The sequence below is a fragment of the Engystomops pustulosus genome, chromosome 1 (genome assembly GCF_040894005.1).
Source record: "Engystomops pustulosus chromosome 1, aEngPut4.maternal, whole genome shotgun sequence".
Classification (NCBI taxonomy): Eukaryota; Metazoa; Chordata; class Amphibia; order Anura; family Leptodactylidae; genus Engystomops; species Engystomops pustulosus.
Genome location: NC_092411.1, coordinates 263,586,185 through 263,656,055, shown reverse-complemented (window position 1 = coordinate 263,656,055; position 69,871 = coordinate 263,586,185). Strand labels below are relative to the sequence as shown.

At 41.7% G+C, this 69,871-nt stretch overlaps 2 protein-coding genes across 4 annotated transcripts; one reads left to right on the top strand and one right to left on the bottom strand.

The window, feature by feature from the left end:
• The first annotated feature begins 3,174 nt into the window (after window positions 1–3,174).
• On the top strand, window positions 3,175–7,046 carry MED28 (mediator complex subunit 28). Its single transcript, XM_072126038.1, has 4 exons — window positions 3,175–3,393; window positions 4,305–4,371; window positions 5,012–5,124; window positions 6,645–7,046. The coding sequence occupies exons 1-4, from the start codon at window positions 3,241–3,243 to the stop codon at window positions 6,840–6,842; spliced, it is 531 nt and encodes a 176-aa protein (XP_071982139.1). The 5' UTR covers window positions 3,175–3,240; the 3' UTR covers window positions 6,843–7,046.
• A 3,120-nt stretch (window positions 7,047–10,166) lies between these two features.
• On the bottom strand, window positions 10,167–69,031 carry FAM184B (family with sequence similarity 184 member B). 3 transcript variants are annotated; one of them, XM_072126037.1, is made up of 14 exons: window positions 68,594–69,031; window positions 30,115–30,879; window positions 27,943–28,081; window positions 27,710–27,858; window positions 25,163–25,354; window positions 24,273–24,383; window positions 22,910–23,004; window positions 21,528–21,609; window positions 18,588–18,763; window positions 18,260–18,403; window positions 14,869–14,983; window positions 12,977–13,084; window positions 11,426–11,625; window positions 10,167–10,349 (listed from the first exon to the last, which is right to left on the bottom strand). In XM_072126037.1, the coding sequence occupies exons 1-14, from the start codon at window positions 68,714–68,716 to the stop codon at window positions 10,259–10,261; spliced, it is 2,490 nt and encodes an 829-aa protein (XP_071982138.1). In that variant the 5' UTR covers window positions 68,717–69,031; the 3' UTR covers window positions 10,167–10,258. The 3 variants fall into 3 exon arrangements, with proteins under 3 accessions (XP_071982138.1, XP_071982136.1, XP_071982137.1); XM_072126035.1 differs by having other exon boundaries at window positions 10,168–10,349; window positions 22,910–23,007; XM_072126036.1 differs by having other exon boundaries at window positions 10,168–10,349; window positions 22,910–23,007; window positions 27,946–28,081.
• Window positions 69,032–69,871: the final 840 nt, after the last annotated feature.

The following is a 69,871-nucleotide window of genomic DNA, read 5'->3' as shown; positions in this document are numbered from 1 at the left end:
AATTTTAATACTCGCCCTCCGTTGCCCGGATCCACCGGCGGCGCCTCCCAATCCCGAAGTTCAGCACATTAAATAAATAAACTTAGTTCTCACCTTCCGGCGATACTCACCCCCGATCCTCGGCAGTGGCTCTCGATCCCCCCTCACTATGGCGCTCACTATGATGCGGCGGTGTGATGTCATCAGCGGCGACACCGCACCATCATAGTAAGCGCCGCCGGGGAGATCACATGGACGCGTTTCCGCCGGCAAGAGAAGAAAGAAGACGCTGCCGGGGATAAATTATAAGGGGACAAAATAGGGCATTATAAGTTGGGGCACACTAGGGGGCGCTGTTACTTCATCTCTTTTCCTATTCTCTCCATCACAGAGCACTCGAGTATATACGGTAATTAGCATAGTTTTTCTGATGGATACAGCAAAAGAGAACTGCAAACACTTTGCAAAAGTAGTTTTTACTGATACAATCAAAGGATGGGGTTTTTATATCTACAAAATTACCGGATTAAGGCCTCTTGCCCACGAGCATTTTCCTCATGTGAGTCCGATGTGATCCGTCATCACACTGGACTCCCACTAGACACGTAGCTGTTCACACATCCAATTTTTTTTTACACTGTGCATCTCGGTTGCAGTGCGATGCTTTATAAGTAGAGTGTTCCTTTGATGTGAGATTGAGGGGGAAAAAAACTGACTGTACTGTCCTAGTAAAGTCCTGATGTGGTCAGTTTTTTTCTGCGCGAGTTTCCAGGATGTATCTGAGAGCATTTTATGCTACAAAAAATGCATCACATAAAGAACTTGGCGATTACCGATTTTCGTCATCTCCATAGAGAATGATTTAGCACAACGTTTAAGCGCAGCCGTCTGCTCCATAAGTCTGACGGAGCGACGAGGGGTCCAACGGAGGTACCTGGGACCCCATCGGACCCCTTTTTTTTGTGATCTGTGCGGGTCTCATCACTCCATGGCTAGGGCCTAACTTTTGTGGTAAAACCCCTTTAAAGGATATCTATCATCAAATTAACTGATGGTAGACGCCTATAACTCACGTGTCTGCCGTTTTACTAGGTTTCTAAAACACTTTTTATTACTGGAGCGTCCTTATCGTAGAAATATAAAGTTAGATTCTATATGCTAATGAGCCAGAGGTAGTCAGGTTTATGTCACCTGAGCGCCTCCTGGCTTTATGAACTCCTAATTTATTCAAACACCTTATCGTGCTTGTTCTCACCCCGGTATCCTTCATACTGCTGTCGATGTCACCTAGCAGTGTCTAAGTCTGGCGCGCACACGCTGAGACTTTCCTTGTGAAGCTGCACATCTATTCAAAGAAAGTCTCAGCATGTACTTTCTCGTGGCCTGTCCTCAAAAAACAGACCTTGCACTGGTTAGATTTTAGGAACTGAACTGAATGCTGGGAAAAAGATTCCTTGCATCATAGTTGTATAAAATGCAAGGAGTTCCTGCACAGTGGCAGAAGAGCAGTGCCGCACACTAAGGCCGGTTACACACATACAAGTGTAGCCTGTGTATAAGTGCCGTATGGTGGCACAATCCCACAGGTTGCACACAGCAGTGGACTAGGAGTCCCTGCACTATATAGAAATATAATGCAGGGACATTCCCTTCACCGGCCAAACAGCCACGCCAGAACTGTGATGACTAATCACAACGTCCCTGCATTATATTTCGTGCTACCACCATACAGCGCGTATACATGGGCTGCACACGTTCATGTGTAAACGGTCTTAATGTAGTTACAGTTTTGCAGGGAATCGGGGGCTCCTTGTATCATTAATGACTATGTTGCATGGGGTCCTCTCCCCAGCAATTTTCTTGATCTGTGATATCCAGCCAACTGACAATCCATGTGTGCATTAAAAGGGGCAGGCTAAGGGCTGCCTGTCGCAGATTGTGTTTTTGGGTGGTAACCATACAGACATATCAAAGGGTACAGTTTTGGATGAGAACATATAATTGAGAGGGGCTACTCCTCTCTTTGTTTTTTCTTTTTTCCTCTGCTCCTGGTTTGGACAGGAAAAACTGAACATGTGAACGCACCCACTAGATTTTGTGTATTACTGAATGCAATGGGGGGAAGCATGGAGTGGTGGGCTCCCCGCTTCAATATAGAGCCTCTGCCCCTTCTGCTATGAGAGCCGGAGACCTGTGTTATGCGAAAACTTAATAGCCGCGTACACAGCAATGGAAGAGCCGGCAGAAGACAACTGATAAGTTTACTTTTATTTACTTTTTTATTTTTTTCACAGGAAAAGGGTGGTTTCACATTGGCTTTTTTTTTACTGAACCCATTTTGCCCTGTGGAATGGGACATCAGTGAGAAATCACTGAAGCCAAGAAGAGAAAAAACCCATCTGTACGTGTCCATAAGCCAAAATAGGTTCAGTAAAAAAAAAATCGCTGAAGTGAAAAACGGCAATGTGAAACCGCCCTAAAGGAAATAACGGGTTAGACTTACATGAAGAACAGCATAGCCATAGAGCAGTGATGGCAAACCTTTTAGCGACCGAGTGCCCAAATTGCAACCCCAAACCCTCAATTATCGCGAGGTGCCAACCAAAAATTAAAGCAGTAACTTATTGCGGCATCCTGAGGACACCAACACAGTTTAGAGGAGGGAAAATTTGCATCATTGTAGCATCTTTCCAGTGTCCCTCTGTACTAAGAGAATCGTGGGGCCAGCAGGAGGTCCTCCAAAGATAATTAGGCCCTGTCTACACATTCTACCTCTTCCTACTGTCCCAAGTAGCCAAGTAAGTCAGTTTAAAATATGACTGAAAGCAGCATCTTTGCTTCCAAGTTGCTTGGCACTACAGGATGGCCGGGTGCCCACAGAAAGGGCTCTGAGTGCCGCCTCTGGCACCCGTGCCATAGGTTCGCCACCACTGCCATAGAGGCATAGATGAGGAGTATTATAAATTATAAGGAGACAAAATAGGGCATTATAAGTTGGGGCACACTAGGGGGCGCTGTTACTTCATCTCTTTTCCTATTCTCTCCATCACAGAGCAGAGTAACGGCTCCACCTAGTGGCTACAATAGCCAACACTCCTTACAGTATATTATTACACTGCTGTTTGCTGGGACTTGAAATTCACATAAAAAAAAGACTGACCACATGAAATATGGCGGCGACGAGATGTTTGCCCGTAGTTAACATGAAGGCGGCACTTCCGGCGGCCGTGTGACGTCACTAGACGTTGTTTCCCTTGTGTCATGGCGTCTTCTCTCAGCGGGATGTTCTCCAGCCAGCCGCCCGGTCCTCCGCCTCCCATGCAGCCTGGAGCTGGACCCGGCCTCATGTCTACCCCTCCCGGAGCCAAGAACCCCAACAGCACCCTGGTGGACGAGCTGGAGGCCTCCTTCGAGGTATGATATAGCTGGAAGCTTAAGCTACCATACAGACTGGGACTACAACTCCCAGCGTGCAGTGCGATCCGCAGCCTGAAGAGAAGCTGATGGGTCCGGCACTTGTAGCACTACAACGCCTATCATCCTGCGGTGGAGTTAGTGGAAAGAGAGTTATTGTTGTGCAGTCCCACAGACTATTATATGTTATAATGTGGTGAACAGGATTATGAGTTTCTCATCCTCTACATGCGCCATTCACTTACAGAAAGCAGAGGTCTTACCCAGCAGTCTCAGGACCTTTCACTGTGCAGGATGTCAGACCAGGGTTATCCACACACCATGTAGTCACGTCCAACTGGGTCTCCGAGTAGTGTACAGGGGTGCAGGGACTTATAAATGTGGGAAATCTACAGTAATGATACACCAGGGACACTTACTCATAGATCCTGGCCCCCGGGACTGTGGGAATCTTTTTATATGTGTTATCCATGGCCTCCTTCCATCTAATATCAACTTCTATCATTATGCTAATGAGCCTGAAGGGCTCCTCTAGCCCTCTGTGATTTGGCTTTTACACTGTCACATCCTCCCCCTGCTGCTTAGTCCTGGTGCTTAGAGTAAGTGTTTTGATGCTCGGCATCTCGCTCAGAACCCGAGTATGAGTAAGACACAGAGCGTCCAAACTCGTTATCCCTGCTGTCTCCTCGTGTTGGGTCATGTGTTTTATATGAATAAAGGAACAATTGGCAAGAATCTCCTTTGCCGCTCCTCTTTCATGATTGGTGGCGTTCTAGGTTTAGGGACCACCTTTGCTCCTCACGTGGTGGGCATCACAATCTGCTCCACGTAGATGCGGCAGTTTCCTCCTCTATAGATGTGACCAGTCTTTCTAGCTGATGCTACATGTAACCAGTGTCCTTCTCTTACAGGCCTGCTTTGCATCTCTTGTGAGTCAGGACTATGTGAACGGTACAGACCAGGAAGAGATCCGGACTGGTAAATATCCATAGTAGTGAATGTCATACCAAATATATTTCACTTAAAGAGTTAGTTCAAGATTATACAAAAATCTCAGTCTCTATTTACCTTTTCCGGCGCTCCCAGTGCCCCTTCGTGCCGCGCTCCTCTTTGTTCAGGGCACCTCAGCGACAACTATCTCCAGCCGCCTGGCACGTCCATTGGTCCCCTGTACCAGCGATGTACGAATTTTTCTCTGTTAAATGTGTATACAGTCCCACCATATTACCATATGTATCCTGGCAGTGTAGTCCTGACACAGCACTTGGGAACTGGAATATAAAAGTCTTCACTTCACATATCGGGAAAGTGGAGCAGAACTTTTCATAGATGTATATTGGTAATTTACCTCATATCCTGCCCCCCCCCAAACACTTCCACACACATTACAAATAACAGGGGGTGAAGTGGCCAGCCCCTTTAAGCTTGACTTGCTTGTAAAACAGCAATTGCAGTGACAACATGTATTTATGTAGTTGTAGCCACATCATCTAAATACATCCTCATTCAAGCCATGACTCCAGAATGTACAGAGTCCCAGCCATGTCTCAGTATTAGGCGATATGGTTGTATGTCTCTGCATGTGTAAGTAGACCTTTCCTTCTGATCTGCCCCCCAGGTGTAGAACAATGCATCCAGAAGTTCCTGGATGTGGCCAGGCAAACCGAGTGTTTCTTCCTACAGAAGAGATTACAGCTCTCTGTCCAAAAGCCGGAGCAGGTTATAAAAGAGGTAAGTAGCTCATTACAGGGGTTAAAACTATTTTAAACATATTAATTGGCGGGCATAACTTGCTGATCATTGGGGCTCTTGGTGAAGAAACTCCCACAGATCGTGATGTACCTCTGCCAGTCCCCTCGCCGTTCCTCTAGATTAAAGGGGTTATCCGGGTTTAAATTTTTTTTCATGGCCGGGCTGGGGAGGGATAGTTAAACATAATAAACATGTACTTACCCCCTCCGGTGCTGCCGATGTCCAGCGCCGCGGTCCCTTCGATCCGTGCCCCTGTTTGTTTACAGGGGCACGGAAGCCACGCACAGGGAGCTTCCGGTCCACGATGTGGACGGCTCCTCCCATGCGTCCCTATCTCTCAGCGTTGTAAGCGCTGAGAGATGGTGCGCATGGGAGCTTCCGGCCGGCCGGAAGCTCCCTGTGCGCCGGTGTAATGAAACCGGCGCACAGAGAAGACGGGCCGCGGCGCGGGACATCGGCAGCACCGGAGGAGGTAAGTACATGTTTATTATGTTTATCTAGCCCTCCCCAGCCCGGACATAAAAAAAATTTTAAACCCGGATAACCCCTTTAATGGAGCAGACGGCTGTGCATGTCCATTCTGCACCATTCAACTCTATGGTGCGGCAATCTGTCAGCTCCATAGAGTGGAATGGAGCAGAACAGTCATGCATGGCTGCTCTGTTCATCTCGGGGAGCAACAAAGGGTCCGACAGAGGTACCTCGGACAACCCCGTTCTTGCCATCTGTGGCCCCAACGATCAGCAAGTTAGGCTCTATCCTGGTGGGGGGGAGGGAGGCTGCTGGATACATCAGAAGGCCAGCAGCACTGGTGTACAGTTCTACGCAAAGTCCTGTCTAGCATAGAATTGAGTATTTATTATTAATATTTCTCTATAGAGCACCATTAATTCCATGGTGCTGTACAATCAGTAAGGGGTTCACATACATTACATTATGGCAAGAACAAATGCAAGTTTGTTTGGAGTACTACTAGCGGGCTATCAGCCTAAACAGTCACTGTCTGTAGTGGGTGTGCAGACGCCTGGCTGCCTCCCATTCACGCCCCTCTATAAAGCTCCTCTGAAAACTGGGATACAAACCCTGATAAATGTCCCCCATAGAGAAGGTCCTTGGTATTGAAGAAGGGGGTGGGGGAGCGGGAAGATTATCACTCAGTGCCCCTACAGATAAACTGATAAAGAGAATATAGAACATGAAGTAAGCCTACTCCATTTTTTTTTTTTGGTGGTCATTCATGTTACTTGCCTTTCAGTCAATACCCTGTGTAGGTTTTAATTGAAGTGACTTTATAAGTCACACGTACAAATATTGCCCCACCCTCATGCAGGACATCAGAGCTGCATGCATTTATTTTGTGGAGACTCCATTGTTTCCCATGGAGGGAACAAGCGCCCACGGTGGTTAGAGCAGTTTCTTTACTGCCATAGTGTAAGCCTGGCAGGAGATGGAGTTGTGCAGTCTGAGTCGTCTATGATTTGTCCCTTTGCTATTGCTAGGATGTGACGGAGCTGAGGAGCGAGCTGCAGAGGAAGGAGGGGCTCATTCAGAAGCACCTGGCAAAACTACGCAACTGGCAGCAGGTTCTGGAAGACATCAATGGGCAACATAAGAAGCCCAGTGAGATGCCACAAGGACCTCTGGCATTTCTGGAGCAAGCCTCTGCCAATATCCCTGCTCCCATGAAGCAGACGTAGCTCGGATACACTATGGACTTCTTGTAAAGAATATTTCTATTTTTGAATAGTTTTTTTTGTGTACTATGTTTTGTAAAGTAGAATAATTGTTTTGGAGGTTGAAGCTTTATGTTAACTTTTTATAACTCATTAAATTGACTTCTCCAAACCATTGTTGTACCTCGGTGTGTTTAGGGTTACAAAATTAAATACCTCTTTATGTTTCCCAGTGTGATGACTGATGGCTCAGAATATACATCCAAATGTAGGGTTTTCCATCTTTATTTTTACACAAATCTGCATTAATGCTAAAAACATACCTCTCCCCCCAAATATAGAATACATTTATATTCCAGGATTGTAGCTGGACCTGGTTTCCCTAGTGTGTGAGATCTCTTCCCTGTAACTATACAGCGCCTCCTCCCTGGTAACTGTTGTAGTATTCAACCAGAAGCTGCTACAGCAGGTGTCTCAGAGGAGAGGGGGGTGCTGCAAGATCTAACACAGGTGTCTAGCTACAATCCTAGAATATAAATGCATGTGTCCCAATCACTTCTGCTTTGTATGGCAACTCCTGCTGGTAGGTGTCCTTTAATGAGGTTTTCAATAAATCCTGGAAACCCTGAGGGTTCAAACAGTCTGTGATCACGGAAATGAAGAGTGTCATGTCTTTTTTAAGTTTTGCAGATTCATCAATGGGCATTGACTTCAATCAGTTGTCCACATAGAAATCCTTCCCAATGAAGAGCCTAACATCTGACCCATGTAGTGTTGGTTACTACAGTGGACGCTCCTTTTGTATATTATATATTTGATAATAAGTTAATGTACCTTAGGTCCTGTTAACCAGTGACAACTTTATCTCTTCTAGAATGACAATGAAAACTTTGTGCTTGATGGGGTATTGTCAGTATTGGATTATAATGTAATATAAGCGGTTTGGGCAGTAGCCTGGGGCCCAAGCTTTCTCGGAGGCCCATGGTCACCCAAACCACCTAATGCTATAAAGGTAATCTGACAGGAGCCAAAGAGGTACAATGTTCAACTAAATTTTGAGCTAAAACATTTATACTTTTAAGTCTTCTTCTAAGACAAATGATTACTCGCCTCTTCATGATTCCTCAAAGCTTCATGCTACCTGATTCCATGTGCAGTACTGCAGCATATACTGTAAAACAAGCACATTGGCTGCAGAATAGTAATGAAACCTCTCTGGACTATCGGCTGTGGGATATTGGGGGGGGGGGGGATTTATAAATGTACTTGCGCCACAATTCTGGTGGATTTGTGCCAAAAACACTGTCTACACCACGTGCACCACAGTTATCAAGGCTTCTAGACCAGGTTTTTGGTACTTTCCTGACTTGTCCGATTAAGGGGCGTGGCCTTGGGGAAAGATGTGCAGTAAAAAGTAGGTCTAAAGTAGCAACCGACAGTCTTATACTGCACCATTGTCTAATACTTTAGGGGTATTTTTATACAAACTTATGATCCATAGCGATAAAAATAAAATACTAAAGCAAATCTTGGTGTATGCTATTGTGTGGATACGTAATGAGTAGGATTTTCCTAGACGGTATGCAGAGGATTTCTTTTCTGTCAGTAGACCAAAACACTGACCCAGGTCATAAAGACATTGAAATTGCAAAAGACACTTGGGGAAGGGGGGGGGGAGGGGGGATATAACAATGTGTCTCAGGTTCTGCCACTTTATAGCTGGAAAACACTTGTCTTTTGCTGCACCTGATTTATCCCCTTGATGATGAATTCTGTTGCAGGATAAGACTGTCGGTTCCTTCTTTAGACCTACATTTAGTTGGTCTAAACTGTGCGCCCGAATTTTTTTGCACACGGATGGTTCCCTACAAGCCACACCCATTGCTTGTGAGGCCACACCCATCCCCAGAGGCTATGCCCCCTCAATCGGACAAGTCGGGAAAGTGCCAAATAAAGGTCTAAAAGCCTTGATAAATGTGGTGCAAGGCATTTTAAACAGTGGGGGATATTTATCATACTCGTGCGCCAGCGTATGATAGCCCCGCCGCTGCAAGTTCGCAGCCCGATACATTAAGCAGCGCAGCGCTTATCCTACAACAGGCAGGGCCTGGCGTAGAAAAAAACGCAGCCGGCAACTTTTCACGTAGGAAAAGTCGCCGGCAGCAGCGAGTGCGCAGGCGCGCGGACAGTAACGCCCCGCGCCGGCCCACTCCCAGCAGGCCGTGCCCCCCTTCACGCCCCTTCATGCCCCGCTGGCGTGAAGGTGGCGGATTGGGGCAAATAATCACAAAATCTAGCAATGAGCCACTGGCGTGCCGCAGAGGTCCTAATAAATATGCCCCAGTGTTTTTGTTGCAAAACCACCAGAATTGTGGTGCAAGTGCATTTATAAACCCCCCCCCCCCCATAACGTATAATACAGGGATTTGGTAATGATCGCTGCCAAACCTTTGAATGATTCAGAGTTTTTGAAATAATTGATGGTGACTCTGCATTTAATTAGTAATGAGTGGACACTTAAAAATTCGGCCAAACCCTAATTTAAGAACCCAGTTCGGGTCTGGGTACTGAATGCAGACTACCCCCCTTCACCAGTGACATTTAAAGTGTTAACACCCACAATTGGATGGTAGCCCTGATAATGGCAGGGGGCAGGGGGGGTGAGCCGAATGTTGAAGTTTAGATTTGCTCATCACTACCTATATTATAGCCTAATATTAGGAACTTAGATTCCTTCATGTTTCTTAAAATCTTTTTGATTCTCCCACTGAACGCTAGATGTACACTGCCCTGCAAACTCGTTTACACCCTCCTACCTGTGCCTGTCTATTATAAGCATGTAAAGCCTTACTGCAGTTTCAGATGACTGTGAATTAGAGACATTGCAGTGTCCTGTTTTATGGACCAATCACCGTGCCAAGGACGGGACTCCTAGCATCATACCGGTATATGATACAAGGAGTCCTTTATTCACCACTACTCAGCAGCACTGACACTATAATCACTATTACAGCTCAGCCCTGATGTTTCTTGGGGATACAGGGAATCCATGCATTATATATCACTATGATGCTTGGAATCCCATCCTCAGTACAGTGGTCAGCAGGTATAACAGGACCAACTACTGTCTTCTGAAACTGCTCTTAGTTGAAGCGCAGCTCTTATAGGGAGCACAACTATCCAATGCAGAAACCGCAGAACCAAATTTTCAGTTTTAGTACTTCTGGGATAATAAAATGTTAGGTAGAAATGATTTAACACTTTATCTTCCATTTATTAATTATTTTCAATTTTTTTTCCCAGAATAAAAAATTTCCCTTTCTATAATAAAAAGTTTAAAGAATATTTTATTTTACAGCAAAGCATTTAGGACAGTAAATTGAGTGCATTGATGGCGTAACGACTATTTCAGCGTATTTCTCTTGCGTGCGTCTCTTTTCTCAAAATGAAAAATATTTGGTGAACCATTCTGGACGCTTGGTCTCTTGGTCCTTCGTGTCTGCCTTTGATGACACATTGCAGGGACTGCGCCTTAAAATAACAAACAAAATGTCAAAATATACATAAAAATTATCAATATTCTGGCAGTCCCCGGGTTACGTACAAGATAGGTTCCCTGGGTTTGTTCTTAAGTTGAATTTGGATGTAAGTCGAAACTGTATATTTTATAATTGTAGCTCCAGACAAAAAAGGGTTTTTTTGCCCCAGTGACAATCGGAGTTTCAAAATTTTTTGCTGTAATGGGGCCAAGGATTATCAATAAAGCTTCACTACAGACACCTTACAGCTGATCAGTGCAGTCTGGGACTATAGTAACATCCAGAGAGCTTCACCAGATGTCACAGTGGGCAGAGGGGTCTGTCTTTAACTAGGGGTCGTCTGTAAGTTGGGTGTCCTTAAGTAGAGGACTTCCTGTACAATGCTAGGCCCAACACACACAAACTTATACGGTGGTCATCATCTAGTATACGCTGCCATAGTGCATTGTGCAAGTAATGGTGCGTTAGGCACACACATGCGTCACTGTAGAATTCGCCGGAAATATGGCGCGGCTGCATGGCTTTCTATGTAGAGGGGAAGGATGAGTAGGACTCCCTTCTCCAGTTGGCTGTATGTTAAGCCCGGGTCCTTGCCCAGGTGTCACAAACCTTTGTGTGCATGAGGCCATAGAAGAGGTCTTCTTGTGATGTACCCATCAACACTACTAGGAGACCAGGCACATCCTCTTTAAACAGGTTTTTTCCATTAAACAAGTTAGGCCCTATCCACAGGATACCTTGGATCGGTGGGGGTCTAAGTGATTAGACCGCCACAAATCACTAGAATGAGGGGTTGGACCCCCGTTGCTCCCCAAGATGGATGTGCATGGCAGGGCTGCCCCATTCATCTCTATAGAGCTGACGGAGATTACTGAGCGCCATACTCAGCAATGTCCATCAGCTCCATAGAGTTCCCTGGATGTGTGTATCCTGCCCATCTCGTCATCACTGAGCAAGTTAGGCCCTATTCTTGTTTCATGGGAAAAACCCTTTAAATACAGAAACTTATGAGCTTGATCTGATGACATGTCACAAGCCTTAAAATGGATTCTAACTTTATCTTGTTACCTGTTAGGACGGATGATATCCAGGAGGTGTGCAGGTTGTCTGAAGGGGTATCCGGGTTTGGCGCTGTGGTCTAAACTAGGAGAATTGCGCATGGGATTTATTGTGTTTTTTGTGGTAACGTTATTACTAAAGGTTTTTTCATAAGCGGCTAAATTGGGAACACTGATAACACGGGTTGGCGTCTCACCGATCTTCTTCTTCTGTAAGACATAACGTTATGACTTCAAGGCATCACAGCTTAACAACTGTAATCAATAAGGAAGAGCAAATTCACAAACTGATCAGGCATTGGCCAGTCATCTATGGATACTTGTACATTAGTAATATACACTTATGCCTAGTATGAAGCTTTTTGACTTTATTTGTAAATAAGTTGAAAATGTAATGGTTGCATCCTAGCTGTGCCATGGCTGAACCAAGTATTTCCAACATGTATCGATGTTAGGGATATATTTCCAAATTATTTCATATCTTCTCCCAAGGTCTCCTTAATAGAAGATATGTCCAGCACACCCCCCAGTATAATTTTACCAACCAAGCAATACCAAAAACACCATTATAGAAAGTTGAGCCAATTGTCTAATACCAATTTTGTTGGCTTCCTGACTCCGAAATCCATGGCACTTGACAGCCTTGAAAAATTGGAAGATGCTGAACATCCTCCAATAGGAGTTACAATCTATGGATTATGACAAGACTGGCTTTGAAGTAAAGTTTTGACATAATCCTAGGCAATAATTCTACAGACATGTGAGACACACATGGGATTGGTGACACATTGGGGGTCACTTACTAAAGGGCCCGATTTGCATTTTCCCGACTTGTTACCCGAATATTTCCGTTTTGCGCCGATTTCCCCTGAATTGCCCCGGATTTTGGCGCACGCGATCGGATTGTGGCGCATCAGCACTGGCATGCACACAACGGGAATCGGGGGGGGGGGTGCGTGGCCGAACGAAAAACCCAACGGATTCAGAAAAACCGCCGCATTTAAAAAAAAAGTGTCGCGAGACTCGCGCTTACCTTCACTAGGAATAGGCCGGTGAACTTGAGTGCATTTTGGCGAGCCTCAGGGAACTTCAGCGCAGCAGCACCACCTGGTGGACGTCGGAGGAACTACCTTAGTGAATCCCGGCCGGACCCGAATCCACCGCAGAGAACGCACCACTGGATCACGAATGGACCGGGTAAGTAAATCTACCCCATAGTCTACATCAATTCACAATTTCTATATGTGGGGCAGAAGAAACACAGAGGGGGCAGAGGAAAACATGTGACCAGGTGACTAGGTGTGAATTAGGTTATCTTATAACCAAGGTGGGAGGAAGGACACCTCATACCCCATAACTCATAAAAAAAAAACCCTTAAAATCAAGAACAAAGTATAAAGGTAAGATATGAGTTTTATGTATTAGTAGGATGTGACAGTAGTTACTTCTGTTGGGACGACACCTACATTTAGCTAGTGACAACATATTACAAACATATAGATATTCCTAATTAGAGATGACATAATGGATGGATGACTGGAAAGCTTTATTGGAGCCTTACCTTCAGTGTGGGTGTCAGGCTTCCAGCATTGGGGTTACAGGAGAATGACTGACTTCTATGTGTTTCTTGAGTAATGGGCATCATATCATCAGTAAAGTTTTGAATGTCCTTTAAAAGAAAACACATGATTAAAAAAAAAGTATTACCAGAAGATCTAGTTAGAAGTTTAACATCAAACTTCCTTACAAAGAGTCTCTGAATAATAAAAAATACAGTCTCCTAGTTATTAGTTTTTGGTCCTGGATATCTGTGTAACTATACTTATATGTGTTTGTTGTAGCAACAGAATTGTGAAAAAACTGTTTTACTTCTGGATTGTAGCTGGACTTGGTGCATTCCTGTGTGAGATCTCACACTACAGACCCTCAACTCTGCACTGAGTAAGAATAGTATTGGGCTTCTGGTTAGATATTACAGCAGAGGGGAGCTTGACCGCAGGTTAATGCAGAGTTTTAAAAGCACAGCAGTGTGAGGACACTCTCCCAGTCCTGTTAGTCCTGATGAATTAGTCCTTTTAAATATTCCTGAGCACTGATAAAATGAAAGCCTAGCTGTAATGAGTTGCATGGGCAACTAAGAATATTCTGACTTTTAGACAGCTTGATAAATCTGCCCCTATGCGTGCTCTGATTTTTAGGAATTTTCTATCTACAAATGGCAACTGAATAGTGGATTTTTAAGACCAGGTGATGTTTTTTTTCCCCCGTTTCAGTGATATGACTTTAGTGCTGTTATTATACTGGTGTTCCTGTTTTCCTATGACAGTAATGACACTTAACTGGATATCTGCAGCTTGAGGCTGTCAGTACTAAGGAACAGCATGTAATGGAACCTGTGTTGAGACTTCCACTATTAACTACTGTCAAGAAAATTCTAATAACGGAAGACGAAAATGGATAATAACGAAAAGCCCATTGACAACAAGCACTATTCATGTTACTGTCCACCTGCAGCACATACATGAGGATTTTATTATTTGAGCTGAAAACTGGGTGTAAACAGCAAAACATTTCAGCCTGATATAAAAGAAGGGGTACAATCAGAGACGAACACAAGACATTAAAAGGTCATTATGATGACATTTTAACAGATTTCATTACAGAAGACCAAACACAGGTGTAAACTGGGCATCACCCCTTTTGTCTACGCCTTGTTTGTGTCCATAAGAAGCCATTTGGCTTAAAGCAAATCTACCATCAATATCCATCATGATAAACCAGGGACACTTACTCATAGATCCAGGCACCGTGACTGTGGTAATCTTCTTATATTCCTTATCCACTTTTCAAATTATGTTAAAGGCTGCTAGAGCAGTTCTCAAACACTTACACTTTCTCCCCCTACCCCTGCTCACTCAGCACGAACCCCTTCAGTGCATGGTGGGGGAACCGTTTCTGCCCACCTTTACAGCCTGTGACTCTGCAGCAAGGAGGAGCTCTGGTGACCGCCTCTGTAGCCTTTCAGACTTATTAGCATCATTTTAAAAGTTGATTTTAGAAGGAAGGAGGCCATGAATGACAGATATAAGAAGATTACCACAGTCACAGTGCCTGGATCTATGAGTAAGTGTCCCTGGTTTATCATGATGGATTTTAATGGTAGATTTCCTTTAAACTGATCCACAAAATTGCTGACTTGATTTTATCATGGACTAATGGAATCATGGGGTTAAAGAGAACTGCCAATCTTATAATGTGACCATTTCGTGTACAGTGTATCCGTGATATAAAACATGTGGGATAGCGATCTGGGGAAGCAGTTCTACAGTAACAAAAAAAATACCCCAAGTAATCCTGCAGAAATAGAACAATCCCGAATTTCTTGGGGTATAATAACCCACAGTGATAAGTATTGTACAACATACATGAAATCTGGGAGTAAGGACGTCTTACCAGTAGGTGTTTGATAATCTGATCTTTATCAGTCAGCTTATCCTGCAAGCAGTTTATAACATGCAAATCCTCTGGACGGGGCAGTTTCTTTCCTTTATCTTCTATATCTTTGAGCCTGTGGATAAGGGAAATTGAAACCGTTTATCATGTAAGTCGCAACGTCAGTGTAAGCACAAATCTATTACATAGTTTTATTGCTCAATTTCTAGTACAATCATCTATGATACAATGGAATTATCATTAAATAGCAGGATAGTGGTGTGTGAGGGTGAACACTGTGGTCAATTACAGGTCTAAACAGCGCCCTCTAGAGTGACGGGTCTGTGATTGCAGCAGCAGTGACCTTCCCATAAGCAGCATCTCGCAGTTACATACACATTGGAGCACATTTACTAAGAATGTGGAAACTGCAGTAAAAGTGTTCTGCCCGTGTATAATGCCGGGTGCGCCAGATTCATTAAGATCGTGCGCCAGAAATCATGAATTTGTCACTTCCCTGCACTGGCCCCGACAGAGTTCACCAACTTTTTTGTGGCGCACCTTTAATATAAGGCGTGCAACAGACTTTGCATATTAAATCAGGTGCCCGGTTCAATTGAGCGCCGAGACACACCCCTTATTTGTGTTTCATGAAGGCTAGCGCCTCAAAAGGGTCGCGTGCGACATAATAGTGGCACAGACACTTCTTAAATACAGGCGGTCCCCTACTTAAGGACACCCGACTTACAGACAACCCGTAGTTACAGACAGACCGCTCTGACCTCTGGTGAAGCTCTCTGGATGTTACTATAGTTCCAGACTGCAATGATCAGCTGTAAGGTGTCTGTAATGAAGCTTTATTGCTAATCCTTGGTCCCATTACAGCAAAAAATGACAATGAAAAAGATTCAAACGATCCAGCACTTTTTTTATGAAAAAATTCTTGCGTCTTTATTAAATCATCATATAAAATCGATCAGCACATAGTGGTATCCACAAACAGCTACGCGTTTCGAGTAAAAAAAACTCTTGCTCATGGCTTATTTCCTTCAAAACCCACTTGCCGCATGGACTTTCCTTTTGTATTCTGCAGAGCAAAAAATGTTTAAACTCCAATTGTCACTGGGGCCAATTTTTTTTTTGTCTGGATCTACAATGATAAAATATACAGTTTCGACTTACATACAAATTCAACTTAGGAACAAACCAGTACAAGCAGTTTACACTTAAACGAACAGGCAAAGTCCGTCAGAAAACAGGCGCAAAGCCCTTAGTTAATGTGTCCCATTGCATCACGGCAAAGGTGAAGTATGTTGTATAAATTCAGTTTAAGACTAGGTTCACATGTAATTTCGTGCCATACTTTGTAAGGACATGACAGGGGGATTCCTGATGTGTCCTTACAGACGTTACAGACGTATCCTACTGTATGCTTATTCACTGGGATATGTCGCTCCAGGAGCCTTCCTCTCCCATTAACACAAGGAGAGGAGTGAACAACGGCGGAAGTCGGTAATTGTCTACTGCGAATGTACGGGGTGTGTACCCATGATATATAGACAGTGACATCCCAGGTGCCCCCTCCTGCTGAGCGATGTATCCGCTCAGCGAGGCTCAGGGTGCAATACATTGCGTTCGGTCCCCACAGCCTTCTATTGCCTCTGCCAAGCGCATACGTCGCTCTGCAGGAGAAAGGAGGATGAAAAGACATAGCTTGCTATGTCTATCCATCCTGCCTTTTTAAGGGGATGTGTCCTAAACTGGTCAGACGGAGGTAATAACTATGCCTCCGCCTGCCAGTATATTACATATACGCATGAGTATAAATCCTAAAACGAAGTGTGAACCTAGCCTTAATGTGCAGTCAGGGGGTTTTAGCTCTCAGGGAATCTGAAAATAACAAAGATACAATACTTACCTCTCTTTGGCACACCTGTTTAGCATAAAACCTTTAACCTACCTACCACCTACTGCATATAGGCTCAGTGGTGACGCAGAGTTGAAAGCTGCGTACCACAACATGAGCAGTTGTACGCTGTAACAGGTGAGTGATGGTCAGCACCACACTGAACCAGAGCACCAGAGAGGGGTGAGTATATGACGTTTGACTTCTTTATACCCCTCCACTCCCCCCGGGACCTATATTTAAAACCCCCTTATCCCATGCTACCCCTATAACATGCTGTTACGTGAAATCTTATTTATTTATTTTATCCTGACAACTAAATTTATTTGTTTTACTACATGCAAGCAAGTCACCCTTCAGAAATGTGAAGGTCAGTCACAGCCCAGGGCAGGGTGTGCTGGAGGAGAAAGAGTTAAGGCAGTAGTGGATTATTAAATGGCCACCCAAACCACTAAAGAAGCAAGAAAAAGACAGACTTCCAGCCCTGAAATCCTCATACGTGTTTGTCAGTTCTTGACTTGTATACAAGAGCCCTTCCAGGACCATTGAAGGTCCTCTAAAGGACTTTCAAGAGTAAATGTAAAGTTACTGACAAAAAAATAATTTTGTACAGCTGGAGAAAGAGAGAGTCTTTGACAACAATTCCAATGATACCTGTATCATGCCGCTGGCTTCTTCCTAGCCTTAGATACAGCCTGGTATATCTATCATCCCTTATTATAAAATCATATTCAGCTTATTTCTGAAGGAGGCGGCACCTCCTGGTTGTGACATGAGCTAAGGGCACTGAGGTCAGAGCACTGAGGGCTTTCATATGAATCAGGACAGCATGCTTGTTATTGGACAACCTGAAGCATGTGGTGAGTCACATGCTTGTGACATCACTCCAGGTCCTTTGCCAGAGCACTAAGGCCTTTCAAATGAATCAGGATGGCATGTTTGCAATTGGTCAACCTGAAGCATGTGATGAGTCCCTTGTCTCGGGTTAAAGAGGGCATGGTGAGCCGGTTAGGGGCGGGGTTAAGTGAGCCATTGGTTCACTTAGGTGAGCCGGCTCATTCGCAAACAACACATCACTATCTTGAACTTCTCTCCTACTGCCCATCTCAACAAGTCTCTTCTTATCATATCCCATACGGATTCCCATGGTTACCAGGAAGCCAGACAGAAGGAGGGGGGGGAAGGTAAATTCTCTGCTAGCAGCTAAACACCTGCAGATAGCAAATAAGAGTAAATTATATAATTGCTTATTTTTTTGAGTGCAGTTAGGCAAAAGTTTTTATACTTTACAGTTGTTCCTTAAACTGCACTACCGAAGGTCGACAGAAAACACCCATCCTCCTTACCCAAAAAAAACTAAGTTCTTGGTATATGTCAAACCATTAAAGAAAATTAGACTTAGTGGGGAGCCCATAATTTTCATACAGTCTTTTTCAGGGGTTTAGGGAAGAAACAGGTAAAATATGCACCAAGACAGATCTGGCAAATAGATCTCATCAAACTCACTCTGCTTCTAGTGCAACAACTTTCGACTGCAGGAAGGACTGGGCATTGCTGAACTTGGACACCATGGCTTGCATTTCCTTTTGGTGACTTTGCCTCAGAATCTCCAGTTCCATTTTCTGCTTTAGTTTGAGTTCTTCTTGATGTCTACGTGAATAATAAATATTAAAACAGAAGTCATGGCAACAACACACACACACATATAATATATATATATATATAAAATATAAAAAAAAAAAATATATATATATATATATATATATATATATATATATATATATATATATATATATAAAATTTATCTTTTTTACATGTATTATATTTACTCCACCTGGTTTGCTCTTCATTTAGCTCCAGAGCTTCTTGTTGTGATAAAGTGACCTCTTTGCTTAGAAGTTCTACGGATCCCCTTAAGACAGCGTTCTCCTGTTCCAGCCTGGACATCTCCTTTTCAAACGTTTCTAATTTACTTACTAATTTTTTCAGCGGAATCTGTGAATTTTCTTCCTAGCGATGACAATGTAAATGAAAAGCTTCAAAAAGTCTTAAACATACGTTTTTTTACACTGTAATGTATTATAAAGCAATGTTTCCATTATTTAAGAATTGTTTAGAAAAGCCACGAGAGACCTAGTGGAACTTAATGGTTTTGCATTTTCTGCTTTTGCATTTTTTTTTTACTCTTTTTCTACTGGTCAGGTGTGAGTTGTGAATTTGAATACATCTGAGTTAATGTCTTTAGTAATTTTGCAACTTTTTAAACAAAATTCTCAAAAAGTCCCCAAAAATTTGCAAACCGTTTCCCTGGGCCTGGCAACAGTAGGTATTGATTTGCAATTTTTTACAAAAAGTCACAACTTTAACTACTGGAATCAGGTGATAACTCATACAACACTGCAGAAAACTAGACAATGGTGAACTTTGAAGGGAAGGATCCTTAGGTGCAAAAAAAATAGTCACAAAAGTGTGCATGCGCCAAAAGAAATCAATTTCTCATGGTTTTCTATATATCTGCTTACTGTTCTTCTTTAGAAAGCTTCTATGTTTACTTCCAGTGGATTGAAATCTCTCCATGGTCATGTGCACCTGTGTGACATCACATGACCATGGTCAGATTTCTATCCACTGGAAGTTAACATAGAAGCTTCATATAAGCAGGACAGCAAACAGTTATCTAGAAAGCTGAGGAATTGACATAGAAAACATAGTGGAAAGGAGTATAACCTTTCATTACAAAAATGAGTAAAGCAGCTTCTTTGTGGCCTTTTTCTGCCCTTCTTTCTGAAGTCCTGTGCACAGCCTATATCTAGAGAATATTTCCCTTGATGATTTAGCACTGTAAGAAGATTAGACTATCAGGGGGCTTTTTGCAGTCATTATCTAAGACAATTTATTAGGCTCCTTTATTTTTCTCAGCTGATTTACATACAGTAAACTGAAATAAGGAAGAAAGGCAGGGGAAAAAGAGGACATGTACAGATTTCTTTAATAAAGTATTTTACACATTGTTCTATTATTATCTGCACTAATGATGTATCCAATTTTGTTAAGGGTTTAACTATTAAAAAATGTTGTATCTAAACGAAGAAAAGGGATGTGTCATTTGGACCACACAGTGACAACTTTCCAATCCAATACCCAGCAGTTTTATTACATGCCACTGAAAAATGTATATCAAAACTGGTACAAAACTGTATGAAAGCAAAAGAAACATATGACATTTGTCAAAATTTTATTACAATTTGTTACTCGTTGTGATTGAATACTGCTGTGTTTCGGAGCATGGAATGTTCCGGTGATGTATTGTAAACACCTCTGCAAATTACCTCGGAATGGCAATTATTATTTCATGTCATAATGTTCAGAGAAAGGCACAGGGAGCTCGGTGACAGCAGGAACTCTTAACCTTTACAAAGACCACGGTTATAGCTGCCAATTAATTCTTTGGCTATCTGCGTGTTTTATGAAGTTCTGAGTACTGCACTTATTCTGAGGCACATGGAGGACAAGTCATTGTTTAGGCTACAGCTCCATAGAAACACAGCGACTCCTGGCCATTACTGTAACGTCACAGGATTACCACCAACATATAATAACCTAAAAAAGCCATTATGTTCACACCAGTGTACCGTGTTCTGTTTTTTGGCAGCCAGAATAGGGTCAGGGAAGTGTATCCTCACTGATCAGGGAAGTGCATCCTCACTGATCAGGGAAGTGCATCCTCACTGATCAGGGAAGTGCATCCTCACCGATCAGGGAAGTGCATCCTCACTGATCAGGGAAGTGCATCCTCACTGATCAGGGAAGTGCATCCTCACTGATCAGGGAAGTGCATCCTCACTGATCAGGGAAGTGCATCCTCACCGATCGGGGTAGTGCATCCTCACTGATCAGGGAAGTGCATCCTCACCGATCAGGGAAGTGCATCCTCACCGATCGGGGTAGTGCATCCTCACTGATCAGGGAAGTGCATCCTCACCGATCAGGGAAGTGCATCCTCACCGATCGGGGTAGTGCATCCTCACTGATCAGGGAAGTGCATCCTCACTGATCAGGGAAGAGCATCCTCACTGATCAGGGAAGTGCATCCTCAGGGAAGTGCATCCTCACTGATGAGGGAAGTGCATCCTCACTTATCAGGGAAGTGCATCCTCACTGATCAGGGAAGTGCATCCTCGCTTATCAGGGAAGTGCATCCTCGCTTATCAGGGAAGTGTATCCCCGCTTATCAGGGAAGTGCATCCTCATTTATCAGGGAAGTGCATCCTCACTTCTCAGGGAAGTGCATCCTCACTGATCAGGGAAGTGCATCCTCACTGATCAGGGAAGTGCATCCTCACTGATCAGGGAAGTGCATCCTCACTGATCAGGGAAGTGCATCCTCACTGATCAGGGAAATGCATCCTCACTGATCAAGGAAGTGCATCCTCACTGATCAGGGAAGTGCATCCTCACTGATCAAGGAAGTGCATCCTCACTGATCAGGGAAGTGCATCCTCACTGATCAGGGAAGTGCATCCTCACTGATCAAGGAAGTGCATCCTCACTGATCAGGGAAGTGCATCCTCACTGATCAGGGAAGTGCATCCTCACTGATCAGGGACGTGCATCCTCACTGATCACGGAAGTGCATCCTCACTTATCTAGGAAGTGCACCCTCATTGATCAGGGTAGTGCATCCTCACTGATCAGGGTAGTTCATCCTCCCTTATCTAGGAAGTGCATCCTCACTGATCAGGGAAGTAATTAAAATAGAGGAAGCTACCGGTACCTTCTGTCCAGATGCATTTTCTGATACCTCTCTAGATATTTCTGAGGATGAAGCTTGGTAGGAATGACAATCACATTCACATCTGGAAAGAAAAAAATGTACACACGTTTCTAATAATATTATTTCCATTAAATAACTTTTATTAATTAAACTTTATAATTCTGGTCCCTTAGTTGACTGTTTTCTCTTAATATCTATAGTTTTTGCAATGATAATACATTTTTAATATACCCCATTACAGAAAAATGTTTTTGGTTTAATAATCACTTCTACCGAAAACAAGATGAGTCATGAGCATATTCAGAGTTTCAGTGTTAGTACTCGCCCAGGCGATGACCAGGTGTAGGACACAGCTGGGTGGGAGAGGGAGGGGGTGAGGGCTACTCACCCCTTCCCTCTTCATAGAAAACCAGGTTCCAACAGCAGAAATCTGTCAAAATATAGGACATGTGTAGTGTCCTGGAGCAGAAGGCCATTGGATGTTGGACATTTGTGTCAATTATCACTTACTTTATTTTACATCAAGGGTTGACTTGCATTTCTATATAGTATTTTGTTATAAACATTCTGTTCAGTATTGTATCTGTATAGACCTGTTAAATGGGTTGATGAACACAGAGAGACATTTCTGACTGTGTTTCTAAAAAGTTATTTATTTTCGACAACTATAGTTGAAATTGTTTTTCAAGACAAAAACAGACTTGTTTACCAGAAAAGCAGACAGTCTGAACTTGACAGGTGACAGGTGCTGTCTGGAAAGTTGTTTACCACTTTAGAAACTTTCTGCCATAAAATATTATGGAGACTCAATGTAAGTCTATAGAAGAATACTTTGTCATTGTTTGGGCTGAAACAGAATCTATATAGAGAACTGTCCCAGTCCCTAGTGTCTTTCAGTTAGGCAACAGAGCTTGGAGGAGAAGACTGCCTGAACAACCAAAAGAAGAAGCTGAGACGGGGATACTCTGCCTGGGTCCCTAGCCTTTGGCCAGGGTACCAGTCTTCTGAGGGGCTTTCCTCAATGTAGAACTCTTCCTCATGCCAGGGAGGAGATTGAGGAAGTCAGCCCCTTGATTTGCTGGTATTGCTTTGGGCCTGAATTACTTCAGTAAAAAGAAAACTGTTTACTGCAGACCCTGACACTCTGGACTTATTTCCCATTGAATTACACCATGCCTTATATACTTACACTGCAGCTATGAGAGCAGGGCTAGGTATGTATGGGTTTCAAGCGTCTGAATGTACCAAATTATGTTTTCATGCATTGAAAGCAAGCAGAGATCCTTTATTTAATCAAAAGTAGTGTGAATTTTATCATATATTAAAAAAAATACCTGCTCAGACAAGAATTTGGAATTAAACAGATACTTTAGGTGACCAACCTCTTCTCTTCTGGATTTCTTAATTCGGTGGATAAGCTGCCATTTTCTGTATTCACACTACTAGAGGATTCACATTGCTGAAGGAAAGCTTTATTCTGCTGAAAACATATACATGACAATGTATCATTTAGAAATGTATAATGTATACTCCAAAACAATACTGAATATTGATACAGAGGTTATCAACACTCTCAGAGATGACAATTTATTTAGCAGTGAAAAGATGTTTTAGAGATTTCAGAGACATCTCTCAGAAATCTGAGGGGCAACCTAATGTGCTACACAAAGTAGGTTTGACTTCCTGGCCCATATCTCATGGTCTTTCTGAACCTGCAGTAAAGTCTACCTGCTCATAATTGGGTTCTTGTCAGATCAACCAATCACCAGACCTCTGAAGCTCAGATGGAAGGGACCTACCCACTTACTGCTAACTGCATCCACAACTGTGATACTAGAGTTGCCCGCATTCTCCACCATCCGATATGGGAGTTTAAAACACTAGACTAAGTGATTAAAACTTCTAAATCAGCATAATCTCATTGTATGGATCTGTAACACAATTTATAGGATGAGAGGGGATGGTAACAATCAGTGTTCCATTATAATATATGAGATCAAAGTGATCTGCTTAAAAGCATTTTACTAGGAATCCAATTATCTGCATTAAAAGACCATAGAGGGGCAAAGAAAATAAATACCATTGTAGTTTAATTTAAAAAAGAAAATAGATAAATACATTTCTCCACATTAAATTGTATTACATGCAGTCCCTGGGTTACGTACAAGATAGGTTCTGTAGGTTTGTTCTTAAGTTGAATTTGTATGTAGGTCGGAACTGTATATTTTAGAACTGTAAACCCAGACACATTTTTATTGGTCTCTGTGACAATTGGATTTTAAAAATGTTGTGTTGTCACAAGAAACAGGATTACCAATAAAGCTTGATTTATATTGTCTTGCCTGGTGTCACAACACTGCGTAGAAGTCCACATAATTCCTAATTGCTTGGCACAGAATGAAGGTCAATCAATAAATGGCATGTTCCATAAAATGAATACAATGGGAATGATTGGGGCTAAAGAGAAAATTACTAGAATAGGGAACCAGTGAAGTGCGGGTTCTTATACAGCAGGCAAAGTTGGAGTTGATTGAGGTAATGAAAGATCCCTTTAAATTGTGTAAGTTACTAGCAGCAGCACCTCTTCATCCCACTGAACTATGAGGGTTCTAGGGGTAAGTACCCAATTGATCAAATTGTTGACTTACATAGGTTATCAGTGTTCAATTCTCATTAACTCTCAGACCCTACCAGAACAAGTATTGAGCCCTGTAGTAGCTATATTAGGAACATTCAGTGACTTACCTTACATATGGAATCCTGCAGTTTAGCATAAAGTGCATCTCTTTCCTCTACCAACTGTTTTATCTCATATTCATTCTTCTTCTTTAACTCTTCTATGTGCATTTCATGATCCTAAGTTTTGAGAACATAAAAAGAAAGAGTTGTGCTACGTGCATTTAGATATAGGAATATACTCAAGCATCAGTGTTCTTTTAGACAGAACTTTTTGGATAAGTTGCCACGTGTGTGCACAATTTCTGGCGATTATATCACTTGTATTCTATATTTGTTAGCTTTTTTATTCTCAGAAGCTTCTAGTCCCTGAGCTAATGGCTGTAAAAAGCACATGGAGATAACTGGATATTATGCTTATTAATTCTATAATTCAAAAACATCATGGAGTACATTGAAAAGAAATGCTCATCAGTATTGGGGTTCAATAGAAAATCTCCTAAAACTTTGTCTTACGGCTCCTGTTTAGCTAAAATATGAATCAACTCTGTTATATATAATATATTTTTCAAAAAGAAGTCAAACATATGATAACATACGGCCTATGTGACCACCCCAAACTAATAGCCATGGCCACTTTTACTTGAGGTTTATAGAAACGCACTATTTGGGGCAGAGTTTTTCTGGAATTGTTTCTAAAGCTTTGTGAAAATTTCCAGAAATTTGGAACATTTAGCCAGTATGAAAGACGCTTTTAAAAAATGACTTTGGTGCTTTGATTTTTGAAAAACACACACAAAAACATTTTTTGAAAAAAGAAAATTCCTTATGTATATGGTATATAATATAATAAATTAAGAATTGGTCATGAGACAATGACTTTAAGAATATAATTAAAACAGAATAACTTAAATGTTTATTCAATGTAAGGCAAAGGATGGGTGAAGATCCTACAGTACTTTCTGCAATCGCCTCTTCTCTCCCTCCATGGATGTCTGGATGGACTTTATCTCAGCTGCATGATTTTTTGCCAAGTCTTCTCGACTTTTCACAAGCTGCTCTTTTAGATGCTTTGTCTCTGTCTCTTTCTGCCGTTTTGTTTTACTGATGTCCTCCTTGTGCTGCCTTGGAACAGAGTGTTCCCTCGAGTACTAGTACAAGAAGAGACAGACATATAGATGGTTTAGAAGAACCTGCTGTGCATCCTAATAATATGCCTAGCTTTACAATATCTAGGGGATTAAACTAAGACTAAATATGAAAAAAAAACATACAAGTAAGAAAAACAGCAATCAATACTTAGAAATGCAAATGTGTCCAAATTGACCCCAATTTTGAAAAAAGACATCATGTAACACAATATTACAAAATCATGTTTTCAAAAGCTGGTCATCTCATGTTATATATTACACAGGTAAAGAAGGACACATCCCTAGGGAATCTGCTTCTTCCTTCTTCCTTCTCACAGTTTACATGGTGATCTTATAAGCTCCAACTTTGTAATACCATGCAATGTTAGAATATGAACGAGACTGTGGCTGCAGTGATGGAAATACATATCTACATATGGAATGTATATAGTATACATTACGGTGCTCAAGTTGAAGGCAGATGTAGAAAAATTATACAAAGTAAGAATACCTTCAAAAGTAGAAGTAGAAGTGTTAAAAAAGTATTCAGTAACTCAGGGGCGTAACTACAGCGGTAGCAGCCATAGCAGCTGCTATGGGGCCCACAGTGTCAAGGGGCCCCGTCATCTGACCTGACACACTAAATAACGTAGGATGTACACCAATACATACATATTATTCTGCACATTGTAAAGAATAATATGCATATAACATATACTGTATGTGATGTATATATGGTGTGTCCATATGTGCATATGCTGTATGTGTATATGTACTGTATGTGTGTATATAGGCTGTAAATTAGTATATATCCCTGTATGTGTCTGTACATGCCCTATGTGTGTGTATGAGATTATAAATGTGTGATTGTAACTCACATGTGTGAGTATACAGATATGTATACTTTTTTAGCGGGAAGGGGGGCCCCATTCAGATGCCTGCTATGGGGCCCTGACTCTCCTAGTTACACCCCTGCAGCAACTGTATAACAAGGTATCGTAATTGACTACTAATTGACTTCAAAAACTCTATGTAAGTCTATTTAGAAGAACCTTTACTGTTTTGAAGACAAAGTTTGATTACAAGTAGGGATGAGTGGACCTTATTAAATTGGGGTCTGGACTAGTTCGGGACCATACCCGAAGCCCAAACAGTAACACCCGTGATCGGTGCTGGCAAATTGATACCATTGACAAAGCCGCTAGTGGGATTTAATTCAAAGTGGACCATGCTTACCAGCCTCGGTGCATGCATGGCACCATTTTGAATTTTTGGATTGTGACACCTGGTGGGTAAGAGCTGGCACGTGTGCCCCACATACCTTTAAATAACACTTTGCCAGCACTGATCTCAGGTGCTATTAGTGTTGGTGCTGAGCTGGACCAGCACATGAACTGAGTGAAGTTCGTGTCCAGGTTCCGGGTGGAACTTGAGTTTTGCGATTCACACCCACTCGACACTAGTCACAAGTATTGATGTGATCTAGATTTCTGTATTGTTCATTCACTGTGCTTTTCATTAATTGATAAAAATAAACTATTAAAACTTCACTTTTCAAAGAACTTAGACTTAGCAGAATACACAATACATAATTGTACAGGCAGTCCCCGGGTTACAAACAAGATAGGTTCTTTAGGTTTGTTATTAAGTTGAATTTGTATGTAAGTCGGAACTGTATATTTTATAATTGTTATGCCAGACAAAATTTTTTGGTCTCTGTGACAATTGGATTTTAAAACATTTGGGTTGTAATAAGAACCAGAATGAACAATAAAGGTTAATTGCAGACACCTGTGATAACTGTTACAGCTGTTTATTGCAGCCTAAGGCTACAGTAAATTACTAACATCCAGAGGTCCGTTTGTAACTAGGGGTTGTCTGTAAGTCGGGTCTTCTTAAGTCGGGGACCGTCTATATATACATTTGTTATATTGCAAAGTTTTCAAATGTTATTTATGTAAAGCTTACATTTTTATATGCTAAAAGGTTGTACTCATCTCTATGTCAGATCCACATATTTATCCCAGAAATGTACAACAGATAGAGGTCCAACCTCTAGGATTCCACATAACACGACTGCCAAAAATAGAGTTGACTATAAAACTCCAGCTCATTCTGGCCACTCAGTTAGCCATGAATGAAGAGAAATAACATGAAGGGGTTTCATAGTAGGTCTAGTTTCCAGCCTCTATCACACATTGATATAGATGCGCCATAAATGTATAAAATGAGTAGAAGCCCCTTTTCAACTTTATCACAAAAATTTAAGCCAATTTTTTTTACTCTAATTCAGATTTGTCATCACTATGTTTTATTCCTGACATAAGGGAAACGTTGTGCATTGTTTCCTCTCCGTGCTGTCTGCTGGTACAATACCTGTTTAGAATTCACAATGTCGCCGCTGTCTCTCTTGCTGCCAGTACTTTTCCGCGTCGGCTTCTGCTGCTGTTGATCTATTTGACTTTTTAATTCGGTGAGTTCGGTGAGAGCTGCTTTATGTGCGCACGAGATGCTCTTCATCTGTTCTGTCAGAACAAAACAATGCATTATTGTTTTACCACATCATAGACGCCAGAAGATAGAGTGCGCTACAAGGGGTTAACACGAACTACCTGTCTGCTTCTGAATCTCATTTTCTTGCTTCAGTAATCTCTGTTTTGCCACCGAAAGCTCCTCGGTTGCATTTGTCTGGATGCTTCTGGACTCCGCTAGTTCCTCTTCTTTCTGTCTGAGTTGGGTTTCCAAATCCTAGTAATAAGATCTTATTCTGTTACTATGACATTTGAATCATTTTATTATTATAATTGGATTTTAAGGTAGGAAGGTCATATGTTTACATTGCACTAGGAAGGGTTTCCATCATTAATAATCCAGTATTTAGCTTTTTCTTAGTTTCTCTTTTATCCTTGATAAGGGTTACTAGTACAGTTCCTGTAATGGTTCATACCCACTTTCCTGGAGTGGGTCCCCCCCCCTTAGGATCTTCCTCCAAAATAAGCTTTGTCCATGAAGAAAAAAATGGATGACTGCAAGCATTTATTCGTTGTTTGACAGAGATTCTGGGAGACGGCCCAAGTGATTGCTACTGCAATCCCACTCTTAAAGGGAAGGGGAAGCATAAATAAATAGAGAGAACGTTACACTGGCCAACAATGTACATTTTTTTATGTTCCTCGATGCTCTAAATTTTGAGTAACAGCACTTTAGTGTAGTAAGCAAATTAGGTGGTCGGTGCACCCAAGGTTTCATCTCCAGGAATACTGTTCTTGTTTATTGGACCCCTGTTCTGCCAATGTTGATCCATCCTTCTGCTTAGTAAATGTTCCCACTGCTCTTGGCCCACAACGTGACATTACAAGCCAGAGAGTCAAGCCATGTATAAGTCAGCCGGGACAGCAGAGGAAATATTTGCAGAGCAGAAAGAGTGGGCAGAGAAGTCCAGTCAAAATGAGTGGTATGTAGAGATTTAAAGGGAACCAGCAGAAAATGACCTAATAAATAACTATTAGTATGTTGTCAAACTGTTTAGCACTTGTCAGGATTCGGGATCAGTGGATCCTCTGGACCACCGCGGGAGATGGTTCTAGCCGACACCTGGGAGCGGAATCTAAGTGCCACCAGTTCATTCCAGGTCTGCGGTGTCAGCCAAAGTAAAGGTACAGAAACGGAGTCCAGCCTCGAGGTCAGGGACAGGCACGGAGTCAGGGCAGGCGGCAGAGGTCAGGACCGAGGTCACAGCAGGAAAACAGCAGAGCAGGGAACAGGAAAACCCCAGGGAACACACTGGGAAGCTTTCTCAATGGCAATGAGCGCACAGATCCGGCAGGGAATCCTGGGAACAGCCTTTAAGGAAATCAGGGGTGGGCTGGCCCTTTAAATCCTAGAGTGCCGGCGCATGTGCGCCCTAGGGAGCTGGGACGCAAGCGCGGACCAGGCTGGACGGGAGAAGGAGCGTGGAGAGGAGTTTGTTGCTGAGGGCCGGGGGGCAGCGCCACGGAGAGTAGCACGAATGTCCCCACGATGATTCTGCGTGGTTACATCATCCAGAAAATCAACTTTGAAGTGAGATGTATATTGGATGTATAAAGTCACATAGGTGGAAAACTCTGAAGCACTGAAGTCAAGCTCTCCATGTCTCAGAAGACTCCTTCTACTAGGAACATCATGGCTCACCTGAAGTCAGGTGAATGATATAAATCCCAGCAGACATGGCATTTTGTAGTGGGGAGAGCTTGACTTCAGTGCTAAACTCGCCATCTCCGTGACTTTATACAACTAATTTACATTTCACTTTGAAGTTGAGTTTTATGAATGATACCACTACCCTGGACCACAAAAGAGACAAGACCTGGAAGGTGTTAATCTGCTTCACAACATACTGGTAGTGGTTTATTAGGTCAATTTCTGCTGACAGTTTCCCTTTAAAGTGCCAAGATCCAATAAGTACCAACTACATGGTGTAAGCGGAACCAATAGAAAAGGGCTTGTATCATGACATCAGTGTGATACTACATAAATGAGCATCAGCCACCTACTCATCATTACGAAACACGGTGGCAGGGGGTAAAGAGGACCTGACATATTTACATATATATATACAGTATATAATTATATTCCTTACTAAATAAAAATTTGGGATATTCCTTGTAGAAATGTATGATTAGGGGTTTACAATGAGCACACTCTTGATTATTTAATCTCATAGCTCTCCATAAGTGGGACATATGGAATATATATATATAGGTTAGGAACGGTTGGACAGTAGTCACCCCCATCTTTACCTGCACCATGTCTTTCATTTTATGAGAATGCTGTTTGGCTTCCAGTATTTCCAGCTCCTTCGCCTCCAGATCTTCTTTGAGTTGCTGGAGTTCCTGCTGTGTCGCTAGCTCTTTAGCCTGGCTACCCTTCCTCTGCTCCTGCTCCTTCTGCTGCAGCTGTTTTATCATCTCAGTAACGGACTGCTGCAGAGCCTTTCTTAAGTTTTCCTTCTCTTTGATGTAGTTGCTGTGGAGTTTGCTCGTCTTGGCTGTATAGTCCTCTGTTAATTTACGGTTCTGTGTTTTCTGATTTTCTATTTCTTTGCTTAGCGCCTGGATTTCCTTTTTGAGTTTCTCGTTGAGTTTTTCCACAGACTTCTCTTGGTCACTGGAGGCACGTTCTTGTCTTAGGAAGTCGGCCTCCTCTGTGAGCTGCTGCAGACGGTTTTCATAATCGGTCTTCATGGAGAGCATTTCCTTGGACAAGGCGGCCATCCTTTCAGCTTGCTCACACTGGGTCTTCAGCTCCCTCTCTTCTGACTGTTTCTTGTACAGAACAAGATCCGCTAAGCTTTGTTCTTTTATGACATTATTTTTCTCCAGAGCCTCCTCGAGACTCTGTATCTGTAGTCTTAGGTTCTTCTCCTCCTCTAACATGTTCTCGTACTGGAGAACTTTTTCTTTTGTCTGGTTTGAAATGAGGTCAATTTCATTTTGATGGGATTCTTTCAGAGCGAGAATATTAACTTCATATTCATCAATCTTGAGATTCAGAGAATAAATTACCTACAGGAAGAGAAGACGGAAATTGTAGTCATTAAGCAATAACAGGAACATGGTGCGATTACTTCATTGTACAGTTCACATAATATGATATCCAAACTCTTTATCTTACTCTTTTACTTATCATGTCATTATTCTTATGTGATACACTATGGGGGTCATTTACTAAAGGCCCGATTCGCGTTTTCCCGATGTGTTAGCCGAATATTTCCGATTTGCGCCGATTTCCCCTCAATTGCCCCGGGATTTTGGTGCACACGATCGGATTGTGGCACATCCGCGCTGGCATGCACGCGATGGAAATCGGGGGGCGTGGCCGAACGAAAACCCGACGGATTCTGAAAACCCGCCGCATTTAAAAAAAAAAATCTGTCGCGGAGCTTGCACTTACCTTCACTCAGCCCAGCTCGGTGAACTCCGGCGTTCCGATGATTTTCAGCGCAGCAGCGCCAACTGGTGGACGGCGGAGGAACTACCTTAATGAATCCCGGCCGGACCCGAATCCAGCGCAGAAAACGCGCCGCTGGATCACGAATGGACCGGGTAAGTAAATCTGCCCCTATATGTCTCCCGTTCCAGCACTCAGACCCGGTAGTGATTGCTATTGCTACAGTCTATGGATAAGCTTCTGAGATACAAAAAAATAAGTTACATATAGAAAGTAATGTCTGAGGTGCCTAGAGCACCTCAGGCTCATTTGCATATGAAATTCTACAAATTCATCGGGTTATGATTTTATTTAATTTTTTATATATCAGTTTTAACGAATGGGGGGGTGCTTTGAGCTTTTAGGTTTTAATTATTATGTTTTTCTTCCTTTTTTTTTTTTTTTTTTTTTTTACTGTGATTTTCGGGTTCAAGTACCCTAGGTGGTCTGATGGATCCTGCCATATGTTGCAATACTACTGTATTGCAGTATAAGGGGATTTTTCTGCTGATCAGACACACTGTTATAGATTATTCTCAGTAACAGGTTTTGGAGTCTCACATAGACTACAGGCTTTCATAGCGATCACAAACGTCAGGAAGGGAGGAGATCTGTCATTTAAGTGCTCCCGGTGGCTTTACTGTGGGCATTTAAATGGCTAACACCAGCGATCAGTGCCAGCACCATTCACAGGTTTTAGTGGTGTTTGCAGAATTATGCAGCAAACATCCAGGGGGTGGTGAGACATGTTCTTCTCACTGTACCAGCCTGTGCTGTAGAGCCCCCAGAGCCCAAATATAAGAAGATTATCACAGTCACGTTGCCTGGATCTATGAGTAAGTGTCCCTGGTCTATCAGGCTTTATTTTGATGGTAGATTTCCTTTAAGTAATACAATTATATTCTGTTCATCAAGCTAATTGGCTGTACGGCTATGTGGCTGTTAAATACCTATCAATATGCTTTTCCTTGGAAAGGACACATCCGTGGAATTAAGCAGCCAGACTAAGTAGGTTTGATCTCCGTGCCCTAGCAGTGACTGTCTAGCGCCGGCTTTGTATGAGGCAGTACGTCTCCAGTTACACTAAAATTCATGTACATCTCTTTTTAGCCTTTGTCTAGCCATGTATTTAGTACATACTATGTACTGTCAGATATTTGAGATTGAAACATGGTGCCAGTCTGTTGAAATAAATGTCTTTGTCCATATCACCCTTCTCCCAGGGTTTCCTTATACTATAGGGCATTTACTTACCGGGTCATTGGAGTTCACAGAAAGTGTATTGTCCGACGATCATGCACTGTGTCTCAATTCACTAAGATCGTGCACCCGATATCCTGCATGTGTCGCTTCCCCGCTCAGGTCCGACAGAGTTCACCATCTTTTTAGTGGTGCATGTAAGTGCTTGGGCTTGCGACACAATTTGAAAGTTAAATCCTGCGCTCAGTCTGCATCAGGCGGATCGCCCGGTGGCACGACCCCCGATTTCTGTCGCTTGGAAGCCAGCAAAGTGCCATAAAAGGGTTGCGTACGACACAATCCAGCGCGCACACTTATTAAATACCTGTGCAAGCTGTTTTAGCCCCCAAAACAGTGCACAGTCCGACAAAGGTGCAGCGCGATCCTTAGTAAATGTGCCCCAATGTGTTCATCAAGACACATAAGTCTGCAGAGAAACCGTATCCACCTGGTATGTCTGACATGAACATTTGTAAAATGAAATGTATACTTATACTGTATATTCTCCCCATGTGAAAAGGAGTCTGCAGTAGCAATCCTCATCCCCTAAGCCAGTGATGGCAAACCTTTTAGAGCCTGAGTGCCCAAACGTCAACCAAAAGCCACTTATTTATTGCAAAGTGCCAGCGCAGCAATTTAAGCAGTAATTTATTTCTCCTTGTTCTTTGACAACTTTCAGTCGTTCAGCCTCCTAAGGACACCAACGCAGTTGAAAGGAGGAGGGCAAATTCGCCTATAGTTGTAGGAAGATTCTGCAGAAAGATTCTTTGAGTCCTGTCTGGTGAACTTCATTCTGGGGTGATGGCCTGGGTGCCCACAGAGAGGGCTCCGAGTGCCGCCTCCGGCACCAGTGCCATAGGTTCGCCACCACTGCCCTAAGCTGTCAAGCACTGAGCTCACTCATTAGTGAAAACGATCTTGTGATCATGGGGCTCACAGCAGTTAGACTCTCACTAATCAGCTTGTTATCCCATACCCATAGAATAACATACATAGTGGGAACAACCCCTTTAAGTACTGAGCAATCTTGACAATGCTGCAGAACATAGCATTCTGCTAAGAGAGGCCTCTTCCATTAGTGGATACCATAGTCATGAGGGGTTGTACTTGGTCTACATGAGAGCTTAGTGTAATGGCCTGCCGGACGGGCATTAGCGAACTAAACGTGCTTCCTATATGATAGGCAGAGTTTGATCACCATCTACTGGGCATTTCTCGTATTTTTGCAGAATTTCCATCTGCCTGTGAAGGAAAGGTTAATGTTATCTATGTTGACATTAAATGGTATCTAATTTGTAATCCTTCTTTGCAGTGAGGTTAGTCATTGCTTGGAAGCCTGGAATTTCCCTCACAGTTGAAGTTTATAAATACTCCTCTGGGATTTCCAGAGATTTCTGGGCAAGCTGTCAGCCTCAGTCTCAATGTGTGATTCCTGTCTGCCGCTAACATCACAGGCCTCCCCTCCAGCATCTTCCTGGGTATCCTCTTCCGGAATCCCCTCGTTGGCCCTGACTGGTGTGAAAAAGGCCTGTTCACCTGATCCAAGCTACCAATGACACAACTAGCGGGTACCAGGGGAATCCAGCTGCCCCCACACCAAGACACCAGACCCCGATGGAAGGACGTTGCATTAACTGGTGATACATGTTTATGAACTAACCGCATTAATACTAATTAATGCTTATTTGGCATCCTGGTATTATCTCTTTACCAGGTGTGCAAAGTACATGCACGTAGTTTCCACCTGATTTACAAAGAACATACCAAGCCATATTTGCCAAATTTACATGATCATGTCAATATGCTCTTATGCCCATTGCACTCAATGGCCCACATCTACCAAAATTAGCGCAGTCTGTACTATGTGCAGTTTACTATAACGAAAACAAAAAAAGGTGAGGCAAAACAAGAGGACGGCGCCTCGTGTATTATCGTAGGATAAATGGGAAAAAGTAAATTAAATTGAAATGAAAATATCCAAGGGATATGTATAGAGAGGGAGGGTATGGACAGTACCCCCCTGAGAATCGCGCTCACCTTATATAGCTTAAATCAAGCGTAAAGATACTCCAAAGGCTGCCCAACAGCTTGCCGGTATTCGCTTTATGCAAAGGCTGAACCGGTGTCACAAGCATAAAATGGGGTTAGAAAACCAAGAAGAAAGCTGGCACGGCGCTATTATGGAGAGAGTCCTCTGGTAAGTTTAAATTGTTTATTCCAAAAACTGTAAACGCGTTTCGGGCGGAACGCCCTTCTTCAAGTACAAATGGAAATAGCTAATCGTTGTGCACTGGATCCATTCAGTGTTGGAGCGCCAAGGTACATGACATGTGGGGTAAGTGAACACCGTGCGTATAAAAGCTCAACTGGCGGAAGTGTCGGAGGATGAGCCGGAAGTTTGAATCTCTCGCTACAGCAACAGGTTGCTTGAAAAACCCGAGATAACTGGACCCCGTTTAACTTCTCCAGTTATCTCGGGTTTTCCAGGCAACCTGTTTACCAGAGGACTCTCTCCATAATAGTGCCGTGCCAGCTTTCTTCTTGGTTTTCTAACCCCATTTTATGCTATGTGCAGTTTGCCTGCGTAGTGTGCAGGGTGCGCCAGATTCATATTTTGTTGAATCTGGAACACGTTCTTCATGAATCTGGCTCCCCCAACACTGCTCTGGAAGTGTGCACCAATTTTTTTTTTGGTGCTCTTTGTTCATGCTGCAGAATTGTGGCACCGTCAGTAATAAATGTGGCGAAAACACTGGCTAAGCAGTAACAGCCCCTTTAGGTGCACATTTTTTTGTGTCTTGTCTGACACAGAGCAGTAGCAACAGAAAACTGGGGCAGACACCTCATTAATACATGTGCAAGCAGTTTGCAAATTCTTTCTAGAGCAAAATAAGGCAGAAAATTGGCGCAAACCCTTTAATAAATAAGGGCCATCCCAAGGTGAATTGAGGTTCATTAATAACCAGTCAGTCCCAAACTGACTATAAGGAATGTTCTGACACCTTTCCGTCATGAGTTTTTTTTAAATTTTTGATGTAGTAGCTCTTTTTTTTTAGATCAGACCAGATAAGTTAGTTTACCTTTTTCCTAAATATTCTCTTGGTAACCTTTGTAGCTTTTCTTACATGAACCACTTTTGACAGGTACCATCATTTCTATTCATATCATATGTCATCAATAGCAGATTGGTGGCTGTTGGATACCTTGTTCCCCCTACAATTACCGGGCCCTGGACCGGAACTAGGAGGAAATCAGGGCCTCTTACTTTACGACACAGCAAGAAGATGCAATGTCATTGGTTGAAAAGTCTGCCTCTCTTGTCCAGGAGGTGGCCACATTATGAAGTCTAGTGGGACATCCAGTAGAAGACTTCCTGCACCTAGAAGAAGAGATTCACAGGGAGCAAGCACCAGGTCACCCAAATGATTCACTTGCCCATTACTACCTCTCTAGCGATATCAATATGGCCTAATTGAACATAGTTGCCACTGGATAAGTATTTTTGGTGGTCTTTCATCCTACAAGCAAAAAAAAAAAACAATAGGTAGTTAAATGGGGTTAGAACTGTGTTGTAGGTCAGTCTTTAACTTTTTATTACTTGATCTTATGAGGTTTGGAAATTCTCTGTGAAATATTTTTAATTGTAATTCTCATACCACATCCAGTGCTGAATATGACATTCTGGTTTCCACATATACAGAAATAGCTCTGGTGTGTACATTCTGGCTATAAAATTAGCACATGTATTTATTTCACGAGAGAGACGGCTTGTCTGGTCTTTTATTTGTAATCTGTTTAAACATGTGAAACATTCCAGGCGACAGCTCCATGAGCTTTAGCCACACGGACAGTGTATACATCGTGTATATCAAATATTAGGGGGAATATAGGACTACTGCTAAGAAAAAGTCTCCGAATTACAAATACAAAATGCTAATAAGTGATATCTATCTCAAATGTAAACATTTTAAATAAAAAGTAAAGTAAAATAGTAAAATAGACTGTGCTGCAAACCTACAATTATTTAGCAGCAATTCTTTTGTTAAAGGAAACCTACCACTTGTAGTGGCAGGTTTCCGATGGAAATACCAGGCACCAGCTCAGGGTGAGCTGGTGCCGGAGCTTATTTTAGTTAGTGTTTTAAACCGCGGTATCACGGTTTAAAACACTTTTTAAACATTATAGCCGGCGCAGGCAGGTACGAGCTCGGCGCTTACCGTGCACGCGGCTCTCATTCACTTCCTATGTAGCCGCGCGCACGCTAAGCGCCGAGCGCTTACCTGCCTGCGCCGGCTATAAAGTTTAAAAAGTGTTTTAAACCGCGATACCGAGGTTTAAAACACTAACTAAAATAAGCTCCGGCACCAGCTCACCCTGAGCTGGTGCCCGGTATTGCCATCGGAAACCTGCCACTACAAGTGGTAGGTTTCCTTTAAATATTTTTGAAAAAATCTTCAATCATGGTAATATTGCAGATAAGGCTGGTCCATCAAGTCCAACCTATACAATTAAACTAATGTGTTTTCCCCATAACCTGTGATATTTTCTTTCTCTCAAGAAAGACATGGAGACTTTGCTTAAAAAAGTACAAAGTATCCACCATAACAACTTGCACCAGAGAGTTCCAAAGTCTCACTGCTCTTACAGCAAAGAACCCCTGTCACTGTCTATGACGATGGTAGAACTGCCTCTCCTCTAGGTGTAGAGGATGCCCCCTGTCTATGGTGATGGTAGAACCGCCTTTCTTCTAGGTGTAGAGGATGCCCCCTGTGTATGGCGATGGTAGAACCACCCCTCCTCTAGGTGTAGAGGATGTCCCCTGTCTATGGCGCTGGTAGAACCACCTCTCCTCTAGGTGTAGAGGATGCCCCCTGTCTATGGCGATGGTAGAACCTCCTCTCCTCTAGGTGTAGAGGATGCCCCCTGTATATGTGATGGTAGAGCCTACTCTCCTCTGGGTGTAGAGGATGCCCCCTGTCTATGGTGATGGTAGAACCGCCTCTCCTCTAGGTGTAGAGGATGCCCCCTGTCTATGGTGATGATAGAACCTCCTCTCCTCTAGGTGTAGAGGATGCCCCCTGTCTATGATGATGAAAGAACCTCCTCTCCTCTAGGTGTAGAGAATACCCCCTGTCTATGGTGATGGTAGAACCTCCTCTCCTCTAGGTGTAGAGGATACCCCCTGTCTATGGTGATGGTAGAACCTCCTCTCCTCTAGGTGTAGAGGATGCCCCCTGTCTATGGTGATGATATGCCTCCTCTCCTCTAGGTGTAGAGGATGTCCCCCTGTCTATGGTGATGGTAGATCCACCTCTCCTCTAGGTGTAGAGGATGCCCATCGGCCTATGGTGATGGTAGAACTTCCTCTCCTCTAGGTGTAGAGGATGTCCCCCTGTCTATGGTGATGGAAGATCCACCTCTCCTCTAGGTGTACAGGATGCCCCCTGCCTATGGTGATAGTAGAACCTCCTCTCCTCTAGGTGTAGAGGATGTCCCCTGTCTATGGTGATAGTAGAACCGCCTCTCCTCTAGGTGTAGAGGATGCCCCTGTCTATGGTGATGGTATGCCTCCTCTCCTCTAGGTGTAGAGGATGCTCCCTGTCTATGGTGATGATAAAACTGCCTCTCCTCTAGGTGTAGAGGATGCCCCCTGTCTATGGTGATGGTAGATCCTCCTCTCCTCTAGGTGTAGAGGATGCCCCTGTCTATGGTGATGGTAGAACCACCTCTCCTCCAGGTGTAGAGGATGCTCCCTGTCTATGGTGATGGTATGCCTCCTCTCCTCTAGGTGTAGAGGATGTCCCCTGTCTATGGTGATAGTAGAACCTCCTCTCTTCTAGGTGTAGAGGATGCCCCCTGTCTATGGTGATGGTATGCCTCCTCTCCTCTAGGTGTAGAGGATGTCCCCTGTCTATGGTGATAGTAGAACCGCCTCTCCTCTAGGTGTAGAGGATGCCCCTGTCTATGGTGATGGTAGATCCTCCTCTCCTCTAGGTGTAGAGTATGCCCCCTGTCTATGGTAATGGTAGAGCCACCTCTCTTCTAGGTGTAGAGGATGCCCCCTATCTATGGTGATGGTAGAGCCACCACTCCTCTAGGTGTAGAGGATGTCCCCTGTCTATGGTGCTGGCAGAACTGCCTCTCCTCTGGGTGTACAGGATGCCCCTGGTGATGGTAGATTGGCCTCTCCACTAGGTGTAGAGGATGCCCCCTGTCTATGATGATGGTAAAACATCCTCTCCTCTAGGTGTAGAGGATGCCCCCTGTCTATGGTGATGGTAGAGCCACCTCTCCTCTAGGTGTAGAGGATGCCCTGTATCTATGGTGATGGTAGAGCCACCTCTCCTCTAGGTGTAGAGGATGCCCCCTGTCTATGGTGCTGGCAGAACTGCCTCTCCTCTGGGTGTAGAGGATGCCCCCTGTCTATGGTGATGGTAGATTGGCCTCTCCTCTCGGTGTAGAGGATGCCCCCTGTCTATGATGATGGTAGATTGGCCTCTCCTCTAGGTGTAGAGGATGCCCTCTGTCTATGGTGATGGTAGAACCTCCTCTCCTCTACGTGTAGAGGATGCCCCCTGTCTATGCCAATGATAGAACCGCCTCTCCTCTAGGTGTAGAGGATGCTCCCTGTCTATGGTGATGGTAGAACCACCTCTCCTCTAGGTGTAGAAGATGCCCCCTCTCTATAGTGATGGTAGAATCACCTCTCCTCTAGGTGTAGAGGATGCCCCCTGTTTAGGGTGATGGTAGAACCACCTCTCCTCTAGGTGTGGAGGATGCCCCTTGTCTATGGTGATGGTAGATTCGCCTCCCCTCTTGGTGTGGAGGATGCCCCTTGTCTATGGTGATGGTAGATTTGCCTCCCCTCTAGGTGTAGAGGATGTCCTCTATGTACCCTATTACTATGGTAATAGTAGAACTACCTCTTGTACATTGTTTTGAAGTTCCCACATAGCTGAATAACCCCAAGTTTTGTAACTAAATTACAACATACTGTGTATTTAATTCTACTGTAGTACAATGCCCTTGGCACTTCTCCTCAGCCTGGGGGTTGTACACAAAGCAAGCAGGGTCCAGTGAACCTGGAAACCCCCTTTAATAACTTATGATGTTTGCAGGATACTATTTCAGTAAGAGTTGGATGCTTTGGCTGCCTGACAGCTGTTCTTCTAATACACCATACAGCTTTAAAATAGAACTTGGCTGTTGATGCTGTTGATGTTTACGTATTGAGGAAGGAACTGCTCACACATAGGGGAAGCTCGCCTATCAAATGTACAACCTATGCACTTAAGAGGATCAGTGCAGTCAATTTTGCAAACGTGACAACAGGAACCAAAGCCATATTAATTGGCACCTACCAACAGTTGTTATTTTGTCACCATCTTCAGCTCAGGAACCCAATAGATGTGCCACCCCATAGACTCACTTACAAGCACTAGACAATTTATTATGTCTACTTTTCACATAGGAAATTAAAAAATCCCCTTTTAACCCCAAAAAATCAATATCTTCCCCAAGTGAAGTCATCATTCTCCCATCATCTCGAGAGTAAAGGAAAATCCTTTATATGATCAAAATGTATCAGAATTCAATTCACAATTCCAATTTAGGAATAAATATCCTACAACATTTTGGTATGTGTTTTAGACACTTTTTTGCTTGGTCTAACAAAAGGAGAGGCTTTCTGGCAGAAGGCTTACCAAAATTTTTGTGCAAAGTTTTGGCACAAAGTAAGCGAACCAAAAGGTCATATACTATACTGTTAGGTCAGGTAGCATATAGTTAGTGAATAGGTTTTTTCCCATAATAACAATCCCCTCTGACCATGATAAGATTTATATCTTTTGGTTAACACCCTCCACCCTTCGTATTTCAGAGAGGTCACCTTTTCATTATTACCTTGCTAAGATAAACTCCCCAGTGATCTCCCCTACATAATATACAACCCTATCCTATTCTTTGTCATACAGAATGAAGCATGAACTGACATTTCCAAGTTTCTACAAGATCTGTTTTAGTATTGCCCGAAATTCAAGGTTGGATTTAGTCCTTGTCACTTGCTTTATTTTACCTTTCCAGCCATATTTCACTGTATCTATGACAATTTTGCAAGCCTGGTGGAACATGCACCAACTGGTGCCAATTCTGTCTAGGATGGTCGTAAATAAGGTGATTTTTTTGTTTATAGATTGAAAGAATATTAGGTATTTATTGTAGCAAATATATCTTTATGGGGTCCTTGGAATGTACAGTATATATGTTTTCTACTAGATTGGGATTAATTATGGCCATGGTAAAAAGTGTAAATAATCATTTAAAAAAAAAGTAAATATTAATCCAATATGGGTATATTTCCTGAAAATTAGGTAAACATTAAAGGACATCTACCATCAGGATAAAGGATTGTACACCAAGCACACTTACATGCAGATGAGTGTCCCCTCTGTCAGGATCTACTCTTCTTGTTGCTTCTTATGTCCTTATTTTCACAAAAAAAATGTTTTAAAAAGGTATGTAAACTATAAGCTTTGCATATGATTTGCATTATTTTTACAGCCTTTTATCAAAAAAAGAAGGGCATAAGAAGCTAAAAGTAGAGCAGATTCTATCAGAGGCAGCACACACCATGTGAGCGCGCTTGGTTTATAATCCTTGATGGTAGATTTCCTTTAAGATGAAGTAATGTAGTAAATACTGGAGCACATTCACTTACCCGGTCCGCGGAGTTCCCTGTCTGATGACAATGCACATCTGCTGCAATTCACGACGATCGTGCGTCCGATATCCTGCATGTGTCACTTCCCTGCTCAGGTACCCCGGAGTTCATCTTCTTCCTCCTGGTGCATGTAGGTGCATTGTCTTGCAACACAATTTGAAAGTTAAATCCCGCGCTCAGTCCGAATCAGTCGCATCATCCGATGGCACGACCCCAATTTCTGTTGCATGGAAGCCAGCACAGCGACGCCACAATCCGATCGCGTGCGACACAATCCCAGTTAAATACCTGTCCCCGCAGTGCAAATCCTGAAAACGATGGAAAAACCGACGAAAGTGCGGCCTCTGACCCTTAGTAAACAAGCCCCAATGTATTGGATATCAACAACTCAGCGTTGCAGAATATGTTAAGATAGAAGATGTCAAAAATAATTTCTAATATTTACAACGCACTAAAATGACAACCCAGAAGGATTCATGATTGAGAATGAGGGATGAGAAAAACAGAAGCCTGGAGGGTCACTATGGTGTAGCTCTTGAAAGCTTCTTGCTACATGTGAAGGATTTTGGATAGTAAAACAAATGACTTCATTAATATGTTCTCTTATCTATCTCTTAAGCAACGACCAGTACAGCCAGGGCCGGGGTCATCACTAGGCATACCCGAGTAAGTCCCGGGCCCAGAGCTGCTGGGGGCCCACATAAGGCTGTACATAAAGAATCCATGGGGGTGAGGAAGGCTTTATCTAATGAATCCATAGAGGGCGAGGGGGACATATATAAAATACCCACGAGGGGGCTGTTTGGGATGATAAAATAGGGAATATTTTAGGGAACAGGAGACTGTTTTAGTTTCTGAATTTTAAATGCCGTCACATAAGTTCACTGTAAAGGGGCCCACTGAGGCTCTGTCACCCAGGGGCCGATCCTGAGTACAGTAGACATATAGAATCTGGCAAATAGTATGTTTTGCCTTATTAATAAGTGAGCAAAAGATGGAATTAATGAAGCTGTTCATTTTCTGCCATCAATCTAATAAACAACTGTTAATATTAATAACACATTTTTAAAATATGCAAGTAATCAACATAGCAAACAAGAAGTATAAGATTAAGAATGTTCTATACATATAGGAAAGAAGATAATTCTTAATGTAACGCCTCCTCTGGCAGAGAATCTTCATCGCAACAAACATTTTTGCAGATTTTGATTGTCAAATAGAAAAGATCAGTATTTTTGATCAATATTATCCAACTATTAAAATGTACCATCTGTGTCCCGGTGTAGGGTCTGTCCTTGTAATAGTTTTTATGGTCTCCTTTTCCTAAAATAAGAGGTTTTAAAAATATGCTTACGAGCTGCAAGTGCTCGGGAGACATCTTCAGAGCCCCTCCAGGCTCCGGCTGTACAGACAATAACACGGCTCTGGAGCACTTACAGCTCATTAGCATTTAGCATTTACTATTAGAAGATCCTGCATCAGGGTGTAAAGACGATTCAGTCAGTGATGCTGATTTATCCATAGACATTCAATTTCCTTTAAAGGTAAGGCATCACCAAAAAATAATCTATTTTTACATTTTTAGCAATTTTGAGGATTTTTTTAAATGCCCCCATGTCATCTGAATTTCTAAACGTTCTATGTAATTTCAATTTAATAGACTAACTATTTTTAAGGCAACATAAACAGGACCTCATGTTAAAGGGGTTTTCCCACAAACGTATCCACGGGATACGGCCTAACTTGCTGATCAGTGGGGGTCTCAGTGCTGACCTCTATATAGATAACACTGACCCATCATTACATCACTACAGACAATAGATGATGTCACAGCTTATCTCCTCCCCCTCCCTGTACAATGACCTCTATATAGATAACACCGACCCATCATTACATCACTACAGACAATAGATGATGTCACAGCTTATCTCCTCCCCCTCCCTGTACCATGTCCTCTATATAGATAACACTGACCCATCATTACATCACTACTGACAATAGATGATGTCACAGCTTATCTCCTCCCCCTTCCTGTACAATGACCTCTATATAGATAACACCGACCCATCATTACATCACTACTGCCAATAGATGATATCACAGCTTATCACCTCCCCCTCCCTGTACAATGACCTCTATATAGATAACACTGACCCATCATTACATCACTACTGCCAATAGATGATATCACAGCTTATCACCTCCCCCTCCCTGTACAATGTCCTCTATATAGATAACACTGACCCATCATTACATCACTACAGACAATAGATGATGTCACAGCTTATCTCCTCCACCTCCCTGTACAATGACCTCTATATAGACAACACTGACCCATCATTATATCACTACTGACAATAGATGATGTCACAGCTTATCTCCTCCTCCTCCCTGTACAATGACCTCTATATAGATAACACTGACCCGTCGTTACATCACTACTGACAATAGATGATGTCACAGCTTATCTCCTCCCCCTCCCTGTACAATGACCTCTATATAGATAACACTGACCCATCATTACATCACTACTGACAATAGTTGATGTCACAGCTTATCTCCTCCCCCTCCCTGTACAATGACCTCTATATAGATAACACTGACCCATCATTACATCACTACTGACAATAGGTGATGTCACAGCTTATCTACTTCCCCTCCCTGTATAATGACCTCTACATAGTTAACACTGACCCATCATTACATCACTACTGACAATAGATGATGTCACAGCTTATCTTCTCCTCCCCCTTCTGTACAATGACCTCTATATAGTTAACACTGACCCATCATTACATCACTACTGACAATAGATGATGTCACAGCTTATCTCCTCCCCCTCCCTGTACAATGACCTCTATATAGATAACACTGACCCATCATTACATCACTACTGACAATAGGTGATGTCACAGCTTATCTCCTTCCCCTCCCTGTATAATGACCTCTATATAGATAACACTGACCCATCACTACTGACAATAGATGATGTCACAGCTTATCTCCTCCCCCTCCCTGTACAATGACCTCTATATAGATAACAATGACCCATCATTACATCACTACTGACAATAGATGATGTCACCGCTTATCTCCTCCTCCCCCTCCTGTACAATGACCTCTATATAGATAACACTGACCCATCATTACATCACTGACAATAGATGATGTCACCGCTTATCTCCTCCCCCCAGTACAATGACCTCTATATAGATAACACTGACCCATCATTACATCACTACTGACAATAGATGATGTCACAGCTTATCTCCTCCCCTCCCTGTACAATTACCTCTATATAGATAACACTGACCCATCATTACATCACTACTGACAATAGATGATGTCACAGCTTATCTCCTCCGCTCACTGTACAATGACCTCTATATAGATAGCACTGACCCATCATTACATCACTATTGACAATAGGTGATGTCACAGCTTATCTACTTCCCCTCCCTGTATAGTGACCTCTATATAGTTAACACTGACCCATCATTACATCACTACTGACAATAGATGATGTCACAGCTTATCTCCTCCCCCTCCCTGTACAATGACCTCTATATAGATAACACTGACCCATCATTACATCACTACTGACAATAGGTGATGTCACAGCTTATCTACTTCCCCTCCCTGTATAATGACCTCTACATAGTTAACACTGACCCATCATTACATCACTACTGACAATAGATGATGTCACAGCTTATCTCCTCCTCCTCCCTGTACAATGACCTCTATATAGATAACACTGACCCATCATTACATCACTACTGACAATAGGTGATGTCACAGCTTATCTACTTCCCCTCCCTGTATAATGACCTCTATATAGTTAACACTGACACATCATTACATCACTACTGACAATAGATGATGTCACCGCTTATCTCCTCCTCCCCCTCCCTGTACAATGACCTCTATATAGTTAACACTGACCCATCATTACATCACTACTGACAATAGATGATGTCACCGCTTATCTCCTCCTCCCCCTCCCTGTACAATGACCTCTATATAGTTAACACTGACCCATCATTACATCACTACTGACAATAGATGATGTCACAGCTTATCTCCTCCCCCTCCCTGTACAATGACCTCTATATAGATAACAGTGACCCATCATTACATCACTACTGACAATAGATGATGTCACAGCTTATCTCCTCCTCCTCCCTGTACAATGACCTCTATATAGATAACACTGACCCATCATTACATCACTACTGACAATAGATGATGTCACAGCTTATCTCCTCCTCCTCCCTGTACAATGACCTCTATATAGATAACACTGACCCATCATTACATCACTACTGACAATAGGTGATGTCACAGCTTATCTACTTCCCCTCCCTGTATAATGACCTCTATATAGTTAACACTGACCCATCATTACATCACTACTGACAATAGATGATGTCACCGCTTATCTCCTCCTCCCCCTCCCTGTACAATGACCTCTATATAGTTAACACTGACCCATCATTACATCACTACTGACAATAGATGATGTCACCGCTTATCTCCTCCTCCCCCTCCCTGTACAATGACCTTTATATAGTTAACACTGACCCATCATTAGTTCACTACTGACAATAGATGATGTCACAGCTTATCTCCTCCCCCTCCCTGTACAATGACCTCTATATAGATAACAGTGACCCATCATTACATCACTACTGACAATAGATGATGTCACAGCTTATCTCCTCCTCCTCCCTGTACAATGACCTCTATATAGATAACACTGACCCATCATTACATCACTACTGACAATAGATGATGTCACAGCTTATCTCCTCCCCCTCCCTGTACAATGTCCTCTATATAGATAACACTGACCCATCATTACATCACTACTGACAATAGATGATGTCACAGCTTATCCCCTCCCCCTCCCTGTACAATGACCTATATATAGATAACACTGACCCATCATTACATCACTACTGACAATAGATGATGTCACAGCTTATCTCCTCCTCCTCCCTGTACAATGACCTCTATATAGATAACACTGACCCATCATTACATCACTACTGACAATAGGTGATGTCACAACTTATCTCCTTCCCCTCCCTGTATAATGACCTCTATATAGTTAACACTGACCCATCATTACATCACTACTGACAATAGGTGATGTTACAGCTTATCTCCTTCCCATCGCTGTATAATGACCTCTATATAGATAACACTGACCCATCATTACATCACTACTGACAATAGATGATGTCACCGCTTATCTCCTCCTCCCCCTCCTGTACAATGACCTCTATATAGTTAACACTGACCCATCATTACATCACTACTGACAATAGATGATGTCACAGCTTTTCTCCTCCTCCTCCCTGTACAATGACCTCTATATAGATAACACTGACCCATCATTACATCACTACTGACAATAGATGATGTCACAGCCTATCTCCTCCTCCTCCCTGTACAATGACCTCTATATAGATAACACTGACCCATCATTACATCACTACTGACAATAGGTGATGTCACAACTTATCTCCTTCCCCTCCCTGTATAATGACCTCTATATAGTTAACACTGACCCATCATTACATCACTACTGACAATAGGTGATGTTACAGCTTATCTCCTTCCCCTCGCTGTATAATGACCTCTATATAGATAACACTGACCCATCATTACATCACTACTGACAATAGATGATGTCACCGCTTATCTCCTCCTCCCCCTCCTGTACAATGACCTCTATATAGTTAACACTGACCCATCATTACATCACTACTGACAATAGATGATGTCACAGCTTTTCTCCTCCTCCTCCCTGTACAATGACCTCTATATAGATAACACTGACCCATCATTACATCACTACTGACAATAGATGATGTCACAGCTTATCTCCTCCTCCTCCCTGTACAATGACCTCTATATAGATAACACTGACCCATCATTACATCACTACTGACAATAGATGATATCACAGCTTATCTCCTCCCCCTCCCTGTACAATGACCTCTATATAGATAACACTGACCCATCATTACATCACTACTGACAATAGATGATGTCACAGCTTATCTCCTCCCCCTCACTGTACAATGACCTCTATATAGATAACACTGACCCATCATTACATCACTACTGACAATAGATGATGTCACAGCTTATCTCCTCCTCCTCCCTGTACAATGACCTCTATATAGATAACACTGACCCATCATTACATCACTACTGACAATAGATGATGCCACAGCTTATCTCCTCCCACTCCCTGTACAATGACCTCTATATAGATAACACTGATCATCATTACATCACTACTGACAATAGATGATGTCACAGCTTATCTCCTCCTCCCTGTACAATGACCTCTATATAGATAACACTGACCCATCATTACATCACTACTGACAATAGATGATGTCACAGCTTATCCCCTCCCCCTCCCTGTACAATGACCTTTATATAGATAACACTGACCCATCATTACATCACTACTGACAATAGATGATGTCACAGCTTATCCCCTCCCCCTCCCTGTACAATGACCTTTATATAGATAACACTGACCCATCATTACATCACTACTGACAATAGATGATGTCAGTAGTGATGATGTAAGTATAATTACTCTACCTAACTGCACAGAGTATTTATAGGAAACCTTCCATAGACTTCCATGGGTTGATTCCAGACTATTGCTGCCTACAGCTAATAGGCTGCTGTAAGTAATGTCACTAAATGTTTGGGCAAGATGACAGACCCCTTAATCACAGAAATGAAACTAATAAGAAATACAAATTGGCAACACATTCCCTTTAAATTCATTACTATAGCTTCTCCAAATGACCAGGACAGAAAAACTATTATTTTTATTTCTAGTTATGTATTTTTGCCCACTAAACAGCAACGCTAACACTGTTATTGATAACAGTATCGGTGCTGCTGATTAACAAGGAAGCAGAGACTCCTTGCTTCATAGATCAATGTGATGCAAGGAATACAGTCCCCAGCAGTTTGTTAAGTCCGCAACACAGGATTCACTATAATATACAGAGAATTTTGTTTCAGCTTTTAATCCTAACATATCTTTTACTAAAAATTATGAACTTAAAAATAATTTTATAAAAATCTCTAATTGCCCCTCAAAAATTGCATAGTTAATAAAAAGTAATTGAAAGAAGACCTGAAAAAAGTGGATACATTTTGCCTGATCCTGGAAATGTAAATGAATCTGAAGCAGTTAAACATACAGACAAAAAACAGATAAAAGACACTTTTGTGCCATTATTATAGAATATTTCAAATCTCATGTGTAATGTGATTATTTGTTGCATTAAATTCAAGGGTCAGAAAGTAGGTCAGTACATTCAGTACAATTTGTGACCTGTGCTCCCTCCATATATTTTTCCAAAGCACAATACATCTGTGGTGTACAAAGGCTGAATATACAGCCATAAAAATAAGCTCTATGGATGAGGAGTACTTGCTCGTACATGAGTATTGCAGCCATGGTCCTTCAACAAATCTGTCAACAAGACTCCTATAACAATGACTGCCACAATATACTGTATAAACTTGAGTATAAGCCGAATTTCTCAATTTGTGTTTGTGCTAAAAAAGCTCTATTTGGCTTATTCATCTCTGGTGTCCTCTTCTCCCCGCATCTTCTCTTTGGGTTCCCAGCAGCACAGGCAGAGGCACGTCTATGTGCATTACCTGCATACACACTATGACAAATCAGTGTCGCTGCCTGCTAAGACAATATCCAGAGGGGAGGCTGCTGGACTTTTTTTTATTAATGAGGGGAGGCTGCTCTTGACATTATCATAAGGGGAGGCTGCTGGACATTTTATTAATTAGGGGAGGCTGCTGATTGGCTTTCTTTTAAACAGGAGAGGCTGCTGTGGACATTATTATGACATTTTATTAATGTTGCTGATGGACATTTTATTAACCCCTAACCAACATGTGACGTATTAGTCATGGCATGTGTGTGGAGAGGGCTCAATGGATAAACCATCTACAAACGAGATGGGTGTTTGCTGTATATTGTAGCAAACAGCCACTGGTAACACCGGTCAGTGCTGGCACGCTATGTTGGCGTAGATTCTTGCTCCCCTTGATATAGGAGACATGTTATTTGGGGCACACAGTGAAAGCCGTAAAAACTAAGCCCACAAGAAAATGGCGCAAATGCGGGTTATTTTACCAATTTGGAATTTTGCATTTGGAATTTTTTTCCCGCTTCCCAGGACAGGGCGTGGAGTATTAAATACCGTCACAATGAAGTTAAATTTGTTACACAGAAAACAAGCCCTCACACAGCTCTTTACTCCGAAAAGTTATAGACTTTTGAAGGTTGGGAGTGAAAAATGGTAATGCAAAAACAAAAGGGCCTGGTGGTTAATGAGGGGGGCTGCTCTGAACATTAACATGTGGGGAGGCTGCTCTGGACTTTATCATCAGGGAAAACTACTGGATATTTCATTAATGAAGGGAGGCTGCTGTGAATATTAATATGAGGGGAGGCTGCTGGACAATTTATTAATGAGGGGAGGTTGCTGCTATACGTTTTATTAATGAGCGGAGGCTGCTGTGGATAATATCACGAGGGGAGACTGCTGTGGACATTATCATGAGAGAACGCTGCTGGACATTTTATTGATGAGGGGAGATTGATACACATTTTATTAATGAGGGGAGTCTACTGGACATTTTATTAATGAGGGGAGTCTACTGGACATTTTATTAAAGAGTAGCGACTGCATACTTATAAGCGAGACAATAAGTTTTCACAGTTTTTTGAGGTAAATTAGGTGCCACGGCTTATACAGTATATATGCTGCAATTATACAATGCCATCAAGGTTCCTGTAACAATGACTGCAGTATACAATTATACAGGAGGCACGTCACAAATTCCTTCTGCATTATGCCCAAGCATGGGCCCACTTACTTCATAAAAAAAACAAAATCGTTTTATTTGGATTTTTTCAGATTACAACTTAAAATACATAATGTATATATCCTGTATGAATGAAATAAATAAATCCAGGCAGCTTTTTCTCTGTAATTGCCTTGTCAAAAGATTTTTTTTTATTCTCGAATATAAAGTGGGTTCCAGGGCTGTACTTCATACTTCAGTAATAACAGCACTCTATTACACATACACCCACATATCAAATAGCTTAGAAAATAAGGTAAAAGATCAAAGAAATATGTAAGAGCTGAACATTTTTACAGCCGTAGCTTTAAATAAATCAACAAAAAAACATCTTTAAAATATGTTGCACATTCCTGAAGATAATGGACACAATTCTTCAGCCGCATCTATCATTAAGAAATGCTTAGCATTCTTGCCAAATTTTTTTTTTTTACAACTTTTACCATACTGTCATGTTGTATGACAAGGTCCATAAATTTTTTTTTACAAGCAAACCAACAAATGCTGTTTATTTTAACTTTCACTCATTCCATTAGTTACACCCCCGGTTAAGGACACCATCCATCCATACACACAACACCATTCCTGCTTCTCTTGCCTGCTCACATTTCAGTATGTTAAAGGGAACCTGTCAGCTCCCTGGTCACAAATAAGCTAAACACATAAGAGGAGATCCATTATGGCTTCTCCTCTCCCCACTATGGACGTGTTGGGGCAGGGCGGGCGGAGGGCCGGGGCGTGAACACCTGACTTGTCACATTTACTATAGTAGAAAACTCTTCCAGTTCTGATCTGGTTTAAAGTTCAATACTGGCAGATTTTGCGCCCATATTCACTAAGAGGCTGGAGCAGATATATAGAAATATTTTATAAATAATTTAATAAATATTGGTGCAGAACTACTAGGGGGGTTATAAGGCTGGCCTTCTAAACAGCATTCTTAAAATTCCACCCCCAACGCTTGTGCGACCCTATTCACTAAGAAGCTCTGACCTTTACACCAGATGGGAACTGGCAGACTTTTTTGTTATAGTCTCCAACAATTTTCCACCGTAACTATATTAATTGTAACAGGCCTGGCGTTCACTTATTTAAATGGAACCCCCTTTCCAGTTTATACAGAGCCCTCCCCCAAGTCTATTTATATTCAGCCCCCTCTCCAGCTTATATACATCCCCCCTAAGTCTATTTATAGGCAGTCCCCTCCAACTTAAGTGTATTTATATGCAGCCCCCTGATTACCTTTATACAGTGCCCCCCACACACACATAATTCTAAAGCCTCTACCATCCATACCATCACATGCTGCCTGGGTCCTCCACCGTGTGCTGAGTGGCTCTGTATATGAATAACATTTATGTCTTACAGAATAGTACAAACTTTCCAGTGGTAGGTCCATTCTTGTGGAGGGTGATTCGGGCGGCTGCCCGAGTGACCCACATTACAGGCGGCAATTCTGCCGCCTCTCTCTGGGCTCAATCATTTGCCGCCTCATGGTAGAAGCAGCCCTGGTCTACATCTCTATTCAACTAGCAATTTGGGATTCCTTGCATCATATTTTACAAAAACTCCCTCCCTCTTCATGCAGCACTTAAATGCAAGCAGCTCATGTGAAATTATATATGGGAGGTGCAATCTGACAGCTGAAACTTACAGAACTGTCGTGGAGAGGTCGAAATTAGTCCCAACATAATCATAAAGAAGGTAATTATCCTCCATTCACAAAATGTCTGATGTATCAAAATATATATTGATTATTCTCTGTGGTGCATCCTTAAATATAAAAAAAAAAGTCCACATGTCCATGTCGCCACTTTTGCTTCAATTACCCACACATAAAAGTTACAATAAAAAGTGATCAAAAGGTCATACAGTCCCCAAAACTTTAGCTCATCCTGCAAAAAGTGACACCTTACACAGCTCCGTACACTGAGGTATGAAAAAGTTCTGGGCATCAGAATGGGATAATATGGTGAATAAAATTTTTGCAACAATAACTTATATATATTTATGAAAAATAAAAAATAATAAAAAAATAAAAATAAATTTGCTATCCCCATGATTGTGTTGACCCAAGGAATAAAAGCAGAGGTGTCATTAAGACTGCTCAGAAGAAAATTACACAAATGTGTGGCTTTTATCAATTTCACCACATTTGGAATTTTTCGAGCTTCCAATTACATTCCATGAAATACTAAATTACACCTCTAGGAAGTTCAAATTGTTATGCAGTAAACTAGCCCTCAGACATGTAAATGGAAAAAAAACAAAAAGAGATGGCTTTTGAAAGGAGTGGAGCTAAAAATTGAAGGAGCACAAAAAGAAAAGAGTATTGGTGGCAAGGGGTTAAAGGAGTTAGCTACTCTTTTAGCAGGAATCAGTCTCCCATGTGCCTTTACTGCCTAAATAATAATCCCTGAATGTTTATGAAGTGATTCAGCATTCCTGCTACTTACTTTTGTGCTGACTGCAATCTCTCCGTGGATCTTTGTTTATATCTCTGAGCACTGATGAATAGGAGGGGCTGTAGCAGGAGAGTTATGACTCATCCTGCTCTCCTTCCTTCCCTCTCCCTGGGGACTGTGTGAGAGAGAGGTACAGTGGGTCATGCCATTAGGATGGACTAAATAAACTTCAGGTTATCTGCAGGAATGTCTGTATATATGCAGAGAGCATCATGGCTAGAACAGGAAAAGTCTGAAGCTCTCAAAGATGGCAAAGACACAGGTACATATACATGCATAGACATGTCTAATGCAACAGATATAGAGGCGGTCCCCTACTTAAGAACACCCAACTTACAGACGACCCCTGGTTACAAACGGACCTCTGGTAATTGGTAATTTATTGTACTTTAGCCTTAGGCTACACTGATCAGTTGTAACAGTTATAAAGGTGTCTGATATTAAGCTTTATTGTTAATCCTGGTTCTTATGACAATCCAACATTTTTAAATTACAATTGTCACGGAGACCAAAAAAATTTTGGCTGGGGTTACAATGATAAAATATACAATTCCAATTTACGTACAAATTCAACTTAAGAACAAACATACATGACCTATCTTATACATAACCCGGGGACTGCTGGGCCACCCAGGGGGGGTGACCAACCGCTGTAAAGCTCAGGTGGATTAATCATGTCTTGACTAAGCTCCATGTGTAATGACAAGCTCCGTGTGTAATGTGTTTATGTAGGCAGCCAGCCTCACCCAGCTTTCCCAAGCTCCTGAATGTTATAATAGTTTTTTCAGCAAAACCACTCAGCTCAGGGATTAAACAAGATATGTGCCTGCATCAGTGTAGCTACAGCATTCTCAAGGTATATTTGCTCCATAATGCATCCAATCAGATGGTAGATTTCCTATAGGTTACTTTGCGATACCAATTCCTCCTTATCTTTGACACTCCTCACAGTCCTGAAAAGGAAGTTTTGTGACTGTACGATGATAAAAGTAATGTACACTGATTATTTAAATTATGTGCATATTTTACAAGGCCCTGTACAAAAACCCCACAGATGGTGATTGTATAAATATGGATGCACGTTGGATGCGTTTCAATTCTGTAAAACTGATATTTGTATTTTCCTTATGTTTATTTGTAAACAAACTGAAATTTATAAACCTATTAAAAATAATCAGGGTGTAACACAATGTTAAATAATCATATTGTAGGCGTTTATGTAGGCATAACATCATATTCATGCTTACATCGCTTTAGAAGTAAAATTGCCTCCAAGCCACTTCTTATTCTGGGCTCATTTCTTAAACCAAGATTTCACGCAGAAACGCTGTCACATATTTAGTTTTATTGGTAATGAATACTCTGGGGCTGCATAAAACTGCAGATAAGCCAAGGTATTGTAAGAAATCTATCAGTGAGAGCGACCTACTATGTCACACACATTAAACTGATTAATTACAGAGAACACATCGTAATGTTCTACGGATGATTAACTCATTCATACACAAAAAAAAGTGAAGTATTTTGTAAAACAAATACCATTACTTTTCCTGCACAGTGCTCCTCATCATGCAATATGTTCCCCCACAGCTAGTCATATTCTGGAATATTTGGATGACAGCTGGCCCTTATAACTTCCCTCCACTTTACCCCCGCTATCAGAAAAGGTGCCAGGAATCGGAAATCCAACATCCCGTTCTTCTTAGCCCTCCTTGACGTACTATTACTGCATGGAGCCCTGTAACTTAGCGCTCCATGCAGTAATAGTATGTCATGGAGCCGATGCTCCTCGCTAGTGCTAAACCGGCACTGGAGAACACGGGATGTCACATGTAACTTACAGCTGACATCTCTGTGCAACACCGTGGTCTGAGCAATCTGTGATCGAGTGTGTGAACCTGTTAAATGTTGCGGTCAACGCGACTACAGCATTTAAATGCCTGCAGGAGGATTCTCTGCTTCATCAGCGCCTTCTGTAATGCCGATGGTGTGCGCCAATCTTTGCTATGGTGCTCCAGGGCGGTCCATTGTAAATGCCTGTAAGGTCCTGTCACAGACAGGATCATGCAGGCAGTGGCCCACATTTAACAAAAAATAGTGCAAACTGTAGAGCGTGCAACGGATTCATGAGATATGTTGCATGGTCTCCATGAATCTGGCGCCTCTGCACTGCTCTGGCGGGAAAGCACCATTTCTTTTTTGCTACACTTTGTTCATGCTACAGAATTGTGGCACAGACAGAATTGTGGCTCAAACTGCAACTAAGCACTAAAACGCTTCTTTAGGTGCACATTTTTTCTGTCTTGTCGGACACAGTGCAGACACCGGTCACAAAACTAGCGCAAACACTTTATAAATACATGTAGTTTGCACTTTCTTTCTAGTGCAAAGTCAGGCAGAAAACTGGTGCAAACACTTTAATAAATGTGGGACATCAAAATAAAATATCCAGACATAAAAAAAAAAATTATAAAAACATACAGCAAACATATGGGAAATGTCAGTAACTAGTTTGGGCTGTAAAACTATTTGTCTGAAAATAGCAAATTTTTCAAAAATGTCACCTTTTTAATTTTTTTTTTTAATAAATAAAAGCAAAGCTTAACAACCAAAATTCCGCACTACTATGAAGCACAGCTTGTGGCAATCTTAAAATTACTTTATATGTCCAAAAGAGAAAGCAGTTACAGTTAAAACTACTTTGGTAAGTTAAAGTGTTTAAAAGTTATAACCATACAAAGCAACGTATGTCAGAGTACAAAAAAGGGGCTGAGCCTAAATGGGGTTTGCCCATCAAAGAAAATTCTCAAATGTCAACCCCCTAGTGATGTTTACACAATAAAGATCATTTTTATCCCCCTTACTTTACAATTTTACTCAGTGTTATTGCTGTTTAGCTCATATTACTCAGTGATGGTCAGTGTAAGATTCCAGAGACAATTCATGATCCATCTGTGCTATGAAATGCTGTGTACTGACAATGTGCTTAGAGTATCAGGGTACAGGGTTTATCTACACTTTCATTTAGCCTCTGAACATTCACTAGTATCTGTCATATAGAAAGAGTGATGAGACAGATCAGAGATGATGAGATCCATGAGATGCATATTACACATGACATTCCCATCTCTGCTATAACAGACATAACATATGCATAGATCTGCTGTGCCACCCTCACCCTCCCCTGGATAAAGACCTTATCTGCCTGTAGCTAGTAGCTGTACTCTTCTCACAATGTGTTGCTTGCCGGCAGGGAGTGTCTGTGTGTGTTTGTGAGCTCATCCTGGAATGCAAGGATGGGAGCTGGATTGCAGGGAGGAGCTAAGTGCAGCCTCAGGCAGGAGAACAATATGTCTAGCCCCAAGAGTCAGACGATTGACGGTCAAAATTTGTGTACACCAGGACTGATAGAGACAGGTTGGAATTATATCTGTGAAATGCTGTATTTTTGTTAATAACATTGAAATAAAGAATGTGTTTTTTTCTTATCTTGAATATATTTAAGAATCTTGTCTTTGGAGAATAACCCCTTTAAGTAAAAAAAATAACTGCATCCTTAAAGGGAACTTGTCAGCAGATTGACCTAATAAACCACTACCTGTATGTCATCAAGCAATGAACACCTTCTAGATCATGTTTCTTTCATGGCTCGGTGTGGTGGCATCATCCAGAAAATCTACTTTGAAGTGACATTTGGTTGTATAAAGGAGGCGGAGAATAAAGCTCTCCTCACTTCAGAATGTCCTCTTCACTGTAATTGATGGTTCTACATCCAGACACAGCACTAACCAGATCTCCTTCACTCTCTGGTGAGGAGAGCTTGACTTCAATGTTGAGCTTGCCACCTCTGTGAATTTATACAACCAATTTACAACTCACTTTAAAGTTGATTTTCTGAGTGATGCCTCACACTGAGCCATGAAAGAAATGTGATCTGGAAGGTGTAAATCTGCTAACCAACATACTGGTAATGGTTAATCAGGTCAATTTCTGATGGCGGGTTCCGTTCAAGGGATTAATATTAGCTTTTGGGGGGAAAACTAAGAACATACCTATACCCAGTTGGCTGGATATAGTTGGCTGGAGCTGCCAAAACACAGGATCAACAGTTGTTAATATGTGCAGATAGCAGTGAGTCTGCACTGTGCAGAAGTAAAGGAAGAAGAGGAGGAAAGGGGAAGGAGTAAAAGGAAGGAGGGAAATATTTTTTCTGAAATGCAGTGGGACGAGCGTTTCACGGAGGGTGAGGGAACCTGTTGCTTGCCCACACCCCAGGGACACAGGAAACAAGCTGGCAGGGAGCCAGGTAAAACTTTTTTACCAGGTAAAATTTTGTTAAGAATAAATGGCAGAAATGTTCTAAAACAGTTGGGGGATATGATGATTAATATCTGTGGGGACATGGGAAATTGAAAATAAGGGTATCTGATGACAGGTTCCCTTTAACCTGAATTTACAGTACCTGTATGTCATATATGTCATGAAATTCTTGACATATACGTATGTATGTTTTTTTGCATTGCATTGCTGTATTTAAACACTTAGGACCTTCATTTCGCATCCATCTGGGCCACATGTTTGCTTTACTCTTAAGAAGCATTTCCTGGTACATATATAGACTTAAAGCAAATGTCGACAGGGATGAACAGAGAAATATGCAGATTCCAACGGGAAATGTAGCAGACGCCTGATCTAAGCAGAACTGTCCATTACAAAGGACCCTATGAAAAATTCTACATGAGCACTTCAGGTAAACTTCTGACTAGGTCATGGAGGGTCAAGCAATCTCTGCTAATGGTAGGACTCATTACATTAAGAAATTGTTAATATTCAATGAAGAGTTACAGCTACTTTCCTCCACGCAGAAATCCCTGCAAGATGACTCATCCTTTGGCTCTGGTTTATAACATCAAACTTCAAAAAAGACCTTCCCTACGTGGATCTGCAATGTTACAAAAACTGTCCAAACACGAGGGCACCGTATATTATCCCGACGCTACTAAAAAGGCAGATTATTTTGTGCTCTGAATGAAAATCAATAAGTGATCCGGTGCCTGAAAGCTTTCAAGAGGTAATTTTGTGTTATAGTAAGGATGTATTTTACGATTATGCTTTGTAGTGAGGACAGATTGTCTTCTACTGTCAGTGTCCTTCCTGTATCATTGTACATAATTCCTCAAATTGCAACAGGGAATGAAAAACGGACGGGGTGGGGGGATGGGGGCACTAATGCTACAGTAAAGAGCACATTGCCGGATTATAAATGCGGTGCCCTGGGTTATACATAATTAAAGTAGATGACATTGTGCTATTTCACGCCAATTTTCATTGATATAATTGTATTGGGTTGAGCTAATTCCAGAATGTACAGGGTTAAATTCAATTGTATACGTGTTCCTTACTCCGAGGTAAAGGAAGTGAATATAACTGGGGCAGTTTGGAATGGAGAAAGAACGGGAGGCATTGAAATCTCAATGATATGGAGATCTCCAGAAGGAATACTAAGGGTATAGTCATAGTATGTTTACCCCAATACTGTAGGGGGGGGGGGGCTGATAACTTCTCAGAACTGGGTCCTGGTAGCCCACTGACCTCTTTTCAGTCTCTTGGTACACCTCCATTAACCCCCTTTTTCATTTTTGCAATTCTGTTTTTTACTCCCCTGATTCATAAAGCAATAACTTTATTATTTTTATGTTTACGGAGATGTGTGAGAGCTTGTTATCTGCGGAACAAATTGTACTTTTAGTGGCATCATTTAATATTCCATGCAATGTACTGGAAAGCTGGAAAAAAAATTCCAAGTGCAGTGAAATTGACAAAAAAACACATTTGTGTCGTTTTCTTGTGGGCTCTGTTTTTATGGATTTTATTCCGCGCTCCAAATGATACTTTCTCTTTATTCTTACGGTCACTACGATCACAGGGATTGATATAGATTTTATTAGGTTTTAATAGATTTTTAAAAATGTCAATCTTTCGTACATAAAAAAATATTTTTTCATTTTGCAAAATTCTGAGGCCAATAAAATTTTCACTCTTTGGTGCACGGACCGATGTAAGGTTAATTTATATCAATTTGGGACCTATATGACCAATTAAGCATTTTTTTATTCAACTATTCATGGGTGGAAAAATGGGGGGGGGGAGTGGCGATTCAGACATTTCGGTGCTATTTTCTGTTACAGGCAGTCCCCGGGTTACGTACAAGATAGGTTCTGTAGGTTTGTTCTTAAGTTGAATTTGTATGTAAGTCGAAACTGTATATTTTATCATTGTAACTCCAACCTAATTTTTTTGGTGTCTGTGACAATTGGATTTTAAAAATGTTGGGTTGTCATAAGAATCAATATTAACACTAAAGCTTCATTACAGACACCTGTAATAACTGTTACAGCTAATTATTGTAGCCCAAGGCTAAAGTACAGTAAATTACCAACATCCAGAGGTCCGTTTGTAACTAGGGGTCGTCTGTAAGTTGGGTGTTCTTAAGTAGGGGACCACCTGTACTGTGTTCACGGCCGGGAATAAAAGCTTTTATATTTTCATAGAACGGGCATTTTAGGACGCGGTGATACCTATCATGATTATGATTGTTACTGTTTATTTATTTTTATATGTGATCTAGGGAAAGTGTGTGATTTAAACTTTTCCTTTTTTTTTTTTTACAATTTATTAAAAAAAAAATATTTTTTACCATTATTTCACCCTGCAGGGTCTGATTACTAATACTACTACTGTATTGCAGTATATAGCAATACTACTGTTGATCTCTAATTGCATGCCATCTGCTGGCTGTTAGAGATCATTACTCATGGTTAGCCTACGTGTCCCAATGACTGCCATGGCAACCAATAGCCTATGGAGTGGTAAGTTAGGTGCCAGCACCGAACGTGGCAGTAACAGTAAGGTGTCAGCTGTATTATACAGCTGACACCTGCTGTGCATGGCGAGAGCTCAGCCCATGAGCCCTCTCCATACACCCCCCTGGAGCTCCGGGACATTATAGTACCTCCTGGTGCGCCAAGGGTGATACTGCACTGTTTATCGTATGACAGATTAAGAATGTATAAGAATACTGTTATAGATTTTAGTTACATAGTTTTCTCCTGGATTATCCTGCTAGTCTGGTATAAAGATGTAAAGAAAGAAGCATGGAGGGTCTGCACACAATACAAGTAAGTTGCAGAACTGCTGAATCACTTGATGAACATTCATAGATTATCTACAATACAGTAATAGTACATGGGCAGGTTATGTAAAGAAGTGGCAAACCCCTTTAATACATTCCCTAACGGCTGTAATCTTTGTACAATATGTAGAAATCTTTCAACCAACAAGAGTTGTGCCTTATACTGTAAGTCTGTTACTAAATCTTCTGTAAGAGAACACAACAATGTCACTACTTTATATCTGTCTCATTACTGTGCCATATAGGTTCAGTACTGGTTTATAGTGCCAATTACATTCTCTATAGCAGACAACCCCTGTTTAATGGTGATCCAGGAGAACCCAGGAGATCTTAGTCCTATCATAATTCTCTATTGTAAAACCAAATGTACAGATTAAATGGTAAAATCCATTCTTTTATTCCTCATCCAGCAGTAATCTGAAATATAAAATATACATGACGGGGATCTGTCCATCGAGGAGGAATAATGGGATAATTGCTCATTGTGACTCAGCTGTTTGTCATTCTGTGCAGTTCCATCTTCAGAGATAAATTTACCAATCTGTCAAAACAGTGTCTTGCAATCAAGTTCATTTTCAATACAATGACATATGAATTTTTTGGCATCAGTATTCTATATATATCGTATACCGATAAATTGGGAATTGGACTGTATTTTACAGATTTTTTCCAGAGAATGCACAGGTGACATTGAGACAGTCCTGCAATATAAATAAGCAGCTCTTCCAATCCGATTCTCTTTCGGACAGGGATGGTTTCCATTTAAGGTAGGTATAAATATGTCTGCGGGAACACTAGAGAATAAAGATAATGAAACATTCCAATTAGACTTTATGATTTGAGGCTCACCTTAAAGGGAACCTACCGCCACGAATCTACCTATAAAGGTAGATCGGGTGGTAGGTGGATCAATAGGACATGAGGATAGCCCTTTAAGGGCTAATCCTCACGTCCACGCACTGTTTTGGTAACTTTTATAATCTCTATATGCAAATTTTGTTATGCGGCTATTCCACGCCCCAGTAGCCTCTTTACTCCTCCTACCCACAATCTCCTCCTCCTACCCTCATCTGATGAACCTGACGTCTGCACATGCGCAGAACAGCAGGCCCGTGCCTGTGCGGTCACTTCTACGAAGCATGCCGTAGCATGCCGAAGCATGCGCAGACGGCAGGTTCGTCGGACGAGGGTAGGAGGAGGGCTATCCTCACGTCCTATTGATCCACCTACCACCCGATCTACCTTTATAGGTAGATTAGTGGTGGTAGGTTCCGTTTAAATCCACTGGATTTCAGTTCTTAAGTAATGAGTATGCAAAGTTTAAAGGATGTTAACAAGTTATACTATACCCACAAGATATCTTGGTGGTTGTGACAGTCGGATTGATGGGCCATTGCTGAAAAAGGGGCTCCCAAAAGAATACTGCAGCTGCTTGTGCATTCTCCCTAATCTTCAATTCATTCTTTATGGAAATGCCAAAGATAGATCTGCACAGATACAGGCAGTCCTCAGGTTACGTACAAGATATGTTCTGCAGGTTTGTTCTTAAGTTGAATTTGTATGTAAGTCTGAACTGTATATTTTATAATTGTAACCCCAGGTAAAAAAATTTTGGGTCTTTTTTTGGGTTTTAAAAATGTTGGGTTGTCATAAGAACCAGGACTAACAATAAATCTTAATTGCAGACACCTGTGATAACTGTTATAGCGGTTTATTTTAGCCTCGGACTAAAGTATAGTAAATTACCCAAATCCAGAGGTCTGTTTGTAACTAGGGGTCGTCTGTAAGTCGGGTGTTCTTAAATAGGGGACCGCCTTTACTTGACTCTCTGAACTGCTTCACCACAGTCAGCAGTTGAACCTGCAATGATGAGTTATATTCATCCACTATCCTGTTTATGTAGAATTAGGGGTGAGTGGACCCACAGATGAGAGGACCTAGTAAGAATCGGGTTCAGCCGAGAACTCAAGCACACACCCCATTGATAACATCCACAGTTGAGCTGGTTACCTTGGCAGCGCAATGATGCATTGACGATCCCTAGGAAAATGGCACATACATTAAAATTGCGGGTTCAGGCCCACTCGTCACTATAAAGAATAACTTGTTGTCACCAAAGTACCCATTTAAGGCTCAACATGCTTGCTCTGATGTAGAGTTTTGGCTCTGTTCACACTAGGATTTTGTAAGATTTATATCTTGTACATTTAGATTTGATGGGCGTATTGTATGAGCGTGTGCCTAAATCAGTACTTGGCCTATATCCATCTATCATTAAATTTTTACAATTTAAAATATTTATGACCTCTCTATAAGATTGTTGGTCAATATTAAATTGGTAGGGGTCTGACTCCTGGCACCAGGGCCGGCGCTATGGGTAGGCAAAGGTGGCAATTGCCCAGGGCCCCCAGGGAGAAGGGGGAGAATCTCTTCTTTCAAATGAATCTTGAATTGTGTTTCTAGGTGCTATGGATCCAGAGATATTCAGGTTTAAAGTGAGAATATCAGGTGCCATTTTTATATATAAATATCACTTCCGACGGCAGTTTAACAGTTAATATCTCTGTTTTTCTACATTTTAGAAACACAAATTTAGATTCTTATAAAAGAGGAGACTCTCTTCTTTCATTGGAAAAAAGAAGTGAGGTTCTATGTGTCACAGAGCCAGAGATACAGCCCCCTGAAGTGTCTCCCCTATCTCCAGATTCTTAGCCATCAGGCTGCAGGCAGAATTAGCTGCACACAGGAGCTGCTGCACCTCACAGATAATGGAAATATTCACTTTATATGTTACTACATTTTGAGAAGGGATAATATCAACTAATATTCATGTTTTTAACCCTTCTCTATGCAAATCTAAGAACACACTTTGGGCCACATGTATCAATCGTTTTTTTCTGTTGTTTTTGTGCCTTTTCATTCAGGCGCACCGTTTTTGTGCCATTTTTGCGACTAAATGCGACTAAATGCTAGCTGCGCAGCAAAAATTAACCAGCTTTCCCTCATTTATCCTAGCAATCCAGATGTTTTGATGCGCCTAATGATATTAATCACTTGCGACTTTTCATTTAGGCGCAAAAACGGGCTGAAAAACACTCCAGCCCGGAGCTGGCGTTAACTGAGAAGAAAGCACTGAGCCCCTTTGCAGAACAGCTCATTTCTAGCAGCAAAGCTCAGCCAGACACTGCAGACACTAGAACAGATCATACAGACATGAGATACTCTGCAGACAGGAGCTGCAGACTCTATTTACACTTCATCACCTTCTATTTACAAAACATTCTGCAGAATCCTGAGCTCAAAGCAAGAGAGTACGTAACAGAATGTTGTACATAGTACTGACAAGTGTCCCCCATGTCATTCTGCACAGTATCACCAGTGTGTCTGAGGGGGATCCTGTGCAGAATTACAGGGGTGCAGCAGGAGACCAGCACTGGGGGATCCCCTCCAGGAGAAGCCCCTGCCGAGGAGGTCACTGGGTGCAGGTTGTTACACACCTGGGTGCTGCTGTGAGTGTTATCTTCATTCTGGGATGTGGGAGAAGCAGAGAGGAGCTTGTAGCAGGATCACATGTAAGTGCCTGAATCTAACATTGCGCCTAAACTGCGGCAAAATTGCGCCTAAACTGTGTTAAAGTAAAGTGATTAATAAGAGGCAGGAAATTAACTTATCACAGATGGTTGTAGCTTGTGATAATTCTGGAAAACAGTGCACCAGAATTTAGGAGCAACTACTACACTTAGGCGCACAAAAGTGATAAATGTGGCCCATTCTCTCTTATTCCCTTTTATTTTGTGATAGTTATTTTTTGTTGGGAAAATTGACTGATACGATGAACATTCAATCCTCTTCGCCTAATGTGACTACACCGCGACCAGAACATGTCCATAAAGTTATATGTAACACCAAAAACACCCACATGTCCTGGTATAAAGTTTTTATTTCCCATCATCCTCCATTACTTACACCCATGTTATGACGTTCTCACTTTAATTCTTATGAAGCGCGGAGGGTTCTGTTATTGTGATAATACAATGGCGCACATCTAAACGTGACTTTTATTATCGCATTAGAGAGGTTTATGGATATATAGTTATTTATTTGGGTTACCATTGTGTAAGGAACAGACAATGATACATCTGTGTGAATTTTCTGCAGTTCCCTTTGCTGCATATTTTGGTGAATATACACATGTGGGGTCTGTATGATCTCCTCACATCTTACTGTTTTAGGAAAGTATATTTTCTTTATATAAGTATCTGGATTTGTACATATTTTAGAGGAAATTTAGAATGTTAATTGCCAAATGCATTGCCTAGTTGTCTGCTTTCAAAATTCTATAGGTTTTATGGCGCCTTTACTTTTTATTCTGTTTTATTGATATATTTTGCAGGTTGTGACTGTCTAAAAATGTCTAGCTGAAAAGCAGATATCTAGTTATTACAGTTTTAGTGATATTATGTGGATTTATTCATGTGAACATATCAATAAGGCACATTTGTGAACTCTACAAATGTCCATGTATTACATTTAGGAGATGTGAAGGTAAACATTTTCTGTTTGGATCAAATTTTTTGCCATCAAAGTCAAATTTTAAGTATTTTTAATAAAATGTTTCAATTTGAATCAAAATTGCATGAAGGCGCCTATGTCTATAAACTCTTTGATGCAATTTTGAAAATGGGGCAAGTGTCCCTCCCCAATGGGCCTCACAGTCTAATCAACCTACCAGTAATTTTTTGGAGTGTGGGAGGAAACCGGAGGACCCGGAGGAAACCCACGCAGACACAGAGAGAACATACAAAATCTTTGCAGATGTTGACCAGCGCTGCAAGGCTGTAGTGCTAATCACGGAGCCACCGTGTTGCCCATAAATCTCCCTATCATCTATCTCCTATAAAATTCTCCCATATTACAGTTTGTTTTACCATACTAAAGGAGCCTCTTGCTGACTGTGACTGGTCATAAAATAGTTTTATTTTGGGGCCCCACTTTTAGTTTTGCCCAGGGCCCCACTTTGTCTAGAACCGGCCCTGCCTGGCACTTCCACCTTTGAGCTGTTTAAAGGGAACCTGTCAGGACAAATTGATCTACTGAAGCACTAGCAGTATGTTGTCGAGCAGAATAACACCTTCCAGATGACGTTTCTTTTATGACCCAGTGTTGTGGCATCATCTAGAAAATTAGTATTAAAGTGAGAAGTAAATTGGATGTATAAAATGGACAGTGGACAGTTCAGCGCTGAAGTCAAGCTCTCTCCTTTTCGGAATGCCCAGTTCTCTTTACTTGATAGTCCTGCATCCAGGACATCACTAACTGAGTTGCCTAAAGTTTGATGCATTGGGGCTCATTTACTAAGGTCCTTGCACCAGTTTTCTGTCAGACTTTCCACGCTCTTTTTAGTGCAAACTGCTTGCACTGGTATCTATGAAGTGTCCACGCCACATATGTGTCACATGCGACCCTTTTGGGACACCTATACACTCATTAATTAAGAACACTAGGCATCATGTGACACAAATTAGGGGGCATTCCGGTACACAGTTGGACCATGTGCCAGAATTGTGTCGCAACCCCCCCTACCCAAAAAAAGTAGTGTACTCTGTCGGAGCTGCGCAAGGGGCGCCAGATTCATGAAGAACGTGCACCAGAAATCCTGAATCTGGCGCCCCTTTAATTATTGTAATGTACACCAGCTTAAAAAATTCCAAAAACGCAAGTAAACAGGAATTATTTTTCTGCAAATAAAGATATAAGGATCACCTACAACAGTCTGAAAAAACTGGACCTTCCATGTATGAGTAACTTTCCTAATGAAAAAAGCCCAGCATTGAGGAACCAGGAGCCCTGAGAAAAGCAGGTTAATATCAGCTTCTACATGAAAATGGGCTAAATGAGAAATTACACTCTTACTTTTGGAGTGTATGTAACTGTTCTTACCTTATCAATGAATGCACAAAAATGGGTGTATAGGTGTCCATGCACATTAGATGAAAGCAAGTTAGCTGGACATGATTTCGGATGGGACCAGCCAACCGTAGACATGTATGGAGGTGTTTTGACTCTCTTCTATGGGAAGTTATCAATAGAAAGATAGATTGGGCATCTTGGGCACCTGAGTAGTCAGGTTGACAAGAAAAATGCATGGCCAACATAATACAGGATAAAGGAAGAGAAGGCTTAAAGGAAAAGAAGGGATTAACCACATAAGACAAGATAAAGAAATAGAAGGGATTGCCATCGTAAAGAAGGTGATAAAGGAACAAAAAGAATGGCCAATGTAGAGAAGGGATAAAGAAACAGTAGGGATGGCAAAGCTAGAGAAGGTGATAGAGGAACATCCCTTAAGACCACATAAGACAGGATAAAGAAATAGAAGGGATTGCCAACATGAAGAAGGGGAAATGGAACAAAAAGGATGGCCAAAGCAGAGAAGGTGGAAAGGAAAAGTAGGGATTGCTAACGTAAAGAAGGGGATAAAGGAACAAAAATAATGGCCAATGTAGTGAAGAGGATAAAGGAACAGAAGGGATGGCCAACGTAGAGAAGGGGATATAGAAATACAGGCCGTCCCCGGGTTACATACAAGATAGGGTCCGGAGGTTTGTTCTTAAGTTGAATTTGTATGTAAGTCGAAACTGTATATTTTATAATTGAAGTTCTAGACAATTTGTTTTCTTTTGCCCCAGTGACAATTGGAGTTTCAAAATTTTTGCTGTAATGGGACCAAGGATTATCAATAAAGCTTCATTACAGACACCGTATAGCTGATTATTGCAATCTGAGACTATAGTAACATCCAGAGAGATTCACCAGAGGTCACAGTTGGCAGAGGGGTCCGTATGTAACTATGGGTTGTTTGTAAGTCGGGTGTCCTTAAGTAGGGGACCGCCTGTAGAAGTGATGGCCAGCATGGAGAAGAGGATAACGGAATTAAAGGGAAGGCCAATGTAGAGAAAGGGGATAAAGGAACTGATGGGATGGCCCTTATTAACCACATAAGACAGGATAAAGAAATAGAAGGGATTGTCAATGTGAAGAAGGAGAAAGGAACAAAAAGGATGGCCAAAGCAGAGAAGGGGTAAAAGAAAAGTAGGGATTGCTAACGTAAAGAAGGGGATAAAGGAACAAAAAGAATGACCAATGTACATAAGGGATAAAGAAACAGAAGGGATGGCCAACGTATGGAAGAGGATAAAGCAACAGAAGGGATGGCAAACATAGACAAGGGAATAAAGGAACAGAATGGATGGCCAATGTAGAGAAAGGATAAAGGGAAAGGTCTGCTTATGTTTGTATGTGTGTTGGGTGACTGGGTAACAAGTGACAGTCATGAATAAATTCCATACAGCAGTGCCCAGGTACAGGAACAAGCTCTGGGGCACAAACAGCTTTATAGCTAATTTTAAGTATTAATACAAATGTGATTGATAATATTTTATTACATAGACCTGCTGCTTTTACTATGTTTACTGCTAATATATTTGTCTATTTCAAGTCTAACACATGTCATTTCTTAGATATGTTATAACAGAGCTTCACCAGATTCACCATCCTCCTGTTTGTGTACCTGAGATTTTCTAAAAAAAAATAAAAATGTGTTTACTACTAAAATATGGCAAAAGATCACATGCCGTCAAGTGTCCAATGTTATAAAAATAAAATGGGACACTACATTCTCTATTTTACTACCTACACTATGTCAATATGACTGAGGGTTGCTGAGCTCTATAAAAAAAAGACAGGTTATAAAATACATAAATCTTCTGTAGATATTGAATTGAATTGACGGTCAATCTCCCCGTCTATCTATTGTGTCACCCTGATTAACATTCAGTCATACAGATATAGACGTACAGTACATAAATTATGACCACAGTAGTTATTTTAACAAATGTGTCCTTACAGCATCTATATCTACAAAGAGAGAGTTACCCATAAGTCAATGAACTCCACCCGACTATACAGGCGGTCCCCTACTTAAGAACACCCGACTTACAGACAACCCCTAGTTACAAACGGACCTCTGGTAATTGGTAATTTACTGTACTTTAGATCCAGTCTACAATAATCAGCTGTAACAGTTATCACAGGTGTCTGTAATGAAGCTTTAGTGTTAATCCTGATCCTTATGACAATCCAACATTTTTAAAATCCAATTGTCACAAAGACCCCCCAAAAATTTGGCTTGGGCTACAATTGTAAAATATACAGTTCCGACTTCCATACAAATTCAACTTAAAAGCAAACCTACAGACCCTATCTTGTATGTAACCCGGGGACTGCCTGTAATAGAAATGAAATATCACGACTTACTTTATCACCTCCTGTATATTCTACTGCACTGCCACTGCACCATTTCAAATATGGAAAAAATACATAAAGATTGAATAATTTATCCCCCCGCCAAAAAAAAAAAAAAGTACATTCCACATATTCTGACCCTTACCACATTCTCTAGGGAAATGTAAATCTCCATCTGGACCGGTGAGGATGAAAACAAGTTTCATGGGCAGCGCACCTCCTGTAAATACCTGTATGATACAATACCGGAAAAACAAGAACCTAATACCTGCTATGAAGTATTGGAGTGTATTGAAGGAGTATTATCTAGTAACGATAGAATGATAGAGGAGCGTGCTGGCATATCGCAGCCGCGTTGCACGGTTTGGCATCTATTTAATGGATTTCTATCACATCAGGTGGCGTGAAGGATGGGGTGACCGTGATCTTACCTTAGTTAGTTGAGCGATTTTCTTACACATCTTCCCATGCAGTTCATGAGTGTATTCCTGGGATGGCACCGGGTTGTGTTTGGATCCATTATACATGGCATGCTGATTTTTTCCCGAGGCCATTCTTCTGTTCTTGTTTTTGTTTTTTTCTGTAACACAGATCAGCGAGTGGGTTTGGGAGCTACGCACACATGGAAGAGGGGTTGTGTATACAGTGACAGTGGCTGCAGAGGAGAGGCAGCCAAGGCCCCCGCACGCTTCTCCTGTAACTGCAGATGTCCTGATCCTTCAGAAAGCAGCCAGGCTGGAGAAGCTGCAGCATGTGCTGTATATCTGACGCTTCCTTATTGGACTACGAGCTGACAGGGAGATGCCGGGAATTCTTTTTAGCATTAGCATTTCAGGAGACGAGCAGCCGGTACTGAGCCAGGCACAGCAACATCTCCACCTAAAACACATCCAATATTAACGCCACATTCAGCGTCTATCCATGACACATTCAGTGACACAACACAAGGGTGACGTGTCTATGACTATCAGCCATTTATTCTATGTACAGGCAGTCCCCGGATCCCCGGATTACGTACAAGATTGGTTCTTTAGGTTTGTTCTTATGTTCTTAGGTTGAATTTGTATGTAAGTCGGACTGTATATTTTATAATTGTAACCCCAGACAGAATTTTTTTGGGCTCTGTAACAAATGGATTTTAAAAATGTTGGATTGACATAAGAACCAGGATTTACAATAAATCTTAATTGCTTATAGCTGTTTATTGTAGCCTAAGGCTAATGTACAGTAAATTACCAATATAAATACGGATGGGTACCCCTTACTTGAAGGGGAGATGGACATAAACAAGATTCAAAGTATTCATAAAATTACAAAACTTTATTGGTGCAAAAAAGACAAAGACTGTAAGTATGGATATAAAAACCCCGGGCCATTGAAAATGGCTCCGGTATAGCAGTGTGGTAATGTACAATACAAAAGTATAGTAAATACATAGAAACACAGTGGTGTGGCACAGATGCAAGAGCGGGTAAACAGGGCAGGGGAGACGGATTGTATTTAAATCAATTGAATGGATATAGAGCTAAACGCAAAGGTGTTGTTTTAGTGCTAACTCCACAGGATGGTTCACTGTGAGAGATCCGGGACAACTCCTTAAAAAATCAGTAAAGGAATTAGTGCTGGTATATGTGTATATGCAAGCTCTTACCAGTAAAGAATGGTGCCAAACTCCGCTGCCGAGTTTAAACCGCGTCACCCCCCAGACG

Bases quoted from the DNA above. Each gene is read 5' to 3' on its own strand.
- MED28 (XM_072126038.1), top strand. From the start codon at position 3,241: ATGGCGTCTTCTCTCAGCGGGATGTTCTCCAGCCAGCCGCCCGGTCCT. The intron at 3,394-4,304 runs GTATGATATAGC...CTTCTCTTACAG, and splicing joins AGCTGGAGGCCTCCTTCGAG to GCCTGCTTTGCATCTCTTGT. The intron at 5,125-6,644 runs GTAAGTAGCTCA...TGCTATTGCTAG, and splicing joins CGGAGCAGGTTATAAAAGAG to GATGTGACGGAGCTGAGGAG.
- FAM184B (XM_072126035.1), bottom strand. From the start codon at position 68,716: ATGGCCTCGGGAAAAAATCAGCATGCCATGTATAATGGATCCAAACAC. The intron at 23,008-24,272 runs GTAAGTCACTGA...ATATGTTTTCAG, and splicing joins TGCAGGATTCCATATGTAAG to CAGAATAAAGCTTTCCTTCA. The intron at 21,610-22,909 runs GTTGGTCACCTA...TTTTCTTTCCAG, and splicing joins AGAAATCCAGAAGAGAAGAG to ATGTGAATGTGATTGTCATT.